The 62159-nt window shown below is 37.7% G+C and overlaps 1 protein-coding gene across 2 annotated transcripts; it reads right to left on the reverse strand.

Moving 5' to 3' along the window:
* Nucleotides 1–46994: 46994 nt before the first annotated feature.
* Nucleotides 46995–50964, reverse strand: LOC137736903 (GLABRA2 expression modulator-like). Of its 2 annotated transcripts, none has more exons than XM_068476221.1 (4): nt 50450–50964; nt 50238–50339; nt 49297–49568; nt 46995–47428 (listed from the first exon to the last, which is right to left on the reverse strand). In XM_068476221.1, exons 1-4 carry the CDS (start codon nt 50778–50780, stop codon nt 47243–47245), a joined length of 891 nt encoding a protein of 296 aa, XP_068332322.1. In that variant the 5' UTR covers nt 50781–50964; the 3' UTR covers nt 46995–47242. The 2 variants fall into 2 exon arrangements, with proteins under 2 accessions (XP_068332322.1, XP_068332330.1); XM_068476229.1 differs by having other exon boundaries at nt 47147–47444.
* Between the last annotated feature and the right edge of the window lie 11195 nt (nt 50965–62159).

A 62159-nucleotide genomic window follows, 5' to 3' on the forward strand; every position in this document is an offset into this window, starting at 1 on the left:
TAACATCCTCCCTCAATCTCATGCTTAGAGAATTCTAGCATGAGATTGTTACAATGTATACAAAACAAAGTGGAACTTAATCCTTTTGTCAGAATGTCGGCAAACGGCTCCTGAGATGAAACAAACTGCACATTAAACTGATGATTGGCAACTCTCTCTCCCTAACAAAGTGTACATCGATCTCAATATGTTTTGTTCTTTGATGCTGAATAGGATTGAATGACAACGCTATAACAGAAAGATTATCACAAAACAAAATAAGAGGAGACAGTAATGGAATATGCAGAAAAATCAGAAGTTGTTTAATCTAATCTAGCTCAGCAGCAGTGGATGACAGTGCCCGATACTCAGCTTTAGTAGAAGATTGAGAAACTGTCTGTTGTTTCTTGGAAGACCAAGAAATAGGATTATTACCCAAAAATACCACTAAACCAGTGGTTGACCTTCGGTCATTAGGGTTACCAGCCCAATCAGCGTAACTAAATGCCTTCAAACTTAGATCACCTCTAGTATAAGTAGTGCCAAAGTTCATGGTACCCTTCAAATACCTCAGTATTCTCTTGACAGCAGTGAAGTGGACATTCATTGGTGTCTGCATAAACTGACACACTTGATGAATTGAGAAGGCAATATCGGGCCTAGTGAAAGTAATGTATTGTAAAACACCTACAACACTTCTATATAACATTGGATTATTGTAAGGATCACCATCATTCTTAAGCAACCTATTGTAAGGAAGATAGGGAGTATCACAAGCCTTAGAATCAAGCATCTCAGTTTTGTTTAATAAGTCTTAAACATACTTCTGTTGGGAAAGAAATAAACCATTGGCAATCTTGGTAATTTGTATTCCCAGGAAATAATGCAAAGAACCTAAATCCTTGATATCAAACTCAGTAGTCAATGCTGAAATCACTTGTGAGATAACTGTGGAAGCATTGCCAGTTACTATTATTTCATCGACATAAAGTAAGAGAACTACAATATCAGAACCAATAACTTTCACAAAGAGAGATGAATCTGAATATGTATTCTGGAACCCCAATTTTGGAAGCAATGCAGTGTACTTCTCATTCCAAGCCCTTGAGGCTTGTTTCAAACCATAAAGTGATTTGTGAAGCCTACAGACCAAATGAGGATGTAATGGATCCTCAAAGCTAGGTGGTTGGCCATATAAACTTCTTCCTACAAAATGCCATGTAAAAATGCATTTTTCACATCTAGTTGCCTTAAAGGCCAATCAAAATGAGTAGCTAATGCCAAAACCATTCTTACTGTTATAGGCTTAACTACCGAACTAAATGTCTCAGTATAGGTTATTGACTAAAGCCCTTGGCCATCAATATGGCTTTATGCCTTGCAACAGGACCATCAACATGTCTTTTTATCTTGAACACCTACTTACAACCCACAAGTTCTTGTTTACAGGTAGATCCACCAAACTCCAAGTACCTTGTGTATGTAATGCTGCAATTTCTTCCTTCATAACATTGAACCAAAGGGGACACTTAAGAGCAGACTTATATGTAGCTAGTTCTATGACTGATAAATCAACTGAAGAAGATGCAAATAATGCAAACAAAATAGCTTTCTTCTTAATAATGCCACTCTTACTCCTGGTTTGCATAGGATGGAGATTGAGTGGTGGAATATCTAACACCACTAAAAGAACCTCAGGACAATGATCAAGCACAACAGAAGGCCGAGAAGATACATGTACTGCATCAGTAATGGACCGAGAGGAAGCATTAATAGAAGTGGCTAGAGAAGGTGTAGGTTGGGGTTGAGAATGGAACTGAACATTAGTAGATGTTGTAGGGGAACTAGGGGAATGAGATGAGGCTGGGGAAGGTGATGAAATCTCTGCAAGCACATGACCTGTTGAATTTGGACTTGATAATGAAGATGGCACTATTAAATTATTGGGAGTCACAAAAGGAACAGGACATGATACATGTTCAAGATGTATAAGTGGAGATGAGATTTGTGATTTTGGAAGAGTTAATAAGTCTTTATAGGGAAATTCTTGTTCAAAGAAAACCACATGTCTAGAAATATACACTTTCTTGTGAAGTACATCATAACAAATATACCCTTTGTGTTTTGAAGCATATCCCAAAAAAACACATTTAATGGTTTTAGCTTGTAACTTTGTGGTATTATATGGCTTACGGATAGGGTAACAGGTACAACCAAATATTTTAAGATGAGAGATAACAGGATCAATACCAAATAAACTATGAAATGGTGAGTTATTGGATAAAACAGGTGATGGCATTTTATTAATAAGATATATGGTTGTTTGACATGCAAAAGACCAAAACTGAGAATGTAGCCTTGCTGTTTGAAGTAAAGTAATTGTAGTTTCAATAATGTGCCTATGTTTCCTCTCAGCTAAACCATTATGTTCAGGGGTGCAAGGACAAGATTTATGATGTGAGATCCCTTTGTTTAAAAGAAAGGTTTGAATTTTATGAGAAATATAATCGCCCCCCCCCCCCCCCCCCCCCCCCCCCAAAAAAAAACTTTGTAGAACTTTAATGATTGTTGAAAACTGATTGAGGATAAAAGAATAAAAGGTAATGAAAGTGGCACAAAAATCAGATTTATTCACAAAATCTGGTACATTCATCTACAAATGTAACATAGTATTTGAAGCCATCAACTAACAAACAAGGTGCAGGACCCTAAAGATCACTATGCACCACCTCAAAAGGTTTTACAGACTTATTAACATTGACTGGAAAAGGTATTTTACAAAAGTTTCCTTGTAAACAACTTTGACACATAACGGGTGAAGAATCCTTAATACAGGATAAGTTGGCTTTATTCAACATTATGGTAACAATGGGATTAGAAGGGTGAACTAATCTTTGGTGCCAAATTGAAGAATTAACTAGCTGCCCAAAAAGTGCTTTAGCTTGGTGAATTGGTTTGGTAACCCCAAGATTGGAAGTGGCAAGAAATGAAATGGGGTAGAGTCCATTACCACACAGCCCTTTGAATAGTATCCTCCATGTGGCCTTGTCCTGAAACCAGAAAGCAAATGCATAAAAAATGAGCCAACAATTATTGTCAAGGCAAATTTTGTGCAGTGACAACAAATTCTGAGTTAACTGAGGAACATATAACACAGAGTTTAGTTTAATAGGCTGAACAGAATTCAACTTAAGTGTAGTATTGCCAACATGACATACACGCAAACATTCACCATTAGCTATTTGAATGACTTCATTAAACGGATATGGAGATGCTAGAGCAAGATTACTCAAATCTGCAGTCATACGATTTGTTGCTCCCGAATCAGTAAGCCAAATTTGAGGAGTAGACTGTGGAGTAGGCTAAGAGTGCTGAGAAAGAACAGTATTCATAGCTTGCATAGATTGTTGAGGAAATTGAGGAGATGCCACTGAAGACTGATAACCTTGTACTCCACTGAAAGGAGAAAATGAAGAAGATCTTTCCTGATATGAGGTTCCAGAACTAGAACCAATATAGTTAGGGCCTTTATCATTATGTAAACAAAGCCATCATTATGAAAACAAAACCAAGTTGCATGATTTGTTTTACCACAGATTTAACACTAAGTTCTTGTGGGTGGTTTGGAAACACAAAAAGATGCAAAATGACCCTCAGTGTTACATAACTAGCAAATAACCATTTGGGGAGCTGAAGAACTTGAAGAATAAAGGCATGGTGGTTGACCAAGAACTTCAGGAGCTGGTGTAGGAAGAACATGTGTTTGAGATTGTCCATTTCCACCAGAGAATGACCCTTGTGATACTTGAGGGGAATTATTAGCAACCATTGGAGATATAAATGAAGCCTGAGTATTAGATTCAATTATAGTCTCTTCAGCAAGCAACTGAGACTTGAATTCCTTCATTGAGATCACATTTTCACGACCTATAATAACACACCTAAATGTGTTGTACTCAGCAGGTAAGCCATTAAGTGCAAGGATAACAATATCTTCATTAGCAAAAGGAACACCAGTAGCTGAGAAATAATCTCTTGCTTCTTTAATCTTTTGTAAGCATTGAGCAACTGAATCAGAACCTTTCTTGATTGTTTGAAGATTAGACTTCATTTGGAATATGCTAATCCGAGAAACAGTAGAAAATTGTTCCTTTAAGTGAGTCCACAGATCCTGAGAACAAGTACTACCAATTGCACACGACATGGCTATAGGGGATAGAGTAGTAGTAATCGATTGCGTAAGAGCTTTGTCATGCATAATTCATATATGATACTCATCAGTTTCAACAGATGTGAATGAATTAGAAACTACCCTAAAATCTCCAGATTGAGGATTGAAGCGAGCAGGACATGGATTCGTACCATCAACAAATCCCATAATCCCATTACTTTCAAGCAGTAATTGCATTTGAAAATTCCAATTACGATAATTCGAGTCATCAATTTTAACACTCACATATGTGAAAATTGATGAAATACCTGTAGTGATTGGAGATTGAAGAAGTTGTAATTGAGAAGCATTTACCATGATTGCAAATCAATAAGCTGCAAATTCTGGAATTGAAGAAGAACTAGTGATCGGGAATTATAACAAACACTTGGTAGGCAAAGGACGAAGTCTCGGAGAGGACGAAGTCTCGGAGAGGACGAAGTCTTGGAGAATATGAAGAACAAATTCCAGAAGTTGATGAAACCCTAGAATCGCATAGAGAGAACTTGAAGTTGAAGTTGCCAAAAGACGATGAGCAGCAACACCGAGCATAGAGAAGACGAAGAAGAAGAGCTCTACACAGTAGCGGAAGCAGAAGGATCGGAGATCAAGCATTAGCTATGACGGTGATTGATACCATGTTAACCTTGTAGATGAAGTTCTATAACATTCCTGATATAGAAGAATTCGAGAGCTTTGACAGAGAAAGAAGAAAGAGAAGTAAAACTGTATCAAAATGTATTTCTTCTTATTTTTCTTAATGTGTGAGCAACTGTACTTGAGTATTTATACAACAAACACAACAGACTACAAAGCTAACAACTACTTTTAATCCTTTGACACTTGTCATCATCTAACATATTTACTTAATATCTCTAACATTCCTAACATTACCATAAAAAACATAATTTCTTAATTCTCGAATTAATTGCAAGAATTAGATCTTTCATGTTCTACTTCTCACGGCTAGGTTTCGCCTCATCACTTTTCTCCTCCTTTTTTCTTCTTTCTCATATTTGTATGTCATCTGCTTTGTTCTTAACTGTAGAAATTAATTTCACTTATCCATTTCCATTAGGTTAAGTCTGATTAAAGCACTCCAACCAACCGAACAACTATGAGATAGGTTACTGTTATAATAACGGATAATATTTGGGTACTTACTAGTGGGTGAGTATCTATTGATCTTGTCCAATGATAAAGTAACACATGTTTTATTGTTTAAAAAAATAATGAACATGACATTAATTCTTCTTGGATTTTAAAAAACAAGAAACACTTGACATTTCAATTGGGTCGAATCAAAAAGTGAGTACGTAGAAAGAATTACCTAAGCATTATCCAATAACAACTTTTACTAGGCCGATTGTGGTTGCGGTGGCACCAAAGCACCATGGATGCATTCTCTTCTTTTATTAATTCTTTCTCCCTTTCTTGTTTTATTTTTAATCAATCATGACATTTTATTGTTACATTGTGTTTTACTTCTGAAGTATCAAAAGCTTCAAACATCTTCAGTTTCCTTTTTTTGAATAATTTTTTGATAAAAATTATAAATATAAAAAACTTAATTTCCTAAATCATAAAAAAAAAACTAAATAAAAAGGTCAATTGTCACATGCATACGCATGTGGCAAGATCTAGTAAAAAAAAGCCCTTGCATGACGAAATTTTGCGTGATGAAACACACATCGTCGCGTATAGTCACTTTGCATGATGAAAATTTGAACGACGAAACAAACATCCTTGCTCGAAGTTACTTTGTGTGACGAAATTTTAAAATTCGTCACGCAAAGTCTTTACAAAAATAAAAAATTATTTTTTAAAAACCTTTGCATGACAAAATCCAAATATTTCGTCGCCTAAACCAATTTATTTCTTTTTTTATTTAATTTTATATTATAAATTTTAAAATATACTTATTTTCATAAGTTTCTATTTTTTTTAAAAAAAAACTTTGCAAGACAAATATTCATATTTCGCAGCCTAAACCCTATTTATTTGTTTTTTTTTATTTAATTCTATATTTTATATTGTTAAACTAAATTATTTTATCTGCGTGACAAATCAACATTTGGACGCCTAAACCCTATTTATTTTAACTTAATTATATTTTAGATTGTAAAATAAAATTATTTCTTTTTATTATTTATAAAAAAATTTAACTTTTGCGCAACGAACATATATTTCGTCATGCAAAGTCCTTAAATTTGGGCGGGCACCAAAAATGAGACGTGGGAATTTAAAAAAAAAAATTTAAAGACTTTGGGCGGCCAAAACTTTGTCGCGCAAAACCCTAAAAATTTGGGCTGGCACCAAAAATGGGACGCAGGAAATTTTATTTTTTAATATTGTTAAAGACTTTGAGTGACACACCCCGATCGAGATCAGGGCATGCTGCCCGTCACGTGGAAGTGACGTAACCATGTGCACAGTGCGGAAGCTAATAAAATAATAATAAAAATAGTACGAATAAATAAAAACCAGCTTTACACAAAGTAATAACAAACATGTGCAAGCGTAAGTATGAACACAAGATCAGAGTACGAAGACCTAATGCAGTCCGGAAGAAAACGACACTACAAAAGCACACCCGAAGGTGGTCCTACACTGGTAATAGTCTGTCAGATATGCCGGGGAAATCCTCAGGGAAGCCACCAAACGTGCTAGCCAACTAGAACCTGGAGGGGCGCAAAACAAAAGCGTGAGTGGGCAAAAACAAAGCTTTCCAAAAACCATTTCATAAATAAGTTATAACCCCTCGCCGTAAAACCTGTATACTTCCCAGAAAATATAATATACATATATATAAATAATGCTCGGAAAATATGCTATGCCAAAACCTCGAAGGAAAAATGCAAGTGCTCAGGTAATCTCACATCAATGCCATATAATCTGTCAGCCGGAGTCACTTAACGTGACCTGTACGGTTGAATCTAGAGCTCAAATCTCCAACTCACTAACTATACCTGCACACGAGTCGGAACCACCTAAAGTGGTCTGTACGACAGGACTGGGTGTAATATAAGTACGCTCAAGTGCTACGATCACGTGAAGGCTGGGCGAATAATCGCGGGTCACCTACGAGTCGGAACCACCTAAAGTGGTCTATACGACAGGACTATGCACTTAACTTGGATCCAAGATGAGCGTGTGGTGCGGGAGGTGAACATCACGTGAAGGACTGTGCCCAAATCTGGGCGGGAGCACTAACACCGGGGGTGCAGGTTATGAGCTCTCTATGCATCTCAAATCACTACTGAATGTAACATAAATCATAACTCACCTGGCACTTACCTATGCGTCCGCAGCACCAAACATATATATATATATATATGCAACTAATAATGCGTAAATAAACGACCAACAATAAGCATGGCATATAAACGAATAAACGTTTCAAATCAATTTCTAGGAAAAACATAAGTATATAGGTATATACGGAAAACCAAAAGCCCACTCATTGGTATGTAGAAGGGTCGTAACCCCCTTGCCTCGAGTGACCGCGCTCGTCCTCGGGATAGGTCTCACCTATATGCGAAACAACTATAAAAACGTTAATTTTAAAACACATAACCAACCTTATGAAATAACTTCTCATACAATGCTCAAATGGGGTGAATGAATACACCAACGTGATCTACTCATCCTCAGGAACATCCCCATATTTTTAGAAAAAATTTTCACCGTCGCACGCGCCTGCCACGCGTAGGCACGTGCCTGGCATGCTAACGGCGTCAGTTAACGCCGTCAGGAATATTCCATTAACTTTAACGGATTCCGTCAACGCCGTTAGGAATATTCCGTCCAAACTGACGGAATATTCCGTCGTCTTCTTCGACGAGGCTCCGACGCCGTCGCCGGCGCTGGAAAATCGTAAAAACTTCAAACCTTCATATCTTCTTCGTTTTTCAACCAAATTTCACAAAATTGGTACCAAAATGAAGCTTACAACGAGAGGAACAAATTCAAGTGCTAAAACACACGGGATCTCACCGGGAAAACACCACCAACTCCGGCCAACCTCGAAACTCACGATCCCGACGTCCAAAACCTTCAAACAAACCACCCCGAGCCTCCTAAGGACCTCACCAAGCTTCCTACAAGCTTAAAATTCCCAAAAACACAAGGATTAACGTGTGCATGAACAGTGACAAAAATCGGGTATCCCGAGTTCGACGTGAAAACGAAGGTATCTTTACCTTAAATGGGTATGGTTGAACTCCTACGGACCTCACGAGCATGAATATGTACTTTTTTCTTCGATCTGTGAAGATTTGGGTGGTTTCTAGGTATGTCCGTACAAATGGAGGTAAGAATGGGAGAGAGAGGGCTCGGGACAGGGTGCAGGGCAGGGAATGGTGAGGGTGTGTGTGTGGAGATGTGTGTGGTCCACAATCAGCCAACAACAAATCCAAAAACAACCACACAATGAAAATTCATACTAGGGGCAAAATCATCCTTTCACACTTACGGTTTGAAAATTCCGGAATAGGCTGTCACATTGAGCGACCAACATTTCGTCGCGCAAACTCGTATCCTTCGTCGCACAAAGGGATACAGTTTTTAAAACCAAAATAACTCCTCAATTTTCTCAATGTCTTTCTATATTCTCTTACATCTCCTCTCTCCTCTCACTTAATCTCTCTTCTCTTTCTCTTCTCTATCTCTCACTCTTACTCAACTCTTACTCAATCTCTCTTCTCTACCTCTTACTCACTCTCTCTTCTCTATTTCTCACACTCACTCCTCTCTCTCATTCTTACTCACTCTCAATCTTGTCAAAAGGTATTTTCTCCCCAAATTTTAATTTTTTTTCATTAATATGTGTTTTTGGATTTAATTAATTGGGTTTGGTGTGGGGTGGAGTTTGGGGTAGGATTTGGGGTATGCCAATTTTAGGGGAGATTATGCCCATTTTTTGATATTATTTTATATTTTTTTTGGTTATTTGACCATGTTTGTTTTGTTTGTAGGGAATTGTCGAGACTTTGACGGCAAAAGTTGAGGATTAGGACGCTATCGGACCATATCCCCCGCCACTGCCATCACATTAGACTTGTATTAGGATTTTATTATTGTACTTTGTTAATTTATGTGTACACTTTTAATATAATATATATTATGAATAATTTGATCCCTATTTTTCATATGTAATTTTATTTTGAATGTGTCACTTTAAATTAAAGTAATTAAAAAAATAAAGATAAAATTAAATTAAATTTAAAAAAAAAAGTAAAAATTCAAAAAATCTTGCGCTACCAAATGTTTCGTCGCATCAACAATTACTATAATTAAATTAAAATAAGAGAAAATAATAAAACAAAAATAAAATGTCTTGCGCAACAAAATATTTCGTCTCGCAAACAATAAATTCCGTCGTGTAAAATGTTAAATTAATTTAATTAAATCAAAAATAAAAAATAAAAAACTTTGCGTGAAGAATATTTATCTTCGTCGTACAAACCTTATCATAACAAGCTTTGCGCAACCAATCATGCGTGACAAAAATTTTGTCTCACAAGGTTGTGAGCGACGAAATCATACTTTGCGCAACAAATCTTATTTCGCCATGCAAAGTGTTTTTTTGTAGTAGTGAGAGGCTAGTACCTACGAAAAAGGCATATTTTTAGTTTCAAAGACATGGTCATTTGATTGGTGTGTTATTTTCATACCTAAGATTGGGTTTAGTGCACTTTGTAGGATTATCTCCACTCAATAATTATCAACATCAACTTATTTTTATTATCTTTTTATTAAATTGTGATAAATATCATTTTATTTATATGATTATCTTTTACTTAATTGTAGGATTAAATATAAGAATTAAATATTCTCGCTGCTCTTAATCTGTATCTCAATTTTTTTTTCTACCTCATCGTAGGTTAATTGTGTTAACAAATCTACATTGTAGTTACTATTTATATCAACATATATATGGATTTATAAATGCATGGTAGATGAAAATTTCTTTGAAATATTTTCATGGATGATAAGTACATTAAGTTTTATTTATTTTAACTACATTTCATTGAAAGTGATTAGATTTTTATAATTAAATATTCAAATTAAAATCTAGGTAAAGATGAATATATCATGTAATTTAATTAAAATTGAAATATAAGAAAACTGGACTAAACCAATAAGAATTGAAATTTTTGTACTGGATCAAACTATGTAAATATATTTTATTCATTTTTATACAATTAATTAAAATTTTAAAATTAATTCGTAAATATTTTAAATCAAAATAGATTTTGACTGTAAACCACATTGATAAAAAAAAAAGAATTTTAGCCATTCAGTACTAGGATTTGGTAATATTCCTATTCATTTGGAAGTGATATGTCTTAAGTTCGAAAAATAGTAAAACAACTTCGTTTTACGTGAAAAATATAAAAAATAAAAATTATGACTACACGATTTTTGATGAATAGGTGGTATTATTTGATCATCGAGATCCTCTATGAGAAGATCCGGAGAGGATCCAAGTCCGTGGGGGAGGTCACTGTTGTCCTTTTCAGTCTTGCGAATGAAAACCATAAAAACCTGCATAATTAGTGATGGCAGTCTAATCACATGAAAATCAGAAATGCCACTGATGATTTTAGGTGCCCTGCCCATCTCTTCCCTGCCCAACACATTCTGCTATCCCTTCCCTTCGGGGGGTAGGGGGAGGGGGTACGTACGACTTTGAGCTTGATATATATCCATTAAAATGCTTTGACCATTACGAAATTGACACCTCAGGTGTCACTCTTTGTGTACCTTCTTCCCATGAGTCCTTCGACCCTTGTGACATCCTGATACGACTGCCTGCCAATTGCCCAATTTTCATAAATGTATTAATCTTCTCTTGTAATTTTCTTCTATTGTTTTGTTCTTTAAATTAAATTGGTCTTGTAAATAACTTAAACATTTAGGTTTCTACAGAGAAAAATGAATTAAAATCAATTCTTCGTCACTTTACTAGTAAGTGTCATTTCATATCATTTTTTAGGAAGCATTTCATATCATCATAACTCACAAGACAAAGTTTTTGTGTTTTCAGCTTTTATTTTAGATTAATTTCAATTAAAGATGAACTCGGGGTAGAGTTATTTACAAGTCGGAGAGACAACATGACAAGATTTGACATATTTTGTTAAGAATGATCATGCTTGTTCCGTAAGACACCGGGTTTGATCAGGTATGGAAACAGTCATATCCTCTCCAAGTCTTGGAGTTCCTACAATATAAGAATTGATGTACATCGTAAGTAATCACAACTCTTAAGAAGGTGCAATATCTACTTCTAAATATCCTGTAAGATTCTCCTAGCTTAGGACAATGACTTTATCCTAAAAATGTCTCTTTCCAATTGGTATAAATAGACCCCACCTCTAAGATTCGTCTCTAGTAACGCAATCATTGCACTCTAATCTCTTGCCTACTGGTTGAGTATCATGCTTGCTTACTAACTTGAGCGTCGGAAAGCCTTTGGTCGGCACACTATTAGGGCTTGTTCATGGTTATCTGTTGTTTAACAGGTTACTCGAATTTGTGCCTCCACCATACATGGCGGTACGTGAATTTGGTTCCAATAGTTTCCTTCAAATCCCATGTTTATGATCTAGCGTTATTTGTTTTCACTTGTAAAAAAAGGTCTTAAGTTTGAATCAATTAATAGCGATCAATCATGTCCAAGGATGATATTATGTTAAGATATGAACTATAAACTAGAAAATGGGAACAAAAAGAGAATAAAGAAAGTTCGGTGATGATATTATGTTAAGGTATGAAATATAAAGTAGAAAATAGGAAGAAAAAGAGAATGGAGAAGAAGCACAAGAGAATGGAAATGATAAGTTGTATTTTTTTTATACTAAGTTGCAATGAATTGAGTATTTAAATACCCTGAATTATTACAATAACCTCCTAACAACTCTCTAACAAGCATGCATGCGATTGTGAAGTTATCTATTAAAAATTTGGACTTTTTAATATTATTTTAAGAAAAGTGCTCTAAAATTTGTTTTCATCACTTATTTGAATTGTTAATGTATATAACTTCAAATAATTTTCTTCCTTTAAAAAATTCGATGATGATTGATCATGTCTATTCTATTTCTCGCCGTACAGTGCCACTCACAATTTTAGTTAAAACTAAATCAAATAGATTATATAAATATGGAAATGGATCATCTTCGGATCCTTTCTTGTAATCCCCTATATAAAGGGATATTTGCCGTTAAAATTTGATTAAATGGCTGAAGTTATTATAACTTTTAAAGTGAGTCCCTATTTCTAACCGTTGAATTAATTTTAATGGCACAGATCTCTTAATTTGATGGATTAGGAGGAAGGAATTTGATCCCTTTCCACAATAGTAAATTTGGTTGTGACTTAATTATATGTAGTAAGAAAAATCAATTAAAGAGGAAGCAGACGTAGCATTAGGTTGAAGTGTTTGACGTAAAGGGCAGAGTTTTGGGTGTTCATGTGACAACCAGCCACACCCCTAAAAACATAGTAGGATTATCTTTTCTCTTATTCTTATTTTATTTCTTTTTTTCCTTCTACATTTTATTTTTTGTCTTATTATTTTTATAAAAAAAAATTAATATAAAATGTTAACTTGACGTGATCGTAACTATTTAAGAGGAGGGAGAAAAAGAGAGAAAGATTAGGAGGAAAACTAATAGAAAAGATTTGAAAACTTTGAGTTTTAATAATAAGGACAAAATAAAGAGTAAATTGAATAGTATTATGATTAATTTTTTTAGTATAAAAATATAATTTTTCATTAAAATGAACAGTACTAATAATCTCTCGTTAAAATTTTCAAGATTAGGAGGGGCCTCCTCTAAAAACAGCCAACCGGGGGTGGGGAAACGTCTGACGGGACATGCTGACACGAAGCCACAGAGACCACAGACTCGGAGAGAGAGAGAAACAGTACCATCATCATCACCATCATCGTGCACCCTCCTCCTCCCTCTCTCTCTCCTCTTTCTTTCTCTCTCTATGATTCTTTCTGTAATTTGCAACTTTGAGTGTGTCAGCTGGCGGGAAACCGCTCCCTCAAAATATAAAAAAGACAGAATGAGGAAAAGGACAATTTCATTATGTCATCATCTTCATCATCATCTATCCCATCTTCTCCTCTCATCTCATCTTCTTTACACGCTTCCCACCAAACCCTAATTAAAATACAATTATTTAAATAATTAACATATTCCCTTGCCACTGTGTCATCATCTTCCCTCTTCTTATTACGCTACTGTTACAGTACTCCACAGTCTCAGACTCTCTATCTTAAAAACGTGAACGGAACGGAACAGAACAGAACGCAATAGGATTAAAGCTTTTCCAGTTGAGACTTTGCCATGTGAAATAATCAATGTAAAGATTGTTATGTAAAAAGAGAGAATTGCGGAGAAAAGGGAAGTGGATGTTGACAATACGAGAAAAAGAGTGGGACGACCGTGATTTCCATTTCTTATATTCTTTTGCTAATCTGGCAGCCTTTCTTTCTTTCATACAGTCTCTCTCTCTCTAAACATACAGAGTGGCCCCCTGCATGTTGCATCTTGGTTGTTGCGTGTTGCAACACCACCGTCAGCAGCCTCACCCCCACTACCAACGAATCATCGACAACATATAACCCATGATCTTATTGTTTGTCTTTTCTGGCTTGTTACATGAACAAAACAATATTCTTTCTTCAAATCCAATATTTACATGTCTTTTACTTATAACCTAGCTTTTTTTTTTAATCTGTTTTCTTATACACTATCATTATTCCATGCTTGCAATTCGATTGTACAGCTCACTGAATCAGAACATGGATGGGACAAGTCATCACATTACTAGAGTTTAGTAGCTTAAAGATTTTTTTTTTTTTTTTTTTCAAAAATGGATTCATCTTTTTCTATATGTATTATCATGATCGATTTTCACTGAATTGGGTAATTGGGTAAACTACATATACAGCATAAGATATTACCAAGTAATATTAATATTAATTTATAGTAGTCATGATGCTTGTGAATATGAAGATATATGGGTCAGAGAGCTGTTCTTATGGACGGAGTATGATTTTCTTTCCTCCTTTTTTTTCTTCCTTTCACTCCTATCGTGATTGAACGGTTATAGTTAAATCATGTCATCATTCTATATTAATTTTTTAAAGTAAGAGAAAGAAAAAATAAGAAAATTTAAGAGAAGAGAATGATAAGGAATGAAAAGAAAAGGAAAGAGAATCCTACTTCTTTCCGAACACCACTTTGGAGTTTGGATATGGGAAAAAACATGACATAGGTGGTTCTCAAACAGTAGTAATTGTGTAAAGAGAGTGCATGCCTATTTGCCTGTCATTTCTATCCCTACCAGTGACCGATGCCACTGTCCACTGCCCACTGGTTTGTTGTCGTTAGGCACCAGGATCATAAAGGTCATCTCCTTTATTTATTAAAACTTTCCTAGGCCTCCTATATTCCTATGTGTATTACTCATTCTATATGTATTTTATTTATTTATTTACGCTTTAGTTTTTCTTGTATATACATGGAGATGGAAGCCTATATTGATTCGATGATCGGCGTCTAACTCCTAAAAGAAAAGGAGAGAAGAGTATGTATGCATACATTACCGGGCAACACTACCCAAGTATGTTTAACCTTCGCTTAATACGTCAATGTATTGATACTGCAATGTCCACAAAATTTGATAAGATGCTACGCAATATCCTTCCCTAGCTAGCACCATTTGTCCAGATTTAGAGACTTCCCAACAATTTACAATAATCACATTAATATTTTCCCTGGACTAACATTTTATGCATAGTAAAGCCCCACATCATATAGAGATTGGTGTAGAGGAAAATAGTTTGAAAGAGAATGAGAGAATTATTTATTATTGTGTTAAAATGCGAGGCATAATCATTTTTATATAGAGGTGTGGTTATCTTAACAATTTATATAAATACACCTAATTCAATAAGTAGATTCAATTGCTTAATCAATTGAGGATTGAATGGCCTATTCATTTGTGGAATGAATGACCTATTCATTTGTGGAATGAATGACCTATTCATTTAAGGAATCAATAACCTAACGGTTATGACGGTTACACCAATTAGTAAATGAAGATAAATGTCTTGCAACACTCCCCTTGGACATTCACGAATTCCTCGGTTAATCACGAGAACTCCATGTCAATGCCTCATCTTCATCTTTCTCAAAAATGAAATGTATGCTCTTCATGAGGATAACCTAGAAAAACCTAAGTAAGGAGAAAAACCAGTAGTCGGTGTGGGAGAAACTCGTATTCCTTGAATCCCCGAAAACCTCGATCCTACCCTTGAAGATTCCCTAAATGTCCGAAATGATTGGCCATTTCCCGGTCAATTTTCCCCTCAAATTCAAAAATCTAGCGCTTTTGAATACCGAACGTTTGATCTTCCTTCTAAAACGCCTATAAATACATGAATTCCTTTTATTTGCATTCACGTTTCCAGAAACCTTCAAAGACTCTCTCAGCCATTTTGCCTTTTAAATCCCAGAAAACGAACTCCTACCCCATAAATCATCTCAAGTATTCTTCCAAATTCCTAAATGAGTTCCAGCACCTTCGTTTCCAAGCGACGAATGCAGTAAATGCAAGAGCTTTATCGATCGGAACGCCATCAAAACTCTGCGTTTCGAGGGTGACCTGATCACTACTCACCAAATCCTGGGGCCGCTTTTTAAGGATGCAGTTCCTTTGTCAATCACCACTCTCTTCAAGGCTCAATGCCTGACACCCTTACTGCAAGGGTTTGACTGGTCAAAATGGGACCTATCGAGGCCTCAAGGAGCCTGGCCCACGACCAACGCTAACTGGGTGGCTTGGGTCGTCCGAATGGAAAACTCCTTCGGCCAAGAGTGGAAGGCTCTTGGTATCTATGACGCCATCAAAATTTCAACCATGAAGCTAACCATGGACAAAGAGCTCTTCATGGCAGCGCTGAGTTTCTGGTGCTCGACCATCAGCACCATGGTCATTCCTTTTAGCCCTCTCAGCCCCACCATCATTGACATCTCGGCTATTCTTGGGACTCCTCCTTCTGGCATCCCGATAGATACGGCTCTCTTTGGGAACCCGTCGAATCTCAACCTTAAGGCGCTCTTCGAAGATCGAGAAGTCGAAACATTGAGTCGAGATGGTCGAGAGCCTTCGAAAGAAGAGGTTCAAAAGCTACATAAGAACTTCTTTAACTACAACACCCTCATCCTCCACTTCGCTGGCCGAGGCGAGGAGAGTTTTAGGAAGAGAGAATATGAAGCCTTCCTATTCTACTGGTACAACAAATTCATTTGTTGTACCCGGTTAAACAAGTGTTTGGTCGAGAACATGTCGATGGCCGAAGCCTTGGCTAGTGGTCACACCATGCGCTTAGCTCGGCCGTTCTCGATAATCTTTTCCGCTGTCTGGCCGAAGCAACCATTGGAAAAATTGACCCAAACCAGAATGGTCCCCTCTGGGTCTTCCAACTTTGGCTATAAGTCTATTTTACCACACTTCGGCCAGATGTCTCCGTTTTTCAACCTACCACTTCGCTCGACCTTCAGTTGGCATCTCGGCCGCCGCCTTCTCACCAGGCCGAAGAAGTCTTCAAATACCTCTTCGGCCTAGAAGTCCTCTTCGACGACGAATTTTTAGTATGTCATCGTCGAAAGCACCCTCGCTCCATCAGGCTTCCATCATCAGCCTGGAATGATAATGAAAATGCAGCCCTCCGCCAGAACTGAGGGTCGATCGTGCTAGCCCGCGACCTTCCCCTTGGCTGTGATTCTCATTGAGCGAGTTGGGAAGTCTACCACCCCCACTTCACAGCCCGTTAACTTGGATACCTTCTAGGTTGTCCGGTCCCTCTACTCATTTCTCGCTCCCTCCTCTATCGAGAGCACATTTCCGGCTCATCAGAATGGGAGTGCAAAGATTCCAAGAAAGAGTTTCAGGATCGATGCAAAACATTTCGCCTCCGACTAGCTCTCCCCAAATCTCTCGGCACAAACACCTTCGGTGACTAGTGGGAAAAATATACTGGAGCCTTCTTTGGGGCTACGATCGAAACCATCACCGACAGACTTATTGGTGATCGGCCGAGGAGAATCTCTGTTTCTCAATCCAAAGAGCCGACCCGAGGTAGACGGCTACCTTCTCTTCTATTTCTTTCTTCAATTGTCACTACCCTTTTTCTAATATGATCTTGTTTTCTCAAATGGTCGGTCGTTGAAGAAAGCAGACGTGGTCGCCACGGCGGTGGCCAAGAAAAAGTCGGTCTCCTCCTCGAAGAAGATTAAAACTACTGGGCAAACCTTGCCGACCAAGCGACCCCATCAGGTCGCCAAGACGGGAGATGACGCTCCTCGCCCTTCAAAACGCGTCAAGAAATTAGCAAAAAAGGCGGGAACGGGAGATTCACGTTATCTCCAGCCAGACCACGGGAGCGATCGCTCCTGCCGACTTTCCTCCTGTCCTGGTTGCCCAGGCTTTGGCAGACCAACTGCCCCCGGCCGTACCGACGCCTGGGGTTATGGCCGAACCGGCTGCTGCTTATCATTGCGTCTGTCTTTGAGGAGACGGTTGCACCCGTCGAGGCATCTCCTATCCAGGGACCGACAATTATTCTAGAAGAGGTATGACTATTGCTAATGATCTTTGCTTATCCGATTTTCAAGTCGTAAAAGCTTTTTATTTCGGGATGATGAGAGCGACGAGAGCGAGGAAATTCCGTTGGAGCGTCACCCTTGACCAACCAACCTTTCTTTCGCCAATCCTCCTCCTATTATCGATGCGGCTGTCCAACCGAATCCTCCTATGGCTGATCGTGGGAAGAGGCCCCTGGTTGAGCCTGAGGCGACGACCGAAACGCCGCTCCATCCACAAGATTAAGACCTTAACATCCCTCCACAAGAAGTTACCTCAGCCTTTGTCAGGCTCATTCTCTTTTCTTTATTAATTTTATTATGACACATCTGAACTCAGGAAAATATTACATGTCAGGTGCCCGAACGTTCATTTCATCGATAATTTTATGCGTCGAATGATGTTGTCTATATTTCCTGGCCACCTCAATGGCCATCAAATGTAGATAACCTCCATTGACCGCGTGAATTGAGAAGCGGTCTTAGGCACTGGGCTTGGCCATTAAGTTCTCTAGGTTCGAACAATGAACCAGAGGACATGGCCGAGGTCTCCTCCCGGCAGGTCTAGAGACACATTCCCTCTGTTATGCATTTCATCTAATTTTCTTTTCGCTTACAAATTTTCCTCCTTGTGCAGCCTTCGTGGGAGGTTGAGCTCGATGCTCTTCTTTAGAGCACTACTGGCACAGCCAGTTCCTCTGCTGCCCCTGACGAACTAGTGGAGGCTGTGGCTGAGGCCCAAGCTTTTGTTAGACTACAGGAGCTTCTGTCCCTCTCTGCTTCTCAGGTCCTTCAGTGCAAGGGTCTTGACTCCATTGGGGAGTGCCTGAACGATCTTGTAAATGGCGGTTTTTTGAGCACGGAGAATATCGCTTATCTGACTAACCTTTTGGAGCGGACTCGATAACACTTCACTGTTTTTGAACAAGCTTTATGGGTCGAGGACGACCTGAAGGCGACCAAGGTTGCGCATGAGGCTAGCCGGGTAGAGGTGGAGGCGATAAAAGCGAAGAAGGCGCAGCTGACTGAGTTTGATCGCCGGATTTCTAAGCTTCAGCGTCAAATTGCTGAGCTTTAACAGCAACGGTCAGTTGCTGCTTCAGAGCTTGAGAGGGACTTTGAGGCGAATAAGGCTCGGCTTACGACCTTCACTACCAGCGTAAAGCACATCCAGCAACTGCAACTTAATAAGAAGACGAGGCAGGCTGAGATAATTTTGAGCGAAGTTAGGTGGCTGAAGTTAAAGGCTGCTCTCGAGACTTTCCTCCCTTCGACCCCTTAGAATCTTTAGGAATCTTTTGAATGTATCTGTTCGCCCTTTTTATGAATTTAATACAATGATATTCATTCTTGCATTTCCCACGTAGCTGGATAGTGCTTCTTTAAAAATTTTCCATTAATCGGCAATTTGTGAATTAAACCGGTCCGGTCTCTAAGATGATATGCCCTTTTGCCGAGAACTTTGTGGACAATGAACGGGCCTTCCCAATTCGGCGACCATTTGCCGAACCTAGGGTCTTTAATCCTTACAGGCAACACAGCCTGCCAAACCAATTCTCCCTCGCCGAACGTTTTTTGTCTAACGCGTTGATTATAAGCTCGCTCGATAATTTTCCTTTATGCTATTAATAAATTATACACGTCGATCTGAATTTCTTCTAAGTCTTCTAACTCTTGTCACGTAGCTTGACTATATTCGGCACTAAGCAAACTACTCTGCTCAATCACTCGTAATGAGTTTATGCTTAGCTTGACTAGTAACATAGCTTCGTGTCCGTAAGTTAACGCGTAGGGAGTTGTTCCGGTGTCGGACCGGGGTGAAGTTCGGTAGGCCTATAATGCTTTATTTAACTTTAAATGCCATATCCCAGGCCTTTCTCTTACCGTTTTTTCAAGAATGCCAATTAATACCTTATTGCTTGCTTCGGCCTGCCCGTTTGCCTGTGGGTAATACGGTGTAGACTACTCGAGTCGGATATTCAGACTTGCTATGTATTCCCTAAACCGATCGGCCGTGAAGATTGTGTCGTTGTCGGTTATGATCGTTTCTGGTACGCCGAATCTGGTCACAATATTTTCCTCTACAAAACTGCAAACTTCTTTGTCTATTAATTCGGCGTATGATTTTTGCCTCGAACCACTTAGTAAAGTGATCGGTTGCTACTATTATCCATGCGTGTTTCTCCACTCCCGACGATGGTGTGATTTTGCCGATTACGTCCATTGCCCATCCCCTGAACGGCCATGGTTTAGTAACTGAGTGGAGTAATTCAGCCGGGGCTCTCTGCACCGGTCCATAAATCTGGCACGGTATGCATCCCGGTGCGTATTCGATGCAATCCTTTAATATACTTGGCCAGAAGTAACCGTGTCGTTAAAGCAACCAGCGCATTTTCCGTCTTGATTGGTGAGTTCCACAAATTCCTTCATGTACTTCGGCCATTGCTTGGACAGCCTTCTGTGGGCCGAGGCACAGTAATAGTAACCCGTCCTCACCCTTTCAGTATAATTCATTTTGGTATGACACGTAATTCGTGGCGTGGACCCTCGTTCTCAGGTTGTGTTTCCCGTTGGGGTTATCGAGATATCGTAAAATCGTTTTTCTCTAATCGTCTGGTAGTGTTTCAACAGCACATATTTTTACGGGGTCTCCCCGCTCTAGTAACGATGGTAACGACATCACCCTCGTGCGTATCACGTGATTGCGCTGGAGAATTTGCTGATTGACCAAGGCTGGGTACGATCGCAGAACTGTGGGTGTTACCCAGCCTAACTTGCCCCCCGGGAGTTATGCTCCAGAGGCGATTTAGGCGAGTTCGTCGGCGTCAGTATTCCGAATACGCGAAATGTGCTGAAATGTAATCCGTTCAAACGACTCGGCCAAATAGGTGGCGACCATGTGATAGGGCGCCAAAGTACAACTCATGCAACGAAAAATGCCGTTGAGTTGGTTGATCACTAGTTCAAAATCACCAAGGACGAGAACACGAGTTACTCTTAAATCGTGGAGGTCATGAAGGCCGATGATAAGTGCTTCATACTTGGCTTGATTATTCGTACAGCCGAAATCTAACTTGAGAGAAAAATACCAGCGGTAGTGGTCGGGCGATTGAATGGCAATGCTAACACCAGCCGAGGTCGAGGTACTGGAACCATCAAAATGCATCGTTTACTGGCTGTCGCGTGTTGTGATTAAGCCGATGTCGACGTCGCTGCCCCCAAAGCCATAAGGAGAAGGGTGTTGGGCCAAAAAATCGGCGAGAACTTGGCCTTTAACGGCCTTTTGGGGTATGTATTGCAGACTGAACTCTGATAAAGCCATTGTCTATTTCCCAATTCGGCCTTTGACGCCGAGTGAGCATGTAACAAATAACATCTGTTTGGGCAATGACCTGTGTAACTGATGGGAGCATGTAGTGCTGAAGTTTTGATGCGGCAAAAAACAGAGCTAAGCAAAGTTTTTTGACGGGTGAATAATTGAGCTCCGGCGAATTTAGATTACGACTGAGGTAAAAGATAGCTTGTTCACGCCCAGCATCGTTATCTTGCGCGAGGAGACAAACGATGGATTCAGCGGCTACCGAAATGTATAGTTTGAGAGGTTTACCGCGACAAGGTGGAACTAGTACCGGTGGCGTGGAAATAGACACCTTGATTTGCGTAAAAGCCATTTGGTGTTCTTCGCGCCACTCAAACTTGTCGGAGTCTTTAAGTTTGAGGAACGTAGAGAATGCTTTCATTTTGCCTGCCGAATTAGCAATGAAACGGTGGAGAAAATTTATCTTCTCGAGCAATGACTAGAGTTGCTTCTTGGTTGTTGGGGGTGGAGTGCTAATGATTGCGTGAGCTTTATTCTCGTCGACTTCAATACCGCGATGGTGCACCAAAAACCCTAAAAAATTACCAGCCGATACTCCGAAGACGCATTTGGCTGGGTTCATTTTGAGATTATGCGGGCGCATGCAGAGGAATACTTGCCGAAGATCATCCAGGTGTGTTCGGTGGCTTTTCGATTTCACTGCCACATCATCGATATAAACTTCTACGACCGTACCGATCAAGTCGTGGAATATCGTATTCATGGCTCGCTGGTATGTGGCGCCAGCGTTCTTGAGGTCGAAGGGCAAGACAACCCATTCGTAGGTACCGAGTGCCCCCAGGCAACGGAATGCGGTCTTGTGGATGTCAACCTCAGCGATAAAGATCTGGTTGTAACCAGCATGGCGGTCCATGAATGACAGCATTTCATGATTGGCTACAACATCAATTAGTAAATCCGAGATTGGCATTGTGTACTCATCCTTATGAGTGGCCAGATTTAAGTTACGAAAATCGATGCAAATGCGGAGGGCTCCACTTTTCTTTAACACTGGGATGATATTGGCCAACTATTCGACTTACCAGACGGTCCGAATAAACCCGGCTTTCAGAAGCTGAACTAATTCGTCTTTTATGCCGAGTTGTACTTCGGTCGAGAACAGTTGTGGGGGTTGTTGAAAAAGCTTACACCCTTTTTTTATGCGCAACTCATGCTCGACAAGGTTTCGGTCGAGGCCTGGCATCTCATGATAACTCCACGCGAAACAATCTTTAAATTCATGAAGCAACTTACAAAGCCCGTCCTTCATAGAAGGTGGTAATAACGCACTGATAAACAGTGGTCAAGGCTCATCGACTATGCCAACATTGATCTCTTTCAATAGGTCCTTTACTTGGGGTCGATTGTCTTTGAGTTCGGCCGGTGCGGCCTGAACTTTGTCAAAAGATAGAATGGGGCCGTTATCTGCTTCGGCCAGAAATTCAATTAAGTTTATGCCGGAATGTGGTTGCTTGGCAATAGCGAACCAATGGGCCAGCAGATGTTCCATGGTTGACGAAACCGCGGCCCAACGCCTTTCTTGTTTGGTGGCGTCAATCATCGGCATTGGTAATTAGATCTGCCAAGCCGAGTCTCGCCGAATCCTGTTGTACAGTCTCGGCGCCTACCTCAATAGCTTTCTATACCAAAATTCTGGTCGGCCGTCCATCCTCGTTAAAACCTTGAAGGGTGATATATCCAACGTGATCGTTGTAATAGCAAGCCTGAATCATGTTGGTCTCAAATGGTTAATTATCGGCTAGGTGCACTACAACCGATTTGCCATCCCAAAATATGAGAACTTGGTATAGTGATGAAGGAATGCAACTGGTTTGGTGGATCCAATCGCGACCAAGCGGCCAAGCAGTGCATTATAGTCAGTCTTTGAATCAATTATAAAGAATGTCGTCATGTGGTGATGGCCGGCAATGCTAACTTCTAATGAGAGCACTCCTTTGGTTTGAGACTTATCGCCGATGAAGCTGCTCATCGTTATCCCTGATAGGATAAGCTCGTCATTGGAATGACGTAATGCCTTCATGATGGAAATCGACATAATGTTGACTGTGGCTCTGCAGTCGATAAACACCTTAGAAATGGGATATCCTTCAATATGAGCTGTGACGTATAACGACTTTAGATGTTGGAGATTAACCGAGAGGGAACGGGGAAATAATTCAGCCAAGGCTGCCTTAAGGTTTTTGCCTTTACTGACTTCCCCATTGTCGTCAGTAGCGACGAAATCCACTTGTGTTGCTTATTCGGCAACGACGTCCCCATCCAAGAAATTCGACTGATGGGTGCTTGGTTAGAACTCAGCCAGTAGGACATGGACCATACTGATTTCCATATGCTCGAGGACCAAAGGGTCCAGCGGGTCTTGGTCGTCGTCTTCCAGACTAGTAGACGTAGCATCGGTCGTTGAAACGTCTTCAATTGAACTATTTAGAGCTTCGGTATGAACCTGCTCCTGAGGCGTATGGATTGAATCTATCCTATCCTAGTTATCTTCGTCGAGCGCGTTTACTGCTGAAGATTTATTTCATTTTTGTAGTATGTTATGGGCACGTTCTTTGTAGGCGATACGGGCGTTCCTTGTGTCCAGGTATGCGTCTAAATGCGCCACACGATTTTCTTCATCGGCCGTAAGGTCGAAAAGAGATACGACTGAGAAAACTTCAAAATGATATCGCAAATGTTGAAGGTCTTCGAGTGAAAAAGGTAATTCAGCGGTGTCAATATCTGTGTAGGGGTCGACCTCAAAGCCAATGACCCTAGCCTCACGTATATGCTGGAACCTAGCTTTCATCGCCGGATCAGAAGTTTTTTGGATAATTTGGTCGGCATCAGGGCAAGTTAGTGCTAGGTCGAGGGCTTCCTGACACGCCTTGGGTAGTTCATATAAGTCATTGGCAGAATGGAAGGTACAGATTGCACCGTACTTTGACTAACAGTTGCGGTAGTGGTAGTGGAGACAGTTTTCTTTCGGCCTCTTGTCTAAAATGCTCGAGACGAGCTCACGTCTCCCCAGGCCGAAGAAGGAGCTTGATGCGTTTCTCGGACTCTTCAATGGTGGTTTCAAAGTCGGGAGCAGCTGCCTTTTTCCCTCCAAGTAATTTGATCATAATAGTCGGGGTCGGCCGATCGTCGCCGCTTCCTACTGCCACTTTTGGCTGCCACCGGGTAGCCGAGTTGGCCTGCGCTTCTTGTCGTCGAGCCATGTAATTTATCCGCTGGCGACGACATTTTTGAGACTTAGATAACGCCGTATATAGGCCAATTGGAGACGAAGATTTCCTCTTTTTAGGTTCAACTCGTGTTTTACAGTGGTCGCATTAAACCATTGATTCATGAGGTTCTTCGAAACTAAAACCTGTCATGGTTCTTCGATGGCTGGCCCTGAGGGTTCCATAGATGGTGCATTTGAAAATAAATCAATCTTCAATCTTGGTTGACCATTCTGCTTACGGACATGCTGCACTGGGACATATTCGGCCTTCCCTTTTCCTTTGTTTTTAGGGAGATGAGCATCCACCATACCAATTGTTGTCGAAGGGAAGGGATTGACGTCGATCGCCATCTGTTTCTCCAGGAATTTTAGCTTATCCTTCTCGATCCAATTTTGAATCGCGTCTCAGAACACAACGCAATTATTGTTAGCATGCTTGTTTGAATTATGATACTTGCAATATGTTTTGCCCTTCAATTCTTCGACCTTAAGGATGTTGTGTCCTGGCCGAAGTTTGATGATCTTTGCTACCAACAACTGGTCGAAAATTGCATTGGCTTTGGTGATATCGAAACTGTAAACTTTCGATTTTTTTACTCATTTCCTCGGCGGCTGAGCGGGTCTTGGCGTCTTTGGGACTAACTTGAGCTATCGCCTTGCAAACGTAAGGTTTATCTATCACTATTTCAACCGCGTCTACACTGGCATACTGGGGGTCCTCGTTTTCGGCCAATGCATAGCTAATCGTGGGATTCTTATATAATGTTCCTCGGGATGGTGACTTCGATATTTTTTCCTCTTGGAGAAAATAATCATATTGCTCAACGTGTTGAGCAAGTTTGTACATATCTAGAATATTTGCCCCCAGAAACTTCTTTTTTTATTCCACGTCCAAGCTGTTTAGGGCAATTCTGACGAATTCAACTTCAGGAAAAGGTACTCGGCACCAATCCTTGGTCGATAGAATTGTTCATGGAATTTCTCGACCAATTCCTCCCAACTCTGGACAGAGTTTGGTGGGAGATTAATGTACCAAGCGAAAGTTGACCCTGTCAGTGAAAAGTTGAACAACCGTAGTTTATAGAAGTCACTATTGACGTCTCCACATTGCGCCGTGAACCGAGCCACATGTTCTAACGAGGATAAGGACTATTCTCGGCGAACATATTGAAATCGGGGATCTTGAAGCCTCTAGGGTATTCGAACCTTTCTACATAAGTTGGGTATGGGTGGATGAACTTTGGGAACTTCGGCCCCTTTTTTTAGGGCCAAGTCGATCATTCTTTGGACCTCGGTCATATTAACGGATGCTGCTTCTTCTCCCTGGTTCGGTTCGTCAGATCTATTGCCTGATCCGCCTCTTTTTTCTAAGTCAATTAGTTGTAGCCGAACGGACCCTTTCTCAGCTTGTACTGGAACATTTGTAAAAGAAGGCTGCTGAGGTTGGCCGACATGGCCATCTTCGAAGGCTTTACTGACCAATAGTTCAAGCATCATGGTCTGTGTGTCACTGTTGCTTCGTATTGCGTCTAGTAAATCATTCATTTTTTGGCCAATCGACTGCTCGACCTATCGATATTGTTTATCGAGTTGTCTTTGAAGAAACGACCTAGTTGGCGGATCAGAACCCTCCCCACCATCTTCGTCGCAATCTTCCACTATTCCTTCAACAAAAATGCCTACTGTTTGGTTAGGAACTTCTGGGTTGCGAGGCTGCCCACTGAGACAGATTTCAGTATCTCGGCGTGTCGCACTTATAGCCTCGGGCGGCGCAACAATGATCAGATTTTTCGCCTGAGGCAAATCTTGCCCAAGGCCTTGCACTAGTAAGTCAATTATTGACTTTCCCATGATTGTTTTCTTTTTTACGGACCGTGTTTCAATGGTCATGAACTCTGAAGGTCTAGCACAAGGTCCCATTGGGCGTGCCAAAATATTGACCCTAAAAATTACAAAACCTACGCGGCGTGCAAGCCGAGCAACTAATAAGCTAACTAAGTCATTCGGTTGAATGCGGGGCATGCCAACTCATCGGCCAAGCTCGGCCGAGGAGTAAAATTTGTTGATGTTGCGTTGACCGCGTTGCTGACTTCTTTACCTTGCGATTGTGACCGAGGAAGGAACACTTTCGGTCTTCGGGTTCTAGAGCCTAAAGAGAAGGCTGCTAGTTCTGCGAAGTTCACAAATCGTTGGCGCCCGATTCGGTCACCGTGATTATGTTCGTAAGAGCATAAGCACGTCGAATCAACATCAGACTATACAGACACAAATATTCAAAGGTGATGTATGTCTTGATGGTGAATGTGGTTCGACCGTCAGAATGCCGAACTCTGAAACTTACTTGTGAGTATCCAATCATAAAATCACTTGGCGTCCAGTATGCCGAACGTCGTATCTCGTAACACCTTACTTCGCCGAAAAAGCTAATAAGGTGACCTCTGCCAACAAGGATTCGAAAACCCTTCTCGGCCGAGACTTGGATAGGTAACCAGTCGGCCTCAACGCAATGCTATTTATCTAAACTGAAGGTGCTCCTCGGTCGGCTGATTCTACGGCAATAGTGATGTTTATCCAAACTAAAGGTGTTCGCCGGTTGTCTTCACAGTGCTGTTTATCCAAACTGAAGGTGTGTCGACAAGAAAAAGAAAATAAAAATCTCAAGCTGTATGAGAGGTTTTGCGCAGGGCAATTGTGTGTTGAATTGGAGGTCCTCAATTGTTGCATGATTTCTTGTATTTATAGCACCAACTCCTTCTTAAGATCGAATTAAACTTCTATCTGGATTGGGAGTTCTTGCTTCATTCCAACTTTGCTTCGAACAACCCTACTCCTATTAGGACTTCGAATTCACCCCCTTTTGGGGCTTTATTCATTGTTGGTCGAGAATCCTAATTGCACCAGGACTTGCTCGACCCTTTTTGCTTATCTGAACTACTCATTCTTGCGATAGGACTCGACCATCCCTGCTAAATGGCCCAAAATCATCAGGCAGCCCATAGTATTTTTGACACAGCTTTGGGCTGAGCACAAACCTACACTCGGCCCAACAATATTATTTTGGGCCCAAACACTCACGAAATGTTTGCAGGTTTTAATAGGATGAAAGGAAGAATGGGTGTTATGGGTATCAAGCTGGATTTAGAGAAGGCATATGATTTATTGAACTTGGACTATATTCGGTATGTTCTCTTAAGGTTTAGCTTTGGTGAGCGATGGGTGATTTATGGGAAAGCACACCGTTATTTTTACCCTAAGAGGGGAATTCAGCAAGGTGATCCATTATCGCCATACATTTTGATTACTTTGTATGAAACCCTTAATTCGACATCTTAATCCCGTTGTGAACACCTTTAGGTTTCATGTAGGTATTCTTTCGTTCCCGAGAGGTCTAAAAATTTCGAATCTTGTTTTTGCAGATGATCACCTTCTGTTTGCTAAGGCCACATTTATGGGAACTAGAAACATCCTTAATATTCTTAGAATGTTATCTAAAGCAGTGGGCCAACAAATCAATTTCCATAAATCGTCGCTTTATTTCTCCAATAATACCAGTGCTCAGACTAAGATCAGTATTGTGGATATTTTGCAAATCCTGCATAAAGCTACAATGGGTAAGTATCTAGGCATATGCATAATATAATGTTTTGGAAATATCTAGCGAATGAAAATGAGTTACTTAAGCGGATAAAACAGAAGTTGGTTGGGTAGAAAGCGAACAATTTTTCTACATAGAAGGTTAATGCTTATAAAGTCTAACTTACTGGGATGCCTAACCATGTAATGTTGTGCTTTGTGAAGGATGTTGTGCCCTATGCGTAATAATGTTGAGGAAGATCAGATGCATCTGTTCATTTATTGCCAGGTCACGAAGCTGGTTGGGAATTTATATTCGGTAAGACCTTGTAATTTGGCTAGTAATAATTTTGCTTATGTTCTTGGCTGGTTGGATTCGTTGGATCATTCTGACAGGGAGGACCTTAGTGACCTTAGTAAGATTATCTTAATGTGTTGGCAAATATGGAATGATAAATAACAATTGTTTCAGAAATATCAATTCTACTCGGGTTCTTTAGATATAAGTCCATGCAACACTTATTTTCTTAACAAAAACCCATCTCATTTTAAACATCTAAATAAAACCCAAATTTGAAGTAAACTACCATGTAAACAAATAAATACCTATTATTTTCAAACTATTTACAATTGTGCCACAACACTCTAATTATGTTAATGAATTCAATTATCCACCATAATTGTGGGAAATAAGTGCCTTATTATTATAAAATTATCTACTTTATACTTCTCTTACCATCATAGATTCATATGACACACCTCGACCCAGAAAGTCCACTTGGACCCTGAATCGAGCTGTGCTGGCCGACACCTGGAAGGTGACGAAGCCATAAAATGTGATAGTGTATAGAAAAATGAATAAATTTGAATCTAAAAGTGTCTAAGTACCAGAGTGCGCTACGAGTGGGAGCGAACCCATTTCACACGCGATGTCAGAGCATAAGTAAGGTACAATAGTGTGGGTAAGAATCATACCCTCAGAAATATCCATCAATACTAAGATTCGCCACAGATTCTTGTCGATACAAACTCAGCAGCTAAAACCTGGAGGGCACCAAACAGAAGATGTGAATAAGCAATAAAACCAAGCTTCCCAAAGTTATTACCTCTCTAAAAGTAATGCCCCTAAATGTAAAACCCGTATCGTTTTCCATAAGACAGTACAACATATATACATATAGCCAAACCATACTCAGAAATGACCAAAACCACGGTTTGCCATCAACTCCACCATACATTAATAAGTCGGCCAAATGAACTAAATCAATACAAAGTGATATATCAGTCAGAGTCATCTAAAATGACATGTACAACTTATCCATATCTCATCAATCATGGCTAGCATATAAGTCGGAGTCACCTATAGTGACCTGTACGACTTATCCATATCTCACCAATCCTGGCTAGCATATAAGTCGGAGTCACCTATAGTGACTTGTACGACTTATCCATATCTCACCAATCCTGGCTAGCATATAAGTCGGAGTCACCTATAGTGACCTGTACGACTTATCCATATCTCATCAATCCTGGCTAGCATATAAGTCGGAGTCACCTATAGTGACCTGTACGACTTATCCATATCTCATCAATCATGGCTAGCATATAAGTCAATAAGTATACCTGCACACGAATCGGAACCACCTAAAGTGGTCTGTACGACAGGACTGGGTGTAAATAAATACGCTCAAGTGCTACGATCACGTAAAGACTGGGCGAATAATCGCAGGTCACCTACGAGTCGGAACCACCTAAAGTGGTCTGTACGACATGACTGTGCACCTACCTTGAATCCAAGGTGAGCGTAAGGTGCGGGAGGTGAACATCATGTGAAGGACTGTGCCCTGGCCACGGGCGGGAGCACTAACACCGAGGTGCAGGTTTATGAGCTCTCAATGCATCTCAATATAACATGTGGAACTCATGGCAACCAGTACGATAATATCAAAGTTGCCTAACACATAACTGTAGTCATGCTATAACTCAATCGATTCAACTAATACCATAAACTCACCTGAACTTACCTGGGTGTCGTAAGTTCACCTTTGCACTTGAAAGCATTCCCAATAATTATATGCAAGTAATATACATATGGATATACCATGATGCAATCTAATACTCAACCATGTCGTAGCATTTTCAATTATAAACAATACAGTGAGAAGTGTACAATCAATAACGCCCTACTCCCAAACTACTTATTTTCAGGGATAATTATCCATGACAACCCAATTAACACTAATTTAACAAACTAATTCATAAAACTAAAACTTTCCTTTACCAATTTCCTTCGCATTACTCAATTTCCCAAGCAAGGCTTTTGTCTCAAATATTTTATGGCTGCATCTAACGTCTCGTTAGACTGCCTACGTACCCTAAACAGAGATCAAGCCATTCGTAGTTCATATAGTACTTCAAGCATTCACAATAATTATATATGAAAGTAATATACCTAAACAATTTAAAAGTTTCGATAGAACTCCCAACAATATGTACGATAAAAAGGAAAAGATCCACTTACCTGGAGTCCACGCTATGATTCTCTAGTGCACACATCGAGGCGTCCTGAATGATTGGTCCGTGTGACCAATTATCAAATCACATCTCAGAACTCTTATCCGAAGGATACGTAATTCACATAAAACACAACCTCAACGACATTCTAAAATAGTTTGAGACCCATTGACCACAAGTCAACCGTCGATCAAAGATCGACGGTAGGGTTTACAACCCTGTATAACTTGACCCGGAAGATCCGCATATCAGATTTCCAATCCGCAACTCCCGACGATCCACAATATGTTTCTACAATAACATATTAAAATTTCATTACAATCCAACGGTCAGATCTCCGCCAATTGCCTAAAACAAGTGGTCGTGAACATTTATTTTACTAACTTACAAATCCAATTTAGGAAGATCCGTAAGTCGGATTCCCAATCCATAAATTCCTATGATCTTTAAATATTACGTATTATAATGTATCCAATTTTGGTGACGATCCAACGGTCGGATCATCGATTCACATTTTTATCAAGTAACGTATCGTAACGAATTTAGGTTCCAACTATCAACCTACGTCATTCAAATGAAAAAACTGAATTCAAGACATTTAACATAGCCTAAAAATAGCATTGGCGGCCCACTGGCCACGCGCCGCCGCGGGTGGCGGTCGGCCGCCCCGACTCGCCGGAAAATCCAACTATTTCCAAAAATTCTCAAACTTCACAGGAATGAAGATCTCAGTGAGTGGAGCAACTTTCATACCTGCCACGAAGTCCAAAAGTGGACGGAAGATGGTCAATTTTGCCCACAAAGCTGGCAGGTGCCTAAAACTTCCCGACGTCGATTCGTCGTCTACGGTGGTCCAACGAGGTCAAGGTTGGTTGGGTTTTTCTCCTGGGATGATGGGCTACAAAGCCCAAGTGGTGGCATCGGCCATCGCTTTGCCGATTTGCCGGAAAATCGAAAAGGGTGGCCGGAGCACTATTGATTTTCGTCAACTTTCGTGGCCTCAAACCGCCTTATACCATGGTTAATCAAGGTGGTTCTTGGGTGGGTTTTGTAGAGGGGAATGAGAGCTTCAAGATGGTGGTGGTGGCATCGAAAAACTCTACCGGAGTTGGCCGGAATCGGCCTTGGAAAATGGACTCGCGGTGGTGCGGGTATGGGTGCACAGGAAGCTTTCCCCTCTTTTTTTTTTTTTTTTTTTTTTTTTTTTTTTTTCTGTTCTTTTCTCCCTCCATTTTCTGATTGGGCTTCCCCCACAAAGTGGGGATTTAATTTAAATAAACATTAAACCTTGAATAACCAATTTCGAACGTCCGTAACTATACCGTTATAATCCGAACTCGCAAACGGCTTTCGCCTATACGTTCGTACCAATGAGTACTACGAGGATATGCTAAAAGAATAAGTCCCACATCTCTCAAGTCAATGGTCAATGGAAGTCAAAGTCCTTGCCTCTAGGGCAATTTCGTAAATTCACGCTTTTAAAATAAAATAAAACCGTAAAATTTGGAACGGGTTGTCACACATATGTTTCATTTATTTTATTTGTTTGACAATCATTGTAGGTAAATTATTTTGCATGTATGTATTAGGCATATTTTGTTAAAATTGTATATATGCGTGCAAATAATTTATCTATATTTTTATGTAAAATAATATGTGATTAATTAATTTTTATCAATTGGCTAAAAACATTTATTTATTTTGTAGGTAAATTATTTTTCATGTGATATTACATATATGCTAGCCGCATTTTGTTAGTATTATATATAGTGTGCAATCAATCGACATTCTTTTATTTTGTAGGTAAATTTTTTTTTTTTTTTTTTTGCAAAATATTGGTATTTAATTAATTTTGAATAAAAAATATTTATTTATTTTTTAGGTAACTTATTTTGCATGTATCATTAAATATTTTACTAGGAACCTATATTGTTATTATATATATGTTGTGCAAAATAATTCACCTATGTTATATTTAAAATATTGATAATTTTGAATAAAATAACTTTTTATATTTGTAGGATATACTAATTTACCTGTTAGCATCATGTGAAAACAACTATACAATGAACATTGGTATCATGTAAAATTTTGTTATTAAATGCATAGGAATCATGACATTTAAATTTTTTTTCCAAATCCCCATAAGGTATTTGAAGACATTTAATTGAATGAAAAATGTAGATAATAAGTGAGAGATCCAAAGTAAGTGTTATTAGGGGTAATTTAGACATCCAAAAATACAAATTTTGCCAAGTCAAACTTAATTATGGATATTGCTTAGTTGGAGCCTAGCCATTGGGTTTTTGTTAGAGAAATTTACCATGATGGATTTTAGTTAAAGAAAATTGAATTCCAAAGGGTGTACTCATATTTTCAATAAGAAAAATAACTGCGATAACTCCGTGGTTATTAAGTGACACCCTCCTGATCAAAATTATGTTAAGTTGAATTTTGATGGTTCTGTGACTAAGGACAAGGCTGCGGCTAGTTTTGTTATCCGAAACAACATCGGGCATCTTATTGGTGGTTGAGATATGAATTTTGATCGTGCCACTATATCGGAAGTGGAGCTGAGGGGTTTAAGGGACGGTCTTCTGTATGCTATAAGGAAGGGATATCTGAATATCACGGTCTTCTGTATGCTTGTCATTCAGGCAGTTAAAGATCTTGGCTCACCCCCTGGAACCTGGTCCCTTTCATTGAAGACATGAGGTGGTTGGCGTCCAAATTTTGCAACATTAAGTAGAACCATTTTTCAGAGAGGCTAATTTTGTTACAGATGCCTTTGTCCGTCAAGATCTCTTCATCTCTGATTGCAATATTTGGGACCATTGTAATCCTAGCTTTGCTTCTAATGTGCTTTTATTTGACAATATTGGAAATGGTTGTATTCACGGGTTTTCTCTTTAATGCAAGATTTTTAAAAAAAATGGACAATGACTTATATGGAACGAATTCATAGCCACGTGACGCCCTTTGTTTAATAATGCATTGTCATGTGTAAGTTTTTTTCCACGTGAAAATGTACTATTGAATTGGAATGCCACATAACAGCGAACCGGTTCCATATAAGTTGCTTTCGGAGTCATGACCTTGGCTAGATCATATAGAACCATATCCACCATGAAAAGAAGAGTCTTCTTTTATAATCCTTTGAAAGTAATTATTGTGAATATTTATTTTTTTTATTTTTATTTTTTGGAAACTAGGAACTTCATTCCAGGGTTAAAAACCCAAATAGATACACGAAAGCCTACCAAGAGGCAAACACCAAGCAATACAGACAAAGACGAAAGCAGTGAATGGGGATACATCAAGATGATGCTTTAACCAAGTGAAAGCATCAACCCAAAAACCGCCACAACAAAATTAATCTAGACACGAAAGACCATCATTGCTCAAAACATGCACCAACGAAGATGGGGGTTTATCGACCCAACCAAAATCACACATCTTCGGAAAACCAACCGACACAAGAACATCCGCCGCCATATTGGCTGATCTTGGAACCCAAGACTAGCAACAGTTCTAGAAAGCCCCACTCAGCTGTTTGACCCTTTCCAAGATAGGATAAGCCTCCCAACTGCCATTTTCAAGTGAATCACAGAGGCAAGAGACGGCTTCAAGAGAATCCGATTCGAGAATTACAGAGCTAATACCCAAAGAGGCACCCAATTCACACCCACGAAGCAGCGCCGAAGCTTCAGCCGCCACAATTTTAGTACTTCAGATACAATGCCAAACAACAAATGGTTCAATCCCTCAAGGAAATAATAATAAAAAATTGTTATTTAGGGCTTTGGGGTTAATTGCTACCTAAGGTAACCTAGCTACACGGTGATGAGTCATGACCGGACATTTTAGACCACATGAACCAAATTGGGATGAGTAGAATCTCTCATTCAGGAAACGTATATGTCTGTAACTAAAACTGAAATATTGCTGCCTGTGAGTTTGGATGTACCAAAAAAAATACTTACGGCTTGGGGTAAATGTTAAGTAGGGGTGGGTGCGGGTTGGTTTGGGTCGATTTTTGGCCAAAATCTAAACCAAACCAACCAAGCTAGGTCCAAAATAGATCAAATTGGTTAACCGAATGTGGCGGGTTGGTTTGGATTGGTTTTCGTTTTGTGTAAAGATGAAAATACATAATAAATTTCTCTTCCAAAAGCAACAGAATATAGCACCAATATGAGTGATTGCTTAAAGAAATACACAAATGTGCCCTAGTTCTTCTCGAAAGGGACTCTTAAATTTTAATCGGTCTTCTCGAAAGGGACTCTTCCAAAAACCGATTGAACCAATCGGAGTTGTTCAATCGGTTTTCTTTTTTTTTTTTTTCTTTTTTTTTTAAAGCCCAGCCCTAATGTTAAGCATGCATGCCAACTTTTAAATTTTAATTTTTCAGAAAATAGAGGGACAAAGCCTAAAAACAACAATCACAGCATGCTATATTTGGGCTGACAATGTCAAATGCTTGCTCCACTAGCATCCAGTGCTTACACCAAAATTATATGCATGTATGTATGTATATAAATATATGTATATATATTCTCTCTTTCTTTCTCTCGTCTTTGAGTGAGTGAGTGTGTGAGTGATTATTCTTTTAGCCGTTGCAAGTGTTGTTGCGTGTAATTGAACACTCTGAGGCTGCCCATCCCTTCCTGTTTGGTGATTGTAATGAGTAAGCTTATGACATTTGCATGAACCTCATCTGTTCATCAATGTCATTACTTTGTCCTACAAGTTATCATTGTTTATACTGAAAAAAATTTAAGCACAGGTTATCATGATCCGAAAATGAATATTACTATGATAATTTAATTCTTGCACAAGCTGCGGTAGTCAAGACTCTGGGCAACTAAAGCAAATTACTTTTTCTTAAGGAATAAATTGTTTTTGTTGGCATTTTAGAAAATATGATTTCATTTTTTTTTTCTTTTTTGTATCAGAGAAAACCCTGATGACCTACTTCTTAAGAGCATCGCGAAGACTCCATATTTATGTTAATTTAGCTGTTCTCTAAAAAATATTTTTGTTTAAACTGATTTAACTTAGTATCTCGAACAATATTAACTATTAAAAATCATGAACTTTTTATAATTTTCTCAAGAGAGGGCTGCTAATAAAGGGAGAGACCAGTAGTGAGAGTTATATTTTCATTAAGCTTAGCTTTGGGTTATATTCCTTCTCCTTTTAGTCAAATTTAACCGTGACTATTCACTATAAGTTTAGTTAGTCAATATGAAATGGTTAATCAATATCAACATTTTGTTGCTTTTTGATCTCAAATAGTTAATTATGAAAAGTGTCTTGAAGATGCTCTAATTGACAGATTGTGTACAAGTATTTCTAGTAACTCCTCCTAACTACAAATGGTCCGAGTAATGTACATGATTAGGTATATTCACACATTTTTACGTTTGTAAAGATTTAATATTAAGATGTCTAAGTTTGTTTCATTCTAATTGTTTACTATTGAGTCACTAGGATCAATAGCTTGAATTGTTGGTAAATATGCAACCATGAAAAAGAAGATTTCAAACCTTCCACAAAGTGCAGAAATGAAAATAACAACAAAATAAAAATAAAAAGCCTACAAGTGATTAGGACAATAAACCTTAAACATGCAATAAAAACAAAAATAATAGCTGAGAGCATCTCCATTGCAAAGACTTCAATTCTAGACCTATATTTTCATATTGGGTCCCAAAAAGGTGGTGACTTATGTATTTTGGTTTTCTTCTTCCATGCAAAGACTCAAATCTTAAAACTCAAAGACTCAAATTGTAACAGTCATTTTGAGTTTTAAGATTTGAGTATTTGCCCTGAAGAATAAAATATTGGACTCAAAACTCATATTTGAGTTTTAACTTGGCAAAATTTCTAAAATGTAAAGTCAATATATCTATATGTATTAGGAAAGAATAACGTTAGCGATATTAAATTTTTTAAACTAACTAACTGATATATCACTAATAAGAAACAATCACGTTAATCAACACTTAATTAATAATCCAATCATCTACTATCACATAATTTGGTTTGTAAAATTGGCTTAAAAAATTTGATATCTCTAGCATTACCCATTAGGGAATCATATGAAAAGGATGTTATTATTTTAGTTTTGATCTAAGAAATTCAATGAATTATAATTTAATTATGCGCATCGGAGATGATTGGACTCAAAAACTTAAATCTCATTTTTCTTAGATGAACAAAAAAAATTTCTAGTTGGCTCCACCTTAACCCAAATTTGGGACAAGTTCTTGGGTAGGGAAACCAGAATATTGAGGTTGGTGTGAGAGGGAAGGTGAGGCCAAAATCGGACAAGGTTAGTATGACAAATCCAAGGGTACGACTTTTTTTGTATTTGGGATTTGTACAGACACATAATCCGGGTGCCAAACCTCATAATTTCTTCAAATTTGAGTCTCACTTTCCCTAAAAACCCAAATGAATTTGATTACTGTTGGATGAGTTTGTTTTTAATTTATCAATTACACAAATATCAAAATTTAAACTAACCAAACACTAACTTGAAGATGATGCGCGAAAATACACTCCAAATATAACTCATCAAGGGGCCGGAACAGTAGAAGAAGAAGTGCAGCGAGAACATTTTGGAACACCAAAAGTAAAGGCGGCCTACCTAAATCTTAGACTAGACCTATGATTGCCCACTTAACAAAGTCTAAGGCCACGCACCGACATGGCTTTTTGTAATGAAGCTATTTATTATATTACTTAATCAGACACTTAGATCATAAAGCATGATCATGACTGATAAGAGATGACTGATGGACAGAGGGTTATCATGATTCATCAAGAACACCATTACTTAATGGAACAGTAGAATTGCATACTTTGAGAAAAGGAAAAGGGTTATGTATGAATGCCATGAAAGCATTCATAAAGGTTTCCAAATGTGCAGTGCAGCAGCAGCAGCAGCAGCAGCAGGATTATCAGGTTCACATAAAATATGGCCAAATAATTAATTTCTGAAAATAAATAAATGGGATTTTCTAGCCATTGCATTGCTAGCCAGACTAGTTCTAAAAGCGAGTTCAGCCGGACAGTCCTTTATTTTTATTTTTTTTATTTTTTTTATTTTTTTAATGAAAAGTGCAAATGAATGAAAATTTATTCTCTCCTTTTCTTCTTCACACCGCTGCTCATGACCCAAAAATCTGAACATAATTTTAAGTTCTATCTCTAAAGGAAAATTAAGCTTAGTAGCTCTTTACAAAACCACCAACCAAAAATAGTTTTACTCTCAAAATGTAATCTCTACTGACCGACGAAAATATTCTTATTTTAATATATTATCGACATAATATTAATACATTCCCGACACAATGCAAATAGGTTATTGACACAAAATTGATACATTACCGGTACACTGTTAATACATTATGAACATCATAGTTTTTAGTAGGAGGCTTTTAATTTGAGAGTATTTTCGTCAAAGAGGACTAGTAGAAATTGCATTTTAAAAACAAGACTATTTTGGTTGGTGTATTTGTAAATGGGCTAGTAAGCCCAATTTCCCATCTCTAAGAGCATCCTCCAGTGATGGGCTCTATATGAGTCTAGAAAAGTGATGGATATAACCAATTTTAGAGCTCCGAGAAATATTTGGGGTTTTATAAAAGAATCTCTCCCAATTAGGGACTTTATCTTTCGGGCTCTATATGGGGCTATATATATTTATTTATGTAGTAATTTGATTAATTGACAATTTTTTTTGTGTTAGCTTTTCTTAAGTTGATTTTTGGACGTGATATATTAATTTTTTTTTATGAACCCTTCAACCTAAAAGGTTAAAATTGTGACAAAGTTAGATTTCATCGCTTATGAATCGTTTGTTCGATTAGATTCTCTTGTTTCAATCTCATCCGTTGAAAGAAATAAACCCCCACTTTGCCCTCTAAAATAATTTCATTTTCACGTATAACACAACAATTTACCTAACACCGATTGATAAATTAGTATCAAACAATTTTGAGAAAAAATTATTTGAAAATTTCACCCATCAATGCCCATGAATGTTAAATCAATTTGAAATTTTAATGCTTATGGAATTTAAAACAATCATTAATTAGCCAAATTGCAAAAAAAAAAAAAACAAAAGTAAGAAAAAAGAATTAAAAAATAATAAAATGAGAGTATAAGTGTATTCGCAGGTGGAGAGAGTGATAGAATTTTGCTCACATGGGTTCCTACTTTTTTGTGGGACCCACTGTTTTTTTGGGTTAGATGTAGCCCGATTTTATGCTACCCAAGAAAGAAAGTTGCTAACCCCAGTGGTGGATCTAGTCCTATTTTCCGGCTCATTAGGGATGAAATTTCTCGCTAAGGCTAGAAATGTGGTAATCTCATGGAGGATAAAGCCCCATTAAAGATGCTCTAAAACTATGAAATTAGTATTAAGCGCTGAATCGATATAACAACTTGATAAATCAAATAAGAAAGAAACTTTATTTTGTAGGGTTTAATGATGAGTATTTTTAGATCCGGAAGGAGGAGGTGACATATGTAGATGTATTTTGGATTCTCCTGTGGTGACGGTGATGGGTTTTTTTTTTTGTATGGAGCCTTAGGCCATCTCCAATGGAGAGGTTAAAGGTCTAAAAGCTAAAAAATTAATTTGATTTGTCCAAAAACTCATTTTTAACCGATGGCTAGACTATAATTGTCTGGAGCTCACCAGACCATTATTTGGCCAAAGAGGCATTAGACAAGCCAAATGTAGCCCTCCTCTTAGCTTTTTTTTTGGAGCTCAGCTCCTTATTTGCAATAATTGATTCAAATTCAACAACTAGATTTGAGAATATCCAACGAGAGTTTAACTAAATTAACAAATAAATTTAAAGGATAAACTTAAAACTAATAAATTATTGAGAGGGCTATGTTTAGTTCATTCGGTTGGAGATGGTAAATGAGTATGGCCTAACACTATTCTTTTAAAAATATTTTTTTGCACAACTATAATTCTGGATGGAACTATGTTTAGTCCTTTCGACTGGAGATTGACTTAAAAAATAAGAAGTAAATAATTTGGTGGTGGTGGAGGCTTTGTTTAGTGCAAGTTTTAGATCTTGGCCGGTCACCTTCTTCGTTTACAGATTCAAATTGTGAGTGTCTTTCGATGGATATTTTCAACTTCGTAGTCATGGTGTGAGGGACAACAACTGAAAACTTTTGGGAGAAACATATGGTTCTTCTGGGTTTCATTCGGAAAGATAGATGGGAGGGGAATAGTATGGGAAGATGGAGAAATTTTTTATTCCAACCTTTTTTTTTTATTATTTGTTATTAGTGGGTGACACATACACATCATTTATTTTCAAAGCCAAACTCATACGTGGAGTGATAGTCCGCTTGAGACTCGCTTTAGGGGCGAGTCTTTTTATCATTTTCCTAATAGCTTATTTACTAATTCGTAATCAAAATATGGGAAATGAATTAAGAAGAAATTGAATTGATAAGTAGTTGGAGTAAGCTGGAGTTAGAATTGGACTTATGTTGAGTTTACTAAAACCTTCTAGAATCGAAATAGAATTAGTATAGATTACATATAAATTGTTTACTATTCACCTAATCAGAGTGAAAATCAATATAATTACTAAAATGCTCTTATTTAAAATAAATTATTTTTTATACTAATTAATAGAAAAAATCTTGAATGCATCTATTCACTAAAAATATTATACACACTGAAATTATAGTCTAATTAATAAAAAATTTATTAAATACAAAGAAAGAAAAAACAAGCCAAACTTATCTCTATAAACTCACCCCATCCCCACCGTAACACGTTCTCTCTCCTCTCTTTATCCATTCTTTCTAGTCCATTGCACGATTTGCATTCAAGATTTTTTTTTTTTTGCAAATTGAGTATTGCTACACTTACCATCTAGTTGTATCATCATTTGTATCATTTATCTAACAGAGATAGAGCCCGCACAACATATGTGGGTCTCATCTCTATTAGAGAGATAATACAACTAGGTAATAAGAGTAGCACTTTCGTTTCAAAATGCAATTCATTGGGTAGTGCTATTGACACACCTATTTTTACTTCTCACACTCTCTTAGTCTTTTACCTGGATTGAATAAGTTGAAGAAGATTAATGGACAAAAATTATTAAAGTTGTATGAGGGGTAAAATGAGTGTGTGAATATCACTTTGATGACAAACTCATCACAGAGAACCCATCGTAACTTTGTCTTTCTTCGTTTTTTTTCCTCTACTTTTCTCGTAAGTCCAGTACATTTGATTTTAAGATTTTCCGGTTCTTAAGGACAAACAGAGAGAGATAGTGGGGAGTGATTGCAGTGAGTCTGGGTTGTGGGGTTAAGGAGGGTGGATGCGATGGTAAGAGAGGGGGGAGGGGCTTTGGATAGAGGCGCTAGCAGTGATTGGCGGTGTTGGGTTAATACGAAGGTCAATCTTGATATTTTAGAAATAAGTGAGGGTATAATGGAAGAAAATCTATTATGATTCCTACTACAATCCAGAATTCAAATACCACCTACATGACGAGAGTTTATTACTTCTAAATTTTAGAGTTGGATTTCAAAATCCGTGTGGTTCCCATCAACTTTTTGATTACCCAATATTCGATAAACATCAAAGTATTCCATAATCATAATTCAATTATGTATTTGATGCAACGAGCCATAAATATAAATGAAGAGCATAATTGAAATTCACATAACTCCGTTCTACAAAGACAAAGCTAGATCATTACTAATCCCCTTTGGCCTCCCCACCCTTTAATTCGTTCAACACAAGAATGATCAACTGTCTTATTGATTGACCTAGATATCACTGGGATATACATTGGATTTGATGCAGCACGTAGGCTCACACCTTGCGCTATGAAACTTGTTTGAAAGTACTTTTAAAATAATTATTGTTTTAAGGATTCCTGCCTAGGTGCTAGGGTACCAGTCATCTCTCCGATTAATCCCTAGACTTTTGAAAAATTAAAAAAAAAAGGCACCTAGACCTGCTTAGGCGCCCACCTAGACTGCCTAGGTGCCCATCTAGACTAACCTAGCGACTTGCCTAGGTCGATTCTTATTTAGATAGAAAATAGATAATCTTCAATTTGCATTTTATTTTTTTAATAAATTGTAAGAGACTTGTTGAATACTTAGATGAACACACATTATATGCTTTTTTCCTATGTTTTCATTATGTTCTAATACTTTATAATTTATATTTCATTATATTTTGCAATATGTATTCCAATGAACTTATATATTTTTTAAGTATAAGTAAACACTTATTTATACGATATATAATACATATACTTAAATCTACCTAGTCTGCCCAGCCCCCGCCTAGCCGCCTAGGCGCTAGACCCTAACCCGCCGCCTAACTAGTGCCTACCGTCCTTTAGAACCTTGAAAATAACAAAAAGAGCTTTTAGTGAAAATGATTTTGGAACCAATCTTTAGCAAAAATGCAAGTGAATCCTTAAAAAGCACTCAAAGTTCTTTTGAAACTCAAAAATATTTTCTTTAAAAGCATTTTCAATCATTTAAAAGCACTTCCAAATGAGTCAGCAAATTTTCTTCAGTAGTATGAAACTATTAACTATTGAGTAGTTCAGAAATAAATAATGAAGATTGACTCTAAGGAATCAAGTGATGAAGATTGTTTAAAAAACCAAACTACTTGGTAAGTTGAATGGCTGAAGACAAACTCTTGGAAAATAAAAAAGAAGAAAAATCATCGTATTTGAGCAATGGTGTAATAGACAAGAAAAATAACTATTTACAAGGGTCTTAGTCCACTAAACAAGTTACAATAAGCCGCAACTAGTATTAAGCTGGTTACTTAGTCATCAATACATTGTATAAATCGAACTTGATATATTCTCCAACAGTGATCGAATGCCACTTAATTGACTGATCATGTGCATGTGTAGATTGATTAGTTAGAATACATTGTTTTATTGAAACGTAATGAAATGAAACAACATTCCGTAATACATGTTATGTTTTAACTAGACAAAAAGGGAATTGTTATTGATACTGAAAAAATCTCATTCTACACTTCAAACTTTCTATATTTGAAAAGAAAAATACACTTGTAAGGAGTGTAGAATGAGATTTTTAGAGTGCCAATAACACTGCCCGACAAAAAAAAGATTTGTAATGTGTGTAATATAATTGCAATTGCTTTAATCTGATTTGAAGGTCGAATTATAGGGTGAAATGAAATCCTAAGACAAGACATTTCTAATTTGTGTAATCTGACCGCAATTGCTTTAATCTGACTTTAAGGTCGAATTATAGGGTGAAATGAAATCTTAAGACAAGATAGTTGCGCGTGCAAATGTGATATAATCTAAATCTAATCAATTATCAAAGCATGTTTGTAAACAGTTTAATGTTTGAAGATGTTTTGATTTGGACATTATAGGGCCAATAATTAGAATGATCAAAGTAGGATTTGTAGGAATCATCAATGCCGAAAGAGAGAAAAAGCACATTTGATGCCCAGCCCCACTCACATAATCACCATCATCATCTCGTTTCAACGGTGAAGACCTACAAGTATCGAGGCCGGCCTTTTCTTGAATCATAAGTAAGTGAAGGCCAATAAGCTAGAAAACATGCTATTATTTAGTATTATAGTTCAGTAACATTTCTCTTTATTCGTAAGTGAGAGATTTTAAATTTTAATCTTATTAATAACGAATTTGAAACTAATTTATTCATCCATCTTTTTACAGTGTAATTAGTGATGGTTACTCAAAGTAATTCATGCGAGTGAGGTGATTCCAAACTTTTGATTGATTGCGTACAAGGCAAGTGTGCTACATCATGGCTTATTTGTACTTACTAATTCTCACAGATATCAAATATTTGGCTCTAGTGTTTCTTCTTCTTGAACAAAATTTGTCGCAAATCTCAATATATAAGAAACTCTGGGTTCATTTAATATAGAAATTAATTTTTTTTTTATATATATTTTTCAAATTTTTTTTTTTTTTAAAAAAAAGGAACATTTAGTATAGAAATTAATCATGGTTAGCTGAAAGGATACGTGGCAGAATTTAAGGTGTATGGGAAGCATACACTATAGTTTATAGTGGTGAGTAAAAATGCACTCAACTTCAAAAGATTCAAAGAAGATTTACTTCAGACTCGTTCTACCATGACGTTTCATTGTATGATAAAAATTTGTTATCTAATTACACATAAGAATAAAGATAAATGCTCAAGGGACTCTCTCAAAAGTGAAACTCTTCATGGTCTCTATGTCATCTCATGTTTTTTTTACACAATATTTTATAATGTTGACACGGAAATGTTAAACTTTGAGGTGACAGAGAGTCTATATAAAACCCCACTTTTGATAAAGTTCCTTGACATTTCTCAACAATAAAACTTAAAAAAGTTAATAGTTTAAAAAAAAATTTTATTTGAAAAACTGATGTCATTTATCAAAGAAATTTCAAATTTTCAAAATTTTTTATAATAAAAATTAAAAGTTAGAAACTAAATACTAAAAATTGAAGAAAAATAAATGAAATGATTATCAGCTGACCCTTATCTTATAAAAGGATCTAGGTTATTGTGATCCTAAAATTTCTTCATGTTACGTTTGGATGCGAGACTTTAAAATTCAAAGAAATTTTGGACTCAATTTTGAAAATGCACAACAAGAATAGTACCAAATTACTGATGAACTACAAATCCATTACCAAAACATAACTGCATTAAAGGTGTCGCTTGAAAGTTCCCTTACTTTCGGGTCATTTTATCTTATTTTTGCAGATCATGTTAAAGAATAATAAAGTCTCACGCTGAAAACATGGTTGGATCAATTACAACATATATTGAATGGTTTAATTGCTAATTGCTTGAGTTTATGTAGCTTTAAAGCCCCTCATGGAAACACAACATAGGCATCTCTTAAGTTTTGTCTCATGCTAATAAAGTCTCACACATATCATGTTAAACCTCATGTTTGTGTTTTTTTTAGTACATCAACATTTTTACATTAAGGAGAAGGGGAGTTCGGCAAAGTCACACAATGGGCAGCCTAATTTGGTATTGAATTCGCCATCCACGAGATTCGAATCTAAGACCTCTCACTTCTAGGTGAAAAAGACTATCATCAGACTGTAATACTGAGTGGCTACATAATTTGTGTTGTTAAGAAAGGCATCTTGAGTCTCTACATAATTTGTGTATACATGAACCATCACATGAGCATAATAGCAAGAAGTCTGAGTCTCATTCTAACCATTGACGTAGGACAAGATATATGTCAATTATATAAGAAATAGAAAAAAAAATGTAGAGATGCAAATTTAAGTAGTTGTGCGTAATGAGAATTTAGACGTCCGATGGCAATCTATTTTAGTTGTTCAATTTCTCTCTCACTCACGAGTGACTTATTTCATGATGAATAAGATAGAGATTGAATTGTTAAGTTTCATTCAATTAAAGCCCAAACAACTAATAGTGATTTATATCAAGCTTTGTTGTTTGGGCTTTTTGTTCCCTATGGTGTCTTATAGGTTCCTCCTTGGGCCTGACAAATTTGTAACTAATGGAACCACAAATTGAGGCCTAGGTCCTTTCCAAGTAACAATCCAATGGGAGGCTACATTTCTTGGATCGGAAATCCAAGTGCAAGAGTAAGAATCCCAATACAACTTTAGAGCAAATCCTATTGTTTTCCATACGTACCCTCTCATTGGCTCCGTAAAAAACTTGCCAAATATATTCTGATTCCCATACCCAATGGGTTACTTGAAACTCAAGTAAACAGCCCAGAAACCCTAACCGTTAACCCTCTTCGTTCATTTTCCTTCCTATATCCCAAACATTAACAACTTTTGAAAGTCTTCAAACAATCGGCTAAGAAATTTTTTTTCTTTTGCTCTCTAGAAGTTAAAGAAAACTATGATGTTGGGAGAACCACAACTACAAGGAATTCAAGGTTTGTTCTATTGAAACCATGCCCCTCCTGATCTCCCACCAGTCCCAAGTCCACGACCCTTGATTCAAGTTCATAGCAAGCCTTTTGAGAAACAACTGACAAGTAGTGATGTGAGGGATGACCAATCTAGGCTCTCGATGAGCAAAGAAGATGTCGAAAATCACATCTTCCCGTTGTTGAAGGATGACGAAGACCCTAACCAAGGCGTTCATGTCACAATTTATGACATGGATGGTAAAGAGTACCCCATGGTGTTCAAAACTTGGATGTCCAAGATTAATGTCCTTACTGGAGGCTGGAACAGTTTTCGTCAGGATCGCAGGTTGGTTGAGAAGATTGATTTTGTGACAGTGTGGGTTTTTCGGAATGTGGTGAATGGAAGCCTTTGCTTCGCCATCACTTCAAGAAGGTTTCCGGCAGTGTCCGAAGCCATCAAGAGAAGAAAAAGGCAGTACTGAGACAGCGGACCGCCGTTACAAGGTCTGTATACATATTGTCCTTACGAAGGTTTATTTTAGGGGTTTTTCCTCATATTTCTGATTCTGGGCATAAGGTCCAATTATTAGGGTTCTTATGATGTTTAGGCATGCAAATGTCCGGAATTAATATGTGATTATTGGTTCAAGGAATGAAAAACAAATATATATTAATTGCTTTGGATTTCTTTGTGTTATTGTTTTATGTTGGTAGTTTCTTCTAGTTCGGTCTAAATCGTTGGGGTTGCTTTTTCCAATAAACGTTAATTATATTTTTTAATGTTACTTGTGCCAGTAACCGGTTTATGGATAAGTGCTCTTGGAGTAGTCGATATGGCCATGAACTTACATGCCTATGACTTCGTTTCTCAAGGAATTCATGTAGCTGAAGATAGATCAGCCTTATGAAAACCTTATATTTTAGAAGGAGGTTTTACTCAATGAAACACTCTTTAAGAGAACTTTAACTTTAGCCGATGGTAACCAAGAAACTACCAATTTAACCTGGTAGGTCAGGAATGCTAGACTTATCAATTTTATCTGGTTAACCGTTGGGGCTCATGCAACCCATGTCGAATTTAATCATATTAATGCTTCATAGTTTTTCAATTGCATGAGTATTGGCACCATGTTCTAATTGGTCGTGCCAATAAATCAAAGGATGTGTTTATTAAGTAATGGAAAATGCCAGAGAGATGGTAGACAATATTATACCACCTCTCTAATAGAGATATGGCCTATAATGTTACAATGTGATTTACCGAATATAATCTCCCTACCATTACCCAAAATGTAACGCCTCCCATCAGCTACTAAAATTTTATAAGATTTTATGCGATTTGGAAGTTTCACATCAGTTGTGTGCATAAAGAACCACCATACACCATATGAAAGAAACTTCCATGCCGGTGCAACTTCTTACCCTTCCTATCCGTCGTGTAATTGAGAGATAGGAAGGGTACGACAGTGACATCAGGGAGGGACATATTTTTACATTGTATAGACTAAAAAAAAGCAGCAATAACCCTGAACATCATTCCAGTTATACTCCTCGAGAAGTACAATCTTATGGAAAATGTAATATTACTTGATCTAATTTTCACACGACTTCAAACAAACTTCACAGTGTAGCATACATAACCAAAAGGTCAAGATGGTAAAACGTCAAATAATTTAATCTATAAATTTATCAGTTATAAAACATCTTACGATGCGAAAAAGGAAAAAAATTCTGTGCCGCAAAGAATTTATCAAACAGATGAGCTCCGCGCATGGAGAGCTTCTTGTAGGCAGCTGGCTGCACCGTCGTAATTTAAGAATCCCATAAACCAGAACTCATGGTTATCGACGGAGATAACCTGAATGTACTTTTCAGCAGGATTGGATCTACTTGATGAAGGATTAACTGCTTTAAGCTGATGTAACGGGATAACCACCTATTAATATTCGAGACTAACGGGAAATTAGTTCAAATAACAGATAAAAACTCGTTGACCAAGTACAAACAAAAACTCAGAATTAGAACATAATATCTTCTGAAAACACTAAGTCGCCAAAATTATTATGTAAAAGAATAGGATAAACAAGTACAAAGTCTAATAGACCACATATCATTGAGATAAAATAAACAAAACATTTCAACAAGATAGTATTAATAAACAAAACATTTCAACAAGATAGTATTAACACTCCTGAAATTAACCCCACTCCCTAGTTTCCTTCTGCCAATGCAATCTGCAAAGTTGTTCCTTGTCTTTCTTTTCATGAATCATAACACAACACAACACATACAAAAGTACAAACATGATATGACTACAGAAATACTACCACCAGCAGTTGTGCGACTCAGCATATTTTATAGGGTAAACTATCATTTGACCCCTTGAACTATTACTCCAGTTGAAATTGACCCCCCGAACTACGTTTTTGGTAAATTAACCCCCGGAACTATTTGAAATCAGCCAATTGACTCCTTATCGGTAGATTCCATCCACTATTTTGTCAAGTTCAATGGAAAATTAGTCTTTCCTTCATCAGTTCTTACTTGTCAACTATAACCACCAATGAAACCATGACACGTGAAAACAAAATAATGTGTAATGACAATGTGAGATGGTCTGTTATGTAAACATTTGGTTTTTTTATGTTTTCTTATTATGTTATATGTTTTTAAATTATTCTCTATCCATGTGTCAAAATTTTATTGATGGTTATAGTTGACAAGTAACAATTGATGATGAAATGACTAATTTGCCCTTGAATTTGACGGAATTGATTCCGCAATCTAACGGCAAGGGGTTAATTGACTGATTTTAAATAGTTTAGGGGGTTAATTTCAACTGGGGCGATAGTTTAGGGGATCAAACTGCAATTTACCCTATTTTATAATACACCTTCATCAAGAGTCAAGAAAATTATAAAAGGAAGAACATAAGAAAACAGAGTATAATTATTTACTATAGCCTCCCCCGATATACTAAAACATCAATCCTACCTGCAACATGGTAATTATTTATAGGTTTTGTTTACAATGCCAAGTGAATTCACTTGCTAATCTAGCCAAAACCTTCAACAATGTTGAACTAATGAAGATCACAAATTCACTGAAGATGACAAAGAACAAAAGTACAGAACCAAACTATCAAACCTGAAATTCTATAACACAAATCATGTTGAAGATTTAAGTGTCTAACTTGCAAACAAAAAAAATGCTGCTCATCCATTGGGATCTAGCATGTTATTCTTATGCTTGCCCCTCGAGACAAACTTCCTTTTGAACATCCATTCCAAATTCTATTGTCCTCATCGTTTGAGGTCAAATAACAAAAATGGTTAATGTGAGGCTAAACAATCTCATAAACAAGCTCACTTGAAGATTGAAACTCATGAACATTTTTTTCCTAAAAAGCCAAAACTCAGCTCGGCACTTGCCCAACTCTAAGCAACATCTATTTCTTTTTTAGTAAGAGTCTTGAAGACTTTCTGTAAACAAAGTTGAAATGGAATACTTGCAGTACAGAGGTTCACAAGCTCCGATAGAATTACACCAGAACAAAAGTTATATACCTTAACTGTAGCATATTAAGTGTTGATATAGTCCTATCATTGTCGAATCTATGTTCCTTCACTAATTAGATGCAGAGTCACAGTCAAATTAGAACACAACGGTGTATTTCCCCAAGATGGCTAGTTGCACGATTTTCTAATTTGAAAAACTAGAAATTACTCAATAATGCATCCCTCAATATAGTTGCTAGTTAAATGAAATCCCATATTTGAAAAAACAAGGCATGTGCAAACTTACCTTGTAATAGCTCCATTCAGTTTGGCTCTCAGCTTTGTATGAAATGGGATTATCACTGCAATAGGCAAGTTTTGCAGTAGAAACATATAAAACTCCCATGACTGGACCAGCTGATGTGGATAAGTAGCATGCAAATGAATTTTGAAGTTGCTCCTCGGGAGTTGTCTCAAAAGTTGATCGAAAGATCTTCTCGTAACCACCTTCTGCAAGGACCTTTGTTCCTTGTGCAATTCTTCCCATGGCAGCGTCAGTGAAACTGGGGCTTGTTTTTACTAGCTTGAAAGAAAACGGGATGATTATCGACTTCATCCATCACAATCAATGCTTAGGATCAACAAAATGCACAAACTAAATTTTAAAACATAGAAAGAGGTAAGATAAACAGAGAAAAACAAATTGGGGAGATCAAGTAGAATGCAATCCCATTTTCTCTCATGAAAGCAGACATTTTTCAGGGCATTCAGTGTGAACAAAACAAAAGCATTCGATGGGATTAAGTTCAAACGGTTAGAAAAACTAGAGGTTGGTACTAAAAACCAAATGTACTTAACAACTTTCAAGCACCCCGCTAAGCGTTTTATAAGAATTTTGGCTAATCTTCCTCCAAAATTTTAAACTTTTGATTCTCATGTCAATCAAAAGATCTACCAAACAAAATTAGAACACACCACACCTGTACTTAATCCGAATAACCAGCAACGAGTAAGGCGTCGAAAAATTGAAATGTGAACCCCTAAATATATCTGTAAGAAATCGATGATAGTAATCCACCAAAACCATTAAATGGCAATAAACAAAACAACCAACTACGCCGATTTGAACCTAATCTTAATACAATTCCCATGATTTCGAAATATATATACATTGAAATTAATTGAAATATAGTAAATCAGCAGAGATCAACAAGAAAAAGAAGAAACAAAAAACAAGCAGAAACTCACAGTGCTGCCACGTGTTTCCAGCGAGATCCTCCGCCTTCTTAGTAGCCTCCCCCACCGACTTCCTCCATCTCCCAAACACGTTCCGTACAGTGTCCACGGAATCTAACCATGCACGCATACACATCAAATACTAATACACAAGCTTCAAATCTATATACGAATGAAAATACATATAAAAATACGTATGAAAATACGGAAGCACGGATACTGACCTTTGAATGAGAAAGATTGTGAGAGCATAGGGGAGGGAGCCACGTAGGGATTGGATCCCTGATGGGAAGAATGATCCGACGCAGCGGCGGTATTGTGGGACTCCGACACCAATTCCGGGCTCCAACGAACCGATTTCTTCGACCCCGAACCCGTGGGGGTGGAGACTGCCTCCGTCGAAGTCGGTTGAGCCTGAGCCTGCGAGGCCGTCACGAAGCTCGCCCAGTTCCGATCCCCGTTCGGAGCTTGGGCTGCGGCTTTCGGGTTCGGATCCTGGGCGGCCGGAGTGTGCGTTTTGGCGTCGGCCTCGGTGGTGGGCTTGGGCGGATCCATTGTTCTACAAGATTCCGGTGCGGACGCTGGATCGAATTGGCGCGTGATGATCTGTTTTCTCTGTGTGTGTGTGTGTGTGTGTGTGATTATTTTGATTTTGATTCTAATCTATTTTTGTGTTAATCTGGAATTTGTAAATTCGAGGGTTGACAGGGAAGAAATGGGATCATTGGAGGGACGCGTTTAGCGATAAGGACGGTAAACTGTGATACCGATAGACTCTCGTTTTATAGGACTTCGGACCCACCGTTGATATTCCCTCTCTGAACTTCCACGTGTTTTTTAATTTTCTGTAAATGTACGAGTTTATTGAAGAAAGGTTCTTCAAATTTTAACTCAGACTTAACTTCTGTTCACAAAAGAAACATTCCTCTCTAATGAATTTTATAATCATTGCAGTTATACCAATGAACATATTAAAAAAAAAAAACATAAGTGTTCAATTTCTTTTATATTGTACAAATTCAATTTATGTATGTACTCCCAAGAAACATAAAATACTTTACTCTATTTCATATTTCACATATTGGGAGTAATTGAAAAAGCCAGACCCAATACAATACAAGTGAGAGAAATCATTTCCCTCTCTTTCCTTTTTTTACGCCCCCACGTCGCCACATAGGAGGGACAACGGGATGTAAAAAAGGGGATCCTATCAACTTGGGAGTAAAATTTAAATTTTAGTTTCTAAATTTATCCCAACTTACTCTAACTCTTGGGCCAAAAATGACTTTTGGGCTAAAATTTATTTTTAGAGCAAATTCTGGGCAAGATTTAAAGTTAGTGGGCTTGCCCACTACTGCACGTGGACGCACCCTAGAAGGAGACACACAAACAGCACAGATGCGCCTAATGCCCTCAACGCACGAGACGCTGATAGCGCGGGGGTCCCATGCACGTGGGTGTGTCAGCCAACATTATGAGCCCAACAACTATTTCTTTCTTCGAACGGTGGGGAGCAACGGACCGTTGGATGGAACCAACAGTCCAGATTCAAATTTTGTTAATTTTTAGTTTTATATTTATAAATTCATTAAATCTGATGCCTGAGACATAATGTGATCAAATCCAACGGGAACAAAAAAGATCTAACGGCCCAAATTTAAATCCAACAGCTAAATAATTAAAAAAAATTATATTTATATAAAATTTACCCAAAAACTCTATAAAAGTTGTGGCCAATTTATGTGACAATGGTTAGAGAGGTGTGGCAAGAGAGAGAGTGTGTGGAGAAGTATGTGATATTTGAGGGTGTGTTATTTCCCCTACGCAATACCTTTATTTATAGTAATAAGAAAGAGAAGAATCCTTGTACTCGAAGGAAATACAGTCCTAATAGGAAGATAATAACTAGTAATCAAATCTATCTAAGATTTACACAATCACACTTTAATATAATATCTATAACTGTGAAATCCTGTCCCCGGATTTCACTGTTTAAAATTATGTATTTCATACTTGTATACGTAGTCTCAACCCATCTATATTTACAGCGTATAATTTTTTCGATTAATAAAAAGATGAAAACGTCCCTAATGGACTAAACATGATTCTTCGAGATAGTATTTGATCCTACATATTTTTCCAGGTTTCTTGGCATATTCATATAGTATGTCTCAATACGAAAGCGTGGCACACACGAAATCTGATTTGGAGTTATAATGAAGATTTTACGAACCTTTGAACGTTGAGGGCAAATTGGTAATTTGACATTTGGAACATATGTGGCTTTGTTTGGGGTGCCATGTGGGACCTAGGGAGGAGTCCCCAATCTTCTGGAATGCTCTCCCTTTGCTTTTATCTCCCGAGATTCTTCTATCCCACGTTACTCACGAACTCTCTTTTCCTCCCGTGAACACCACACCACTTCCACCTCTCAAATTTTGGCATTTTGATTACTAGAACCACCACAATTTTTCTCTCCTCACCACAACGAACTGAGTTGTGGGTTATAATTTGTGAAGACTGAGCAAAAATTTGAGAAGAACCAAGTTTCAAAAGCACTGTTTTGAGCTGTGAGTTTCCCGATGTTTTTCTTGTTGATTTTGACTAATAAATCCGGTGAGTTACCCAGTTTTTCGCCCAACCAGTCACCTTTCAAGTTGTTTTTCGGTCACCTTTGGCCACCATTTGGCTTCCAAACAAGCGACGATCGTTTGTGACGCCTCAATATTCGTACTATAGAGTCATAACGCGGACTACAGGTGAGTAACTTTAATATATATATTACTGGTTATTACCCAACGTGCTCGTATACTTTATGGATACAACATGATTTTATAAATGTGTTTTATAATAAATTGTTACTTTTAAATTATCCCATTGATCTGTTTTATGAAATGTGATTTGAAATGCATATTTGAGATATGATTTGAATTGTATGTTTAGTATTATGTGATGAAATGTGAAGGCTAGTAGTAGATTGTTAACCATTTTCATGGGGAGTTATTGCTTCGAAACTAGTTTCATATCTCGTTTCATCGTGCCATTTCTCGCTTTGTTGAGATGTTCTAAATTTAGTAACTTGTGTTTTGTCTTGTTACTTTGAGCCTTGTTAGTTATGTTTCTTGGACTCTACTCGGTTTCGTTGAGTGGTCTGGGACTAGGTTTCGTTGGAGTTTCGTTAAGTGGTCTGGTTCCCTGCTCCCTCTGGATTTTGTTGAGTGGTCCAGAATCTCTTATACTTTGCGATCTCGTTGAGTAGTCTGGAATCGTATGCTGCTTTGAATTTCGTTGAATGGTCCGAAATCCCTTGTACTCCGCGATTCCGTTGAGTGGTCCGAAATAGTATCCCACTCCATTGAGTGGTCCGGAATCCCTTCTACTCTGTGATTTTGTTGAGTGGTCAAGAATCCCGCTTTGTAGTTTGGTTTCGTTGAGTGGTTCGGAATTCGATGTTGTTGGATTTCGTTGAGTAGCCTAAAATCACATTCATTGACTTCGTTGATTTGTTGATACTTGGAATTGTAGGCTTCGGTCGAACTATGTCACTCTAGCTCTACTTTTCAGTGTACTGTATGAATTATAAATTATGATCTTTGTGGTTTGTTTTACAAAGTTGATGGATGTTTGTGTGACTCCTTTGGTATTTCAGTGGTTTGTTTATGATTTTATAAAGAATGAATTGATATTTGATGTTTATAAACTGTGATTGATAGATAGATAGGTTTTAATATTATCACATACGTCGAATTATTGACACTCACACAAGCTTCACAGCTTATTTGGGTTGTTGTTTGCCCATTGCACCATTCCCACAGTTTAGGTGGCAATTGCGCAGGTTTTAATTGATATGGGAAGCTTCGGGGTAGCATTCAGAATTCAAAGCTTAGAGTGTTAGGTTATCGCTATGTCTTACATTGTACTTTCTTTTGGGAACCTACGGGCATGTCTTGGCCCTGTGTCAACATTGTAAATTTTAGTTTAGTGATTTAGTTTGTATTTCCGTGGCACCCCCTAAGTTGACCATCGCATGTCGATCCTAGATGTATGTTGGGATTGGGGCTTGACAATAACACTCTTCCTTAAGTGTGTAAATACTCAAGTAGATTCGTCATCAAGTAGGGTTGAGGAAGTCGACTCGTTGGCATCGATTTTGGGAACATGCTAGTCTTAGACAAAGGAATATGGAACTAAGTCTCACAAAAAACCCAATAACTATGATAAAACAAGAGGCGAGACAAAAATCCATAGTCTAAGGAAAAGTGCATGAGAAAGTGCAAAGTCAAATGAAACGTGTACGGGACGTACATCAAGAATATGACCAACCCAGGAAGGGTGCCTAATCAAAACCTCGTTAGGTAGCAAAAGCCGAAAGGGAAAAATGCTTATAATCATAGGAAAAAAAAAGTATATTAAGATCAAGCAAGTATACATAAAGATACTTCCCCTGAGTTTGACATAATTCCAAAGAGAATTAACAATGTTACAGCTCAGAAATTTTACGCATACTTATTCCTTGAACAAGTTTTTGAAACATCGTCCTCAGTAGTGATTTGGTGAAAAGGTTGGCCAGGTTGTCTTGGGAATGGATTTGCGTGACTTCAATATTCTGATGCTCTTGTTGCTGATGTGAGAAGAAAAACTTTGGCGCAATGTGCTTGGTGTTGCCTCTTTTGATGAATCCCTTATTCAGTTGTTTGATACATGCTACTTATCTTCATAGATCGTTGTAGGGACATCAACGATGGGAAGAAAATCTCAAGTGCTTCGAATGTAACCCACAACTGCTCTCAGCCAGAAGCATTCATGAGTAGCTTCATGCAAGGCGAGTATTTTAGTGTGGTTCGAAGCAATGGCAGTTAAGGTTTATTTGGTTGACCTCCAAGATATTATGTTGCCTCCAACGGTAATGGTAACCCATTTCAGAGCGTGCCTTATGCAGGTCAAATAAGTATCTTGTGTTTGCATAGCCAACAAGGCGAGAATCGATTCGAGAACTGAGAAGGATTGCTCAACCTCTCAAGGATTTATAGGGATTGAACAAACCCAAATCTATCGTACCTTTAAGGTAGCGGAAGATGTCTTTAACACCAGTTTAATGTTTACGTGTCGGTACATTACTGTATCTTGCTAAAAGATTAACAACGAAGGAGATGTCAGGTCTAGTGCACTGAGTTAAGTACAATAAAATACCTATCACACTTAGATAAGGAACTTTGGGTTCCAAAATCTCTTTTTTATCCTCATTCAGACGGAAGGGATCTCGTTTTGCATCTAGCGATTGAACAACCATAAGATTACTCGAAGGCTTCGCTTTATCCTCATTAAAACGGCGCAACACCTTCTAGGTGTAGTTCAATTGATGTACTAGGATTCCATACGAAAAATGCCCTATCTCAAGGCCGAGATAGTATTGAGTTTTCATAAGATGTTTCATCTCAAATTTCGACTTCAGGTGCGCACCAATTTGCTCAAGCTCTTCAGAAGTCCCAATAAGATTCATGTCGTCGACATAAACTTAAACAATCACAAAATTGGAATACGACTTCTTAATGAACACACAAGGCATAGTTTGTGTTCACATACCCCTGACTTATCAAATATTCATTCAAACGGTTATACCACATCCCCCGGGATTGCTTTAATCCGTAGAGTGAACACTTTAGCCAAATGGAGAGCGTGTTTGTGGTCTAAAACCATTTGAACCAGTCAATGTAAGTCATTTGGGAACCTTCTTATAGATTTCCATATCTTGATCCCCATAAAGATACATGGTTACAACATCCATAAGTTGCATATCCAGTTTTTGAAAACTACCAAACTGATAAGGTACGGAAAAGTAATCCATAATGGGTGAATAAGTTTCACCATAGTCAATCCCAAGGTGTTGAGAGAAGCCTTGCATAACAAGACGAGCTTTGTAATGCATAATTTCATTGTTCTCATAACGATTCTTAACGATAACCCAGTTGTAGCCAACGGGCTTCACATGTAGAGGAATAAGAGTTACAGGCCCAAACACCTTACGTTTTGAAAATGAATCGAGTTCGACTTGGATTGCTTGTTTCTAGTTTGACCAATTAGTGCTACGTCGACATTCATCAATGGAACGAGGGTTCAATGTCATCGTTTAGTATGATCTCAATAGCTATTGCATATGCTAATGCATCATTGACTATCGTCTCGTTTCTACACCAAACATCATCTAGCTAGCATAATGGACCAAAATCTAGCGATTCTTGGGAGAGGATTCGTCATCTCTAGGACGCTTCCATAATCTAGAATTTCCTCATGCGTTGGATAGAATGAGTAGGCAATGGTCGGATTCACGGTAGGCTCAACAACCTCGGACGTGGGTTTATTGTTCCAGGGTTGTGAATAGCCACTAATGTACGTGGATCAACCACTAGGGTGTCCCAGGCCTCCAAGAGGGAAGTCTGTGGTACATTTGGTACATCCATCTTTGCAAGCACATTCGCAATTGGTATATGTGATCTTGTCACTCTCGCTAGATTAGTGAAAGCGTTTGGCATGCTCTGAGCTACATTATGAATATTTAGAATGCGTTGCACTTAAATCTCAAACTAGTCATTGCGGGGATCTAAATGAAACAAATTAGGAGCTGTCCATGATAAATCACGTCGTTTTTTTTAAAGCGTTGACGCTCTTATCTCCCTCTAACGACAGGAAGATTGTCTCATAGAAGTGACAATTCGTGAAATAAACGGTAAATGGATCGCTTGGCAAAGGTTCTAAGTATCGAATGATAGAAGGAGAATCATAATCGACATATATTCCATCATTCTCTAAGGACCCATTTTAGTACATAAGGGCGGTGCAATCAGCACAACCAAAAACCCACAGATGTGATACGTCAGGTTCGTATTCGGTAACTAATTGAAGGGCGTTATATGGTTAGGTTGCGACAGGCCTCAAGCAAACCAACATGGCTGCGTGCAATATTGGATGGCCCCAAGTAGTGATCGGGAGCTTGTTATGTATGACCAACAATTGAGCAATCATTTGAAGGTGCTTAATGAATGCCTCTGCCAGACCATTTTGGGTATGAACATGGGGTACTGGATGTTCAACTTCAATCTTAACCGACATGCAATAGTCATAAAAAAAAATTTGATGTGAATTCTCCAGCATTATCCAATCAAATAGATTTGATCGGATAATCAGGGTAGTGAACCCTGAGCATAATAACCTGAGCCAACAAATTGGAGAAGGCAGCGTTTCTTGTGGACAACAAACACACATGTGACCAAAATATGGAAGTATTAACCAATACCATAAAGTATCTAAATGGTCTGTAGGGAGGTTGAATCAGTCTATATATATCCCCTATATCCTTTGTAAAAAAATAGAAGGATTCGAAAACTTAATGATAAGTCTTCCCATGGAGCAGGTTTGACATGCGATATTGTTCTAACTCAAACCTACACTTTGGGTTAGAGGATGCCCATATGAAGATTTGAGAATATAGTGCATCACAATTCATCCAGGGTGTCCGAAATGATCATGCCAAAGATAATTTTGTGCGCAGTCTTTGAGGTAGGGTCGACCACATAGTGGCTTTCTATGGGCATATGATTGTAGTATACAGACCACTCGGGATACGTTCCATCTTCTCTAGAATACGCTTCTGGCCATATTCGTAGGAAGTGAAGCATAAAAAAATTGTTGTATTAAAAGCATCTCCCATGCAAGACATATTCTTCAACGTATATTTTAATATTTAAGTCGAGAATGGGTGATGAGTTTGAGAGTTTCCATCTTCGTTGCAAAGACTTATACTCTTGGACATATATTCTTATATTTTCAGTTTCAAGATTTGAGTATTTAGTTTGGAGAAGAAAATATTGGGGTCATAAATCATTTTGAGTTTCAACAATTTGTGTATGTTAATTGGAGATGGTTGGAGTCAAAACTCAAATCTTACTAGTCTTTGCTAATTAATATTTATCCTTCTTTGACCGAAAACTTAACATATGAGTTTTTAAGTCTCTAGTGTACCCGATTCCTAAGGCCTCGTTTGACAGCTTGGACTGTACTGACTATTTCAGTCGGATAGGATAATTTGTCACTGGATTGTACTAACTAAATTAATCGGATATTTGGTGCAGTATCGTACTAATAACCGTATTATTTATAATTTGTTTGTTATTGTATCTGATAAGAGATTGGATTATATTATTTTTGCTAAAAAAAATTTGATGACTAATGAAAAAAAAGGAATTTTTTTTTATAAAAATTCACAACAACCAAATGCATCAAATTAAATAAAAATAGTCTTGATATTGCATTTTCTATTTGTCCTTTATTTAAATCAAATTATAAAAAATAAAAAAAAAATCCTTTCTTCCCCAGATCTTCTCCACCGCACAGGATTCCCTAGGATTCACCACACCAAATGGGATGGACAACAGAATCAGCATAGACCCTATACCCTAGACTTCTTCCGAAATGTTCTATGCATTGCTCCCTGATCTCTCGCATTTCTTTCCATGAGGAGTCAACCCAATTCCAACGATGCTGCGGCGATGTTGGGCAGTAGGTGAATGCAGGCGATGCTCCGACGACATGGGTTTCAGTCGGATCTAGTTCAAATCCAGGATCAATGGCACACGAACCCGTGCGGATCCCGCGACGAGGACCTGCAGAGGAGGGTGACGGCCGCGACGAGAGATTGAGGAGGAAGGCGACAACTGTGGAGTGCTAAAGGAAGAAGAAGATGAAGAAGAAAGGAGAAGGAGGAAGAAGAACCTGGGATTGACAATGGCAATGGAAGTGAGTTTGCAGAACGATGCGAGAGAGCCAGACCGATAGAGCAAAGACACATACCCAACTAATCATACATAGGTTATAAAAGATGCAGGCCCAATTTAAGTAATACAGGTACTATTTAGTACATAGTTGCATCAAACACCCGGCTCCGTATAACTTATCCTATTCGATTCCTTATACGGACTGCCAAACGAGGCCTAAGTCGATGGTATATTGAAGATACTGTAATAATAAATTCAAAGGTTACAATGTAACTAAAAATCATAACAGTATTGAAAATTGTCAAAACCATCTGTTAAAAAAAAAAACAATTGTCAAAACCATTGAGGGAAATCCATATTTTCAAAGGCCAAAAGGCCCAATTCTTTTCTCAGCTCCAATTGTTGTTGTTTTATTTCAACATTTTGCCCATTGCCAAACCTCCGATTGCTAGCAAGCGTTGATTAGGAGCCAAACCACTTCAACTAGCAGTGAAACGAGCTTTGATTAGACCTAACTTGAACTCAATCTCTTACCTTCGATTGCTATCACTAAATCCTAACACTATGAATGCACGGACATAACTTCTATATCAAGATCACATGTGTCATATAATCCAAAGAGGTGTCTGTATGCGATTTATAATGAGGATATAATAATAATTTTCTTCTTCCCTTATAAACCAATTTCATTAACGTTAAAGACAATCAAACAATTTCTTAATCTAATCATATAATTATAAGGAGCATGAAGGCAGTATATCATTAACTATGACATTTTTTGTAAGCTTTAATATGTTTCATGGTTATCAAAACACCTTAATCACTTACCTAATAGAACCAATCAATTACAGATTATATATATATATATATATATGTAATTACACAAATTATATTGAAATACAATTACAATATATAAACACACAATAAACGAAGTTGTAAATAAATCACAACAATTATCACTGACTTGATTTTGGAAGATAGAGGCTTGCAATAGCAATTTCCTAAGACAGAAATACACTCCTACACCAGTGCAGTAGTTCACAGCATCTATCTTGAATGACACAACTATCTAATCCAAATTCTTGAACTCAAACTTGGATTCTTGGCGAATTTATATATGTTTCTTTATGAAAAATGGAAGAGTGCGTTGGAATTGTATTAATATGTTTCTGATATCATAGTCATATTTATAATAGCGTTTCACCAACAGTTATGGTTGTTTAAGTCAATCTTATCCATTTAGAAAAGATGTAACTGTTTTCTGTAAACAGTCTTATCCTTTCGGAAAAAAACTGAATCTTAAAAACAAAAATGTAAAAATCGTACTTGTGTTTTTTGTCTGCCCGTAGATGCCCATCTTTGACATTTAAAGTATACACCCAAATCCTTCCCAAGTCCAAGGCCTAAGGTCCATGACTTCGGCCCAATTCCTTTCAAACAATAAGCGAGTGTACTCACATATAAAGAGGGAATAGAGAGTTTATGGGCGATGTGAGACAATGGTCCCTCATAAGTTCCAACATTACCTGGAGAAGAAACCATCTTGAACTTGTAGAGATAACATGAGAATGAGGACTAAAATAGGCGAAGGCTTTTCTATGCGCCATAGCTCCTTATCCACAAACTAATGTGGAGTTCAAAGGTTGTGGTTATGATAGCAACATTGTTCTAAAAACTCTCACCTAGCGCCATCTAGGCCCCCCCTAGGTGCTAGGCGGCTGGCCATCGCCTCCTATTAATGCTTAGGAGTTTGAAAATTAAGAAAATGCGTCTAGACTTGCTTAGGCGCCCATCTAGGTCGCAACTCTTACAGTCTTACTTAGACAAAAAATAGATAGCTTTCCTTTTTCATTTTATATTTTTAATAAATTGGAAGCGACTTGTTGAATATTTGGGTGAGCACTCATTATATTATTGTTCCCATGTTTTCAATATGTTCTAATATAATCTATATATCATTCTATTTTTCAATTTATGTATCCCAATACAATTATGTATTTTTTAAATATAGACATGCACTTATTTATACAATATATAATAAGTTTACTTATATAACAGTATGAACAGGGACATAAACCTTATATATAGTGCTCAATTCTAAGGGTGGACTCGAAAAACCAAAAACCAAAAACCAAAACACCAAAAAAAACAAAAAAACAAAAAAAAAAAAAAAAGCCAACCATTCACCATACTGAAAGTGAAACCGAAATCGAAAAAACTGAACAAACCGAACCGAACCAAACCAAAAACTATTGGTTCGATTTCAATTTTAGCGCTTTAGAAGCCAAATTAAATATAACTAGTAATTTTTATTTATTTAGGATCCCATATCCAAGTTAACATAAACCGCATAAGACCAAACTTCTTAAAAAGTCTAAAAAAGTCTAAGGGCTAGTTTGGGGTTGCTGTGCTTTTTAAAAAACTGTTTCTGCTATGCTGTAATAATAAATAGATATGAAATAAAGAAGTTAAGTGTTTGGTAAACTATAGTTATTTTAGCCAAAGAAGCAGTGTCAGATTTTTTCGTAAACTTTTATTAGAAGTACTTTGACTATATAAAATGATTCAAAATGACATAATGTTGGGTACGCTATTCGTTTTACAAGTAAACAAAGGGTGAACTACAAATGGTTATGTTAGATTAGATGTAGCCATAAAATAAGAGGAAATGATACTATGTTGTAGGACTGTTTGTTTGTTTTTATTCCTCGCCACCTCTACACCAAAGCGTCACGTGTGAATCCTAAATGTATGTTGAGATCGGGGAATGACATAAGAAATTCTAATGACTCTATAACTATAATACCAAAGCCTATAGGATTACTTCCTTTACAAGAGTTCTTTGTTGCCTTAATATTACTTGAGGCACAATGAATAGCTCACAAGGCCAGCCCTGGCTTGGTACAAACAAGGCCCATATCCAGGGCTAGAAGGGGCACCAAAATTTTTTTTTACATATACCCGTATTACAAAACAATAAAATTTGGTATAGTGAATTTGCGAGAATTCGAGACTCTGTTCGTCATTGACGCTTTGAAAACTCTACAGTCTTTAATATTATGCATTTCCAAGTTTTCAAATTCCAAGTTCGAATCCTGAAGCTTTTAATTTATTCAAGGATCATAACTCACAACATTTAGAATTTCGATTTAAGCAATTTTCGAAT

This window comes from Pyrus communis, chromosome 1 (assembly GCF_963583255.1).
Source record: "Pyrus communis chromosome 1, drPyrComm1.1, whole genome shotgun sequence".
Taxonomy (NCBI): Eukaryota; Viridiplantae; Streptophyta; class Magnoliopsida; order Rosales; family Rosaceae; genus Pyrus; species Pyrus communis.

What these genes read in the sequence shown, in the direction of transcription:
- LOC137736903 (XM_068476221.1), bottom strand. Translation starts at nt 50,780, where the DNA reads ATGGATCCGCCCAAGCCCACCACCGAGGCCGACGCCAAAACGCACACT. An exon ending in TGGAAACACGTGGCAGCACT is followed by an intron (nt 49,569 to 50,237) that starts GTGAGTTTCTGC and finishes CTTTCAAGCTAG; the next exon opens with TAAAAACAAGCCCCAGTTTC. An exon ending in CTGAATGGAGCTATTACAAG is followed by an intron (nt 47,429 to 49,296) that starts GTAAGTTTGCAC and finishes GAATATTAATAG; the next exon opens with GTGGTTATCCCGTTACATCA.